Raw genomic sequence first — 72,089 nt, 5'->3', positions numbered from 1 at the left:
TTCCCTCTCGTCAGTACATAAAATACCCTCTGTTAAAATGTGATGTATCTAAGTACACACTCCACAAATTCCACAGACTGGCGGATCCTCTCACTGGAGCAAGAAGGCACGTAGAGGTGGAGTGGGCCCACTTCATCCCACCTCTGCTACCGGAAGAACGATCGCCACTTCCTGGAAAATGATCACACACTTTTGCAGTCACTCTGCCTGCCCTAATTTTGACTTTCTGGCTTAACAGCAAGGATACTGCTTCTACATGTGTTCCTGCTAAGCTCCTCTGGTTACAATGTAAGCCTCTTTATTTGAAATACGACGTCTCTGGTAACCAGCAGAATTCTGTTTCCTTTCTCAGTCTTCCCGCTGGGAAGCTGCCTGTAGAGCAGTGTAGGAATCTGAGCAGATGAGAAAATTCTTCGCTTTCTTACGTCGCATCACCACAACAAAGGTAGATCATTCAAAATTCGTGATTGTTAACAGATGATGGTGATCAAAACTACTAATAGATGGAATAAAACTGTGCCGGACTGGGATTCGACCCTGGTACCTTCGTTCAATATGGAGTGTAAGAGATGCGATGCTGGTGGAAGTAAAGCTGTAAGTGTGGGACGTGTGTCGCACCTAGGTAGCTCAATCAATAGAGCGCTTGCCTGCGTTATCAAAGGTCCCAGGTTCGATCACGCAATGTTAATCTGGCAGGACGTTTCCAATCAGCGCACACTCCGCTGCAGAGAGAAAAATTCATTCTCGACTACAAAGTAATCTGTGATAAATGGCGTCAGATAAAATAACAGGCATCGTCACTCATCACATTGCAGCCTGGCACTTTTCCGATGGCTCGTTTGTGGAACTGCTCCGCTCTCGTGCGATTTCTTAATTATATATTATTTAGTTCTGTCTTCTTCCGAGTATCCTACGTTAAAAAGGCGCTCGATAGCCGCAGTGCGGTAAAGGCTGTCGTTAATAACAACGGGAAGCCATTACGAATGCAGGCGATAAATGATAAATATACCCATCGACCTCTGTTTGCAGAGGCTACGCCGTGTCCCGTGGCTCTGTAATTAGTGGGTTACGAATTCATATCTACTTTCGTTGTTTTGAAGGCTTTAATTTCTCGGTCCTTAAGGATTAAGCGAACGCCTGCGAGAATGCAGAAGCTGATCGCGCCGCTGACGCACGAGCGGCCAGCGGTTGCGCAACTGGCGCTCGAGGTCTCGAGTTCTTACCCGGCCCACGGCGGTGAATTATCTCTGATAGTACAGACAAAATCATAACATGTAACAAATACACGTCATTTTCTATGGCATTTAATTGATGGAGCAGCGCAATTTCGGACTGCTAAAGGTCTATTCGTTTCAAAGAAAGTCATCAGAAATACGTTTATCCTATCATCAACTGCTAGCAGCGTTTGCGTTCTTGCCACATGTAGCTCTTTCTTTGACCTATGTGGCAACGACTGTGAGCAAATAAATATAGGACCATAAAAATAAAACTGGACAGGATAAAATTATGAGTCTGACTTGCACAACTAACCCCGCTGCCATTTTGACATTGTTTTCTGCACCCTGTCTTTTACTAGAAGAACGTTTGCAGGAGAACAGCCCGAGAGATTACGAATACTGGTAAGGATCATTTAGGCCATCTCGTATATTCACAATCAAAGCGCATAAAAACTGTTTTTAGCATTGAAATTTTGCTCACAAATATCGACGAAACGGCTGAATGGCAAGATAATATATCACTCCTGAGTGTGACTTCGAACACGAATAATGATTTTGAATCTACTTTCTATGCTAAATATTTTATGTAGCTGATCGTTGATCAAACAACAGACTACTCTAAGACACTGAAACAAATGTGCATCGTATAATACGCCAGAAACATACTGGAATAGAAATACAAAGTACAATTTAGATAAGTCGTATCGTCATGAATATAAATGGATAGTAATTGGTTCAGTTCATTAACAGCTAGCTCGGTTCGGAATGTTTTGCAAAATTGTTTGCAGTTTCTCAGCGTAACATTCTTTTGAAAATGAAGTATTACATCGACGAACATTCATACCTACATAATTTTCAGTTTTTTATCCTTTGTAGCGTCCCTGAAGTTATAGGGGAAATATATTTTTCCAATCTTACGGCGTCACTAACTCAGATTTACCACACGCTCATTAACTCTTCCAATACTGTTGTTAACAGACACAGTCGACAGCTTTTTCAGATTTATTATTCGTGTATTAACTTTATGGACGTGCACAGCTTTACTTACCGAAGTGACACATAGATCAGAAAAGTGTAATTTTCTTTAAATGAATAGGAATTCAAAGCATTCTTATACGAAAGTTCCCCCTATCAAATGGCTCTTATGATCGTAACAAAACATAATTACGTTTTATAGAGCAGATTGCGTTTACTTACTGATGAAACTGACATATTTTGTATCGACGTCTATACGTATAAAACTAAAACGGGCGACATCGACGGCCTTACTACGTGCTTTAGAGGACAACATACAGGCTCATACACACATTTTTTGTTTTATTTGGCCTTCAGCGTGAAAACTCTATTTAGCCACCAATACTGAAAATTTGGAATTTCCTCAACTTAGAATGAAGATGATTCATTAACATAACTAAACACTTTTTTTTGCTACTGACACTGGAGTTTCAGATAAAAAAAATTGCCGCTTCTTGTCTAAGGTGCCGTGATCACATTAAAACTGTTCCCGAAAATAAATCTTGAGAGACATGAAGTACTACGCTATCATTCCTTATTAAGAGACTGATGATATTTGTAGTGAAAGTAAACAGAAGATTCTTAAGATCTGGTAGAAATTGTTCTCTGTGCTTGTAGTGCTTCAGGCAGGCGAAGACTGAACGATTAACGTTCTCCACAACTGAGCTGTTGCAATCACAGAAGTCTGAATTTCTTAGCTGTAGGAAAGCTACCGGATTAAATCTCATCCTTGTGCTTTTAGAGATATACTCATAAACACACGCACACAAGTACTTTATAACGGTGATAAGCTTATTAACACTGAGCTCCAGTTCGGTTCAGGGAAGAATCTGGGAGGAAATAGGTCACGTAAGAATTATAGTAAGGCACACTTCTCGAATGTGAATTTAGTGTCCGATTCACTGTGTCGCTCAATAATTCGTTGAGAATCCACAAATTCTGACGTCACGAAATTCTAAGACACATGGCAAAGGGAACAAAGCAAGTTTACTGGGGCAGAGCAAATTAGTGAGAGATGTTTAGTGGCCCATCTACGGAACTAAATGAATGGCAATGTGTTTTGCACCATATGTGTTTCGTTTCCTTCTATGTATGAGGCAGCTTCCGTGGTCTCTATTACACAAGTTTTCTTTTTTACGTATCGATCCGTGCACGAGAGCGCACGGTACCAATGTGTTCCAAAAAGCCGCGCGCGAAATTACAATTTTTCAGTAGGTCATATCTCGGGTTCTGTTGATCACAGAGGCATAAAGTGTTTTGGATAGCCCTTGACCTAACGTCCATTTTTATATCTATCGCAAGAACGAGCATACTCTAACTATCCTACACTACTGTGTCAAAACTTAAACTCAGCGCAGGGAACTCGAGCAAATCGGTTGCTTCTCTTGCATTACGTGAGGTCTACGATCGACCTTAGGTAGCTTATAAACACCATTGGTTCATGGGCGGTTCCTGAGCAAACCGCAACAAAGCATGATTTTTGGACACGAAAAGTAGCGGTTGTCAGAATGGCTACTTCTATAATTTCTGTTCACGGCAAACCGTCGAAATTTTTTACTTTATGTTCTCAAGATGGTGTTCTTGGGGAATCTTGAAACTTTTTTCGATATCAGTATTGGTTACCGAGACCCAGAGGCTCAAATTTACCGTACTATTGCATGTAAAATATGCATGTAATATCCGGTCTGAGGTGTAAATGTAGTTTTAACTGACGTAGTGAACACATAGCAAGGGCCTGCGATCATCTTTCAGCAATAAAAGTTCATGAATCGCTGTCTCTGTATAATGGATAATTCACGTCTATATAAATATGCCTTGAGTGGTAGTAGAAAAACGATGGGCTAAGAATGATCTTAACACACCTGAACAGAAAATGACTGCCAGTATTGGAAAGGCTGCAAATTAAGTAAAATGTATCTAATAACATTTTTAATGTCTTACGATACAAATCACAAGACAGGATTTGCGGTGAATTCCGATTGAGGAGCAAAGTATGTAGAAAAAATGTAAAACAATCGATTTTGTTTTAGCCTTATATTATTTAACCTTATAGTATATCTTGCTTGTATGTGTCAAAATATATAAATGTGTCGAAGTATATAAAGAGTGGTCAGATACAGTTTGAAAAACTTGTAAGTGTGTTGCAAGGTAAGTTGTTTTAGGAAATAATTGTTAAGAAAAAAATTCGATACGTTGCGCCGTTTCCGAGTTAATTAGCGTTGAAGTTAAGACTATCTGGCCGTTGCGCGCTGGAATTCAAGTGACACGCGAGGCACAATTTCTGTCAGTAGTTCTCATAGCTTATATGACAGCGCACGAGAGTGCTCAACCTATGGCTACGGATTCGATCCTTGCTAAGTCCGATGTCTAATTTTTGTATCGCTCTCTTGTTCGGCTTTAGGAAACCAAACGAAAGCCACGTTTGGCGACTTGTCGTGCAGCCTGAATAGGCACGCGCATCGGCATGATTGGCTAACTTCAATGCTAATTGACTCGGCGCAACTATTGACTTTTTTTTCCTGAGATTTGTTTCTCAGTGTAACCGACCCTGAAACACTCTTACAAGCTTCTCAGACTGTTTCTCATCACCTAGTAGATAAACTGTCATTTACGAGTACACAAGCAGCACACCCTGCTGTAGCAGGGAAAAGAAGTGAATTAGCGGAAAAATGCTCCTGTCGGAGAACAAAGAAGGCGAATATGTTCCACTTTAAAAGACTCTGACAGAGAAGTGGGGAACCAGTTCCCACACTCCTCATTCCTCTTTTCTCATAAAAAAACATTGACATACACTTTTCTATCACAGTCTTTTAAAGATGAAAATGTTCGCCTTTTTTGTGCTCCGATAGGAGCATTTCTCCCGCTTCATGTAATGAGTCGAAATAAGCTGCTATACCTTTTTTATTTCCTTGTTAGGTGCTTTTTGGAGCACAAGTTTCTGAGGTTAAATTTATATTTGGTTTTATTTACAATTTTGTGATCTTATTATTCCATGTGGCGTCCTCGAGTTGCACAGAGTTGGCCTGTGTACATCAGGATGTCCGATTTACGGCGATTTCGAACACACCAACTGCAAACTTCACTTTTACTCTTTCCCTGTGTGTTAGTTGTGTGTGTTTACTGCATACAGTGTTGACAACTGCGACTGTGTAACACAAAACAAACAGCCTTTCATTTAGTTGTACAGACGGATCACATCTCGATAGGTATACACCCTTGGCCAAAATACTGAGCACGCTAGAAATTTTGCACGTGTGCAATATACATAACAGTAAGCAAACCCTTTGGTTTAAAAATAGTTCGTCGGCATTGAAAAAGGCCAAAAACAATTATGCATCTCAAAGGCACCAATGAAACATCTGGTATAACAAAATTTCTCGTTTGAATGTTTTTCTGTTTACTAATCAGTTAGCTACTTTCACTCGTTGTGGAGACATATCACTAATCTAGTTCTCTTTCCCTGTTCAGGTCTGTGATATCTTTGATACTGTTACATTATGCCTAACAGAAACGAACTTAATATAGAAAAAGCGAGTGAAGATAAAGCTTTTGCATGAGCAAGGGAAATACGAGGTGCAGATTTCTAAAATTGTGAAATGTTCACACCGATCTGCACAATATCCTATTGAGTGATTCGCCATGACCGGATCGCTTGTTAACAGGCACAGAACTGGGCGCAAGCGAGTCATAACCGGCCAGGAGGACCGAATGATAGTAAGGGAGAGTTAAAAATCGGGGAAAACCTCTTTGGTCCTCGCTTTTCTGACAAGAATAGAAAGGCGCAGTGTGAATGGGCTCTAAAAAAACCAGACATTCACCGAACAAGATTGGTCAAATATCGTGTGGTCTGACGAAGCAAACGTTCACGCAGATTTGTCAAGTCGGTGCTCTAACAACAAATACTAATTTGGGTACAAAACAAAATGTATTAATTTAAAAACACATGAAAGAAACCTCTAAAAACTTCACATTTCAGATTTTTGGTACGTCTAGTGTGACCCATGTCCGTCGCCGGATGGGCTAAGAATATAAGCCAGAGTGTGTGGTACCTACAGTAAAACACGAGGGAAGGCGCGTCATGACTTGGGCTGCATGAGCGCTGCAGGAGTGGGACAAATGGTGGCATGTGAAGGCCGCATGGATTCCGCAAAGTACATATACGTTCTAAAATCTGCTTTACTGCCATCTTATACAACACTTTTTGGCGATAAAAAACATGAACGGCATTAAATTCCAGCACGATAGCGCCGCCGGTCATAAATCTTTGCCTGACGGGGGTTCGATTCCTCCCTCGGGCATGGCATGGGTGTGTGTGTTGTCCATAATGTAAATTAGTTTAAGTTAGAGTAAGTAGTGTTTAGGCTTAGGGAACGATGATCTCTGCAGTTTGGTCCCATAAGAACTTACCACAAATTTCCAATTTCCATAAATCTTTCCGCAAAATGACTTGGCTTCAGGAAAATAACATCGAGCTTCTGGAATGGCTTTCCCAACCACCGCACCTGAACCCCATTCAGAATTTATGGGGTTTATTGAAGCGCAAGGTCAAGCGGCACACAATTAAGTCAAAAGAAGAATTAAAAGACCGCTTGCGCCTTGAGTGGAACATTGTGCCGAAGCTAGTGTACGCTCTACGAAAAAGAATTTCTACTGTAATAAGGGCAAAAGTTGGGATAACGAAATATTGATTTTGTGTTACTAATGAACATTATAAACTCGCACAAATTGTTTCTATCTATTTAATTTTCTTATTTCTCAACAACATTCAAAGTTACCTCCGGTGCTCAATACTTTTGGCTAAGTAACTAAGAAACGACGGAAAAAGATGACACATGTGAGAGTGCTTTGACGGTTGACAAAGTAATTTGATGAAGCGATTCGAGAATGTCAAAATGTTTTTCTTTGGAGAAACGAAAAATATTCATGCGTGTTTTTACAGTGCCTGTGTTTGTGAATAAGCCGGCAGAGTGATGATACTTTGCAACGTAAATTAATAAGGGAAGATTATATATATATATCTACATCATACTCCGAATTCCACCGAATGGTGTATGGCGGAGAGTGCTTCTGGTACCACTAAATGATCCCCCATATTCTCGTGGGTGGCGCGTGGGAAGAATGATTGTCGGCAAGCCTTTGTTCTGGCTCTAATTTCTCGAATTTTCTCGTGGTGGTCATTACGCGAGATGTATGTGGGAGGAAGTAAGATTAGAATTTAACATCCGTAACATCCCGTCGATGTCGAGGCTATTGGTGACGGGTCATCAGCTCGTATTGATGAGGAATGAACAAAGAATTAGGTAGTAACCTTTAAGAGGAACCATTCTGACATTTGCCTTGAGGAATGTATGGAAACCAAGGAAAATCTAAATCTGTATACCAAGCCGGGGGTTTGAACTGCCGCTCTCAATAAAGCGGGTCTCGGTCTTAAGTCAGCGCCCCTTCTCACGGAACACCATATGCGAAGAACAGACATAATTTCACTTTATTATTGCAGAAAAAGTTCTTATTATGTACTGTGCTGCAGTATAACCTAACTGGGGGGAAATATAGGAACTGAAAAACAGCAGTTATAATCTAACAGGGCAACGCTCTTTCCACATCAAGAACGAGGCGGAGAAAGTAATTGTAATATACCAAGTCAATGCTGCCCAGACTGAGTAATTAAAGGACTATTTAGGCTCTATCGACTGCTGGTAATGTACAAGGTTGGTTTCAGTGTTTGACATAAAGCTCAGCATGATGCCTTCACTCGTTCCTGAGAAAAAGATTTTAACAGGCGGAGGGAGTGAGACAGACGGACAACAAATGTCAAAAAGTATTTCTTATGTGATATAACTACAAATTACCAATTTTAACATTTTTCCTTTATTTTTATTGTATAACCTTGCTTCCTGCCACATTTTATGAGTCTATGTCAACGGAAAGTATACCATATGTCTTGATGAGTGAGTTTGATAGTGTCAGTGTATGTGACATAAACGGCCATGTCTTTTGATTGCACTGCCTTAGAAACATAAATGTTTTACACCGCAAAGCGACTGTAGGCCTTAGTATTTGCCATAAACTTCAAGTTGATACGTCTAGGAGGAGGAGTTTAGTGTTTAACGTCCCGTCGACAACGAGGTCATTAGAGACGGAGCACAAGCTCGAATTAGGGATGGATGGGGAAGGAAATCGGCCGTGCCCTTTCGAAGGAACCATCCCAGCATTTGCCTGAATCGATTTAGAGAAATCACGGGAAACCTAAATCAGGATGGCCGGACGCGGGATTGAACCGTCGTCCTCCTGAGTGCGAGTCCAGTGTGCTAACCACTGCGCCACCTCGCTCGCTGATGATACTCTACCCGTTCGTGAGAATAAAGGGGTCTTTATAGAAGGACAGATAGGCGAACAACAAAGTACAGACTGAAGTATGAATGCCTAAAAATCAAACGCGAAACGCGTATTGTGTGATAAAATGCCTTTCACTCAGCTGTATACAAACGGTCCTAAAGTTAAAATTATCAACATAATAAAAAACGTAACAAAAATAGCTACAACCTTTTTTAATGGAAACAATTAAACGCGTTTTCTTAACAAACCGCTGGTGGGAAGCTCTAAAATTTTGGAGGCACACTTTATTGACGGCCCCCTACACGAGGAGTTCTCGCACACCTGAAAATATGAAGTCCCATTAGGGATAATTTACCGCGGAATGCGAAGTGAAACTGAAAATGTTGCAAAAGTACATAAAATACAACTAGCCCAGTTAAACGTTCTGCATGTAGTCTTGAGGAGAAATGAACTAAAAAGAAACACCGACACATGTTAATCTGCATGATCTATTTAGATGTTTAAAGCAGAATAAGGCGGTAAAAAAGGAGTGAGGCTGAGAGAAATATAAATAGTCCCTGAATTAAACGTGAAAGAATTATTGGATAAAAATACTGTAAACAGTAAAATCTCGTGTGAAACATAGCTCGTTTTATTGCCACACGATACCTTGTAAGTAGTAGAGAAAGGCGAACAGCTAGATTCCGTCTTCCCATATTTTCGTAGCGCGATCGACACTGCAGAACATTTTCAACTCATTAGCATGATAAGCCCGTTCGAGTTCACAAACACATGAATAAACTCAAAGAATTTTTGACTAATAGAGACCAGTTGAAATAAAACAACCCTTTTGTTTTACATTCCTGTTTTGAAAGTTCCTTAATTCCAATGATATCTAATATGTACATTCCTGTTTTTAAAGGCCGGCCGGTGTGGCCGTGCGGTTCTAGGCGCTTCAGTCTGGAACCGCGTAACCGCTACGGTCGCAGGTTCGAATCCTGCCTCGGGCATGGATGTGTGTGATGTCCTTAGGTTAGTTAGGTTTAAGTAGTTCTAAGTTCTAGGGGACTGATGACCACAGATGTTAAGTCCCATAGTGCTCAGAGCCATTTGAACCATTTCGTTTTTAAATTTCCGTATTTCCGATGGTATTTAATAAGTGATTTCGCGTAATATATTAAATCTCATAAAATTTATTAATCCATTTGTTTACTAGTAGGTCATGCTTGTTCAATATATATTCGCAATATTTTGCATTTACAAATCAAGCCATAATTAAGAAAATTTAGGCTAGCACTGTTATCTTTCAGTATTTTATATAATATGATTTATATCCTATGTAAAAGCTTTTTTTATTGTATACGCCAGTTTCAGCATAAAAGAAGCAAGGTCTTGTGGGTAGTTACTCATAAAAATGTTAAACTTTTAATTTTTAATTTAATAAATTTGCACTGTAGTTTTGTTGACTTGATTGTTAAAAAAAGGTATAAATAGGAGGAGCACAAGGCTCAAGAATAGTCAGTTGGAGATAGCTTTGAGGCCCAACCACTGTGCCGCACGTCGGTGCAAGAATCTAATTGTTGTAATACAGTATTGTGACTATGTAGCCTGTTATGTGGAGTGGGCTCCCACTAAGAAGAAATGGTGCAGATTGACATAAATAAACCACTATAAAGCGACTTAGTACCTGGATTATTACATGGAATTCACGTACCTTCATCCAGTTAGCAGATGAAATGGATCGAGGCAACGACTACTTCAGCAGCAGCAGCAGCACGAAGCAGATTACTCCGAGTCACACCAAACCAAGACACGTATAAGAAATCAACTGAACTACGTAAGTATCACTGCAGAACTAATTACTAAAGCGTAATGTTTTGGAAACTGTTTTAGCAGTAAACATTTGCATTTGTCTCAAAGTATTTCTTTGAGTGGTGGAGGGCAATGTGATCATTAAGAAACACCCCCATGATCACACTTTTCTTGATGTCTATGGAATACTAAAATAAAAACAAATTTTTGATTTTTTTTGTTTAAATCAAATAATCTCTTTTCCATGTTGGAAATTTTCGCCCCAGCAAAATTTCTTTGTCTTCCCCACGTAACAACAGCTTCGTTACACAGTATGTTATGTTACACGGAGAACGTTCTACACAAACGAAAATAAAACCTGGTATGCCCCAAGGAAGTGTTATAGAATATTTAATAATTAGGATATACGTAAACGATTTGTAACGTAGTGTTAGAAACCCTCTAAGACTCTTCCCTGACAATATTATTTGCACAAAAGTGTCGTCGTTCAATAATAGAGAGAAAACGTATGAGTGAGAAAGCATTTCGACTTGGAGCATTGAGTATAACGCTCTTTAAACGTGAATGAATTCAGAATAATGCCCACGACAAAGAGAAAAAGTCACATACTAACAGCTTTCAAGATTAATAGTAAATTTCTGTAACCAGTCACAGCTATATGGGGGTAACTCTAAGAAGTGATAGGAAGTAGGGCGAATTCGGTATAGTAGCTTCGGGAAAGACGAATGGAAGATTTGTTGGAAAAGTACTGGACTTTGCGCTAAATATGAAGAGGAAACAGCGTGAAAGACGCTAGAACGGTCGACAATACCGATACCGTGTTTTAGAGTCCTCTAACGTTGAACAGGGACTCATATTATCAAGAACAGCGGCTCAGGTTTTCCTAAAACGCTGTAGACGAATGGCGCTGTTGGTCGTTTGAAAGGGTACGGTGGATTTCCTTTCTCATCCTTTCCCAATTCGAGCTTGTGCTGTCACTAACGACCGCGCTGTAGACGGAACGTTGAAATTTAATCTTCCTTTCTCTAATGACGTCGACGGAAAGTTAAATCATAATTTTCCTTCCATCTTCCTTTAGATGCCTTACGAAGAAGGTGTCGAACAAATACAAAGATGCGCTTCTAGGACGGTAGTAGGTCAGTATAGAAGATACGAAAATGTACTAGAGACTCTAAAGGAAATGAAATTCAGTCTCTGGAAGAATATAGACGCTGATCTCACAAAACCTTGTTCGCTAAATTTAGAAACCTGCTTTTAAAGGAAGACTGTGTAACAGTTCTACTGCCTCTGTCGTATGTTCTTTGTAAGAATCGTAAAAATAACAGAGATTAGGGTACCTACAAAGGGGTACAGATATTTTTCGCTTTTGTTCTGGGCTATGTTGGTACGAAACACCTCCTCCATGTATTGCTCAATGGCTTGCGCAATAGAATTGTATATGTAACTCCGCATATGTAATTCAACTTCTGATTTAAAGATTAAATTTGTTTTGAATGATGGAATAAAATGATTCAATTGTTTGTACTTTTTATGGAAATTTTAGTTTGCGGTGGATCGATATAACAAACCAGTATAAGTTTCGTGGATCCAGCCGCACTATATTTACCATGGGCATGGAATAGACTGTAAAATCTTGTTCAATAATGATTTTAGCAGCCACTTAACGTTAATTTCATTGTCATACAGTTATATGTATGTAAAAAGCAGTCATAAGGGAAAGTGGAAGTTGAAAACAGGGAGTTTAGTGCTGGTCAGATAAGTTACTGAAAAATCCGACTGACAAACTATTACAACAATAGCATTTAGATTTACACGATTACGCGCTGACAGAGCTAGTCGCTACAGCGGTTAACCCGATGGACTCTCATTTTGGTGCTGTGGGGTTCAAATCCTCATTAGATTACTCAAAAAGTTTTCGTAATTTTACCAGTTGTTGGTTCTTTTGAAATGGACGATTTCGATTTTGTTCTCCAGCTTTGTTCTTTTAGAGTATATACTTTGTCGGTAATAGCTTCGTCCGGGACGGCATTTTAAATTCTAACCTTGCTCTGCTTATTTTGATTATACACTGAAATTAATGTCTACTACAATTTAGTATTGAAGTACTATTTGAATTAATAACTAGTTCTCCCATCTGCTTAACCAGAAGAAATCCTATACCCAGGTAGCTGACGCAACTCGTCAGACTGCGATACACAGTTAAAATATCGTATATTTATTTGCCCTTTGTTACCTGCCTCGTTTTAGAAGTACAGATCATTTTATCGGGGTCGCGTAGTTCCAGATTGAATCGCCTAGAACCGCTCGGCCACTTCGACCGACAAATGCGCATTCTGACAGAATAAATACAAACACGCTAAAAATGAAATGTTGTTTCTACTTGTTTGTAGATTAATCAGAAGAATCTATACTGATAATGTGCTAACATTTTGTCATGGTGGTACTTTTGCACGCATTTACGTGAAGGCATGTAACAGGATTATTAACGTGTTGCTAAACCATCTCTTAAAAAAAATCTACCATCCTTATTTTAAGTGTGGATAACTGTTTTTTTCTCATAAATTTGCTTATGCACTGTTACATGGGTTTCTGTATAATATAATAGGTAGACTTAGCTGTTAGTACAATACTATTTACGTTTTTCATCTTGCTTTCCGTACCCATGAGAACACGAGTCTTCATGTAAAACTTTATTCTCGTCAGCCAACTGCCGTATTAGCTTAGGAGTCTGGAAAAGGCGTTCCAGATTGGAGATATTTGAAAGGGAATCACAACTTCTGCTGTATGTTAGACAATGGAGGGAAATCTAGAGGAAACCTCGTCGGAACATGGAATCCGAACTATTTCAATAAATTTCTGAGACAATTTTTTAAAACGAATTAAAAATTAAGGATTTTGGTTTACGTATGCAACTGCGAGAGTTGTCGCGATTCAGTTCTATTCCGAAACATAAAATCTCGTCACAGAACTGCTTCGAATTCATATTAACTTCCACTATTATTTACTGTACATTAAATATTTAACAGAAACAATTCCTGTCATAGTGAAGTGTGATAAAAGTCAAATGCGTCTTGGTCGTACCAGAGACTGTGATCTTACCTTGTTGTCATGAAGGATGGTTGTTGTTATGCGAATAGGATGTGATGTCTTAAGGTGCAGTGCAATCTTTGCAGCTCGGTGCACAACATGGCGCAGACTGACGTCGTTGATTTGTTTAAATTACGTCCAAAAATTATCTGAAGGTTCCAGCTACTCACGGGTCCACAGAGTAAGCGATCTGGAATATTAAAAGACTGAGACCAGAGATGACACCTGGTAGGAAATGTTATTTCGCACTCTCACAAATACGTAGTTCCACAACATTACTACACGCGTAAATACTTATTTGCCACAGCGCGCTTTACAGCAACAAGAAAGCGTATATGTTACGCGAAACATTTTTTCCCTAAAAATAAATAGCGGTAAAGTTGAGATTCTCCATTTATGTGATGCAGCTTTGGACCAATATGCACGTCTTCTTCCGACTTGGTGAGTTATCTACAGTCCAAGCGTATGCAAGTTAATCACTTGTGGTCACTTGCGTAATTACTTCACTGCAGTTTACAACATACATTCTCCGCAACCTGAGAATTCTTTAACCAATAACAGTTTTTATGCCACTGTAAACTGTTCGAACTTTCTCCACACATCTCTTCTCTATCCAGCAAGGAAGTCAGACGCAAACGCTTAGACCACACATGAGACACAAAGCGCAATGTACTGAAAACGATATCACGGTATACTGGCACGTGAATACTATTTGCACATAAATTATGTTGTAAACGTAATTATTAATTTGTTTTAGTGTTCTCAGTCAAGATTTTTTGTTTGTGAAAGTCTCGTGCACTGTTTTGTTACACTTAGAAATATGTCTCAGGACTTAATATTTATTTTCACAGGCAAGACCTTTAAAAAATAAAAATCAAATTGCTAACACGTTTTGCGAGATCAATACGTTAAATTATAGCCTGAGGCATAATCAGTCCAGAAATCTGGGATACACACCGATTCTCAGTTTCAAAACTCTATGAACGACGATGAAGCGATTATCTGAAATGAAATGATAGTATGGCATTGTTGGCCGCGAGGCCCCATTCACGTTCGGCCGTCAAGTGCAAGTCTTATTTCAGTTGACGCCACATTGGGCGACTTGCGTGCCGATGAAAACTCAACACCCAGTCCATGAGCGGAGAAAATTTCCAAACCGGCTGGGAATCGAACTCGGCCTCGCTGCATGGGAGGCAAGCACGTTACCAGTCATCTAAGCAGGCGAACTGCATATTATCTACTTTACTGCAACGGATTTCTTAATAGTCAACGTTTCCTTCGCACTCAACTTCTTATTTTAGTATGATTTTAGTCTCGTGATGGATTTGGCAACCGTGGAAAATATAAAGAGAGCATAGATTTTATGTAAAACTAGGAGCTGAAGAATAAAAGTGGATGTCATTTTTCATAGTAGCACAAAAGAAACATTTTACACGTATTTTTCATTTTCGAGGAGTCATCTGAAAACGAAATGCCCCCTACCAAACCGATAAGATGTCTTCGAGTCCCTTGTGAACATTGGACCAGATGAAGCGCAGCGTGGCAGACAGGAAATTCAAATCCGGAAAGGCAATTCTGGCTATTGTAACAAATATGTACAAAAGAGCGGCAAAAATAATGTTTCAAATTTTGTTTATTATGTTTTATCTGCTCGATTATTAAATAGATGAGTACTGCTTTTATGTTGAGAATTTAGCAGAAATAATTTCAATTACAGTGTTTCATAGCTAACATCATTGTTTTAAGTCACACGACTGTTAAAGTGTGGGCTAAATTTCAGCTTTAACAAAGGCGAACTGTAATGATAGCTCCACTTCTCATAAAGTAATAACAGTGACTGGATCTTATTCCACATGTCACATGACTATATTGTGTGTTTCAAACATGGAGGTATAAGAAGGGGAAATGACGCTTCAGACTGAGGCTGTACGTTGCTTTGAAGCAGGTGCCGCCATGTTAGATGTTACAAAACATTACCAGACGATTGATTCTTGTTCTTAATTTCTGTCGTGTGAATGAGTCAGTTCTATGAAACAGAAAATGTTATAGTGCTTTCGTGAATCACACAGCGTGAAGAAGATACTTCGGACGTTCTCCTCGTCTTAAGTACAGCTTTGATTCAGTAATACGGTGCATTTCGCGTCGATTTTGTTATACGTTTCTAATAACCGAGACGAGAAGCATCTGACGCTTCAACGACGAATGAAATGTAAGTCCTTTGGATTATAATGAGAATAACTGGTACGCTCGTAAACGACGAAACCTGGAATTTTTTGTCAAAACACCTCCTCCAGAATCTAAAATGGCGGATGTCGACTTCAAGAGAATTCTGAATACGTGCGTTTTGACGACCTACAGCAAAGAGGAACAATGTATGTGTTAAAAACTGGAATCATGACTATTAAGAACTTGTTCCAAATTATGGTTTCACTGGTGAGTTCGTGCTCTAGCTGTATTCGGATGGCCGGCCGCGGTGGTCTCGCGGTTCTAGGCGCTCAGTCCAGAACCGCGCGACTGCTGCGGTTGCAGGTTCGAATCCTGCCTCGGGCATGGATGTGTGTGATGTCCTTAGGTTAGTAAGGTTTAAGTAGTTCTAAGTTCTAGGGGACTGATGACCACAGATGTTGAGTCCCATAGTGCTCAGAGCCATTTGAACCATTTTTTGTATTCGGATGTCATCTCGATTTTGACAGATGTTGTTGATCGTGGACGAGTGACACAGCGTGAGTGATTCTGCGATATTTGAACTTGTCCCTCCTCGACGTTGGAGACAGCTCGAAGTTAATGAAGTTGCTTGTACTGGTATTTTATGAATAAATGTGGTTACGAGATAGATATGTGACATACACTGGAAAAAGGAGGTATTATGATGACTATGGCTGATATCAATGATCAAGAAAATTGTAAAACTGTCGATGTAGACCATTAATCAAGTTAACAGCGCTGTTCTTATTGAACAACTAGGTTGTAATTTCGTGAAAGTCTAATTTTCTAGCATTTAGGAGTTCGCTGTACCCAACTTAAACACTGTTCCATTTCTAAAAAAAAAAGCACCTCACCTGACAAAATTACTTACAGTTCTTCTGGAAACCCATTTAACATTTGCTGCATTATGATTCAAGTAAATGGGCCAAAATATTTGTATAAAAATATGTAAATAAAAACAAAAGGCCAGGTTGCCTTAAAAGAAGATAGTATTTTATAGAATTTTCTGTAGGTACCTTATAGACTGTATTCAACATGCAATCAAATTTATAGAATGTTCTAAAATATTTTTTACGTTTCAAAACAGTTTTGTGAATAACATGACAGTAGAGTGCAGTGCCTTCGTCGGGCTATGTCGAACGCTACGCATTTAATTCTTGGTGCTAGAGACTGTGTAGTCGCTGAGCTGTGACAGACCAACTTTAAGAACTGACACTCCAGGAACAAAATTCAGATCTCTGCACGTCTTCCTGAAACATTCTCCTATGGTTTTCTTAAGCCTTTGAGCCCCAGTGCTTTCTGCCTGAAACCACAATTTTATTAATTTTTTTTGAAGTACCTATGCCTTTAGTATCAATCCACCGACGCTATTGCAAAACAGAGACTTCTGGTGGTACACTGAGGTACTTCTACGAATATAGTACTTTGTAGCAGTCATTTATAGCGTTCAAAGTAACAGTCCGCCCGGAGATTCTGTTGCGTGGCTGTATGAGATTCTGACACTCGTTTTTTAAGTAGTAGGCATATTGAGACCACTGGCAGTGAAAATAAGTATTTCTAAGTTACTGTAACGCAAATTTGAGTTTGTATAACAACTTTTATGAGCATTATATAAATGGAACGATTGGGACAGCATGTAATTGTGATACTAAATTTCTTAATTTTTCGTCGCATTTTTGCATTTTATTAAGGATTGTAATTTGCCTTAGGCGTTATGAGTTAATGGACATTTCGAGGTGTGAGATTTTGTCTAGGAAAAAGGCGAGTTTGCTTTCAAATGTATCACATGAAAAGATGGGTGGTTGAAAACTGTACGTGCCTGTGGTTCCAAAATGAAACCACCTCCTTAAAATAACTGATTATTTACCTTTTGCCAATTTAGTCTTATATTTGTTGCTTACAATGGTTACAAAGATTCATTTTGCCAAAATTTTACGTTTATGTTCCAAAGTGAAACGTTGCATTTTCCCAATTTCCTCTTGTATTCATAGCTCTCTATGATAAAAACGTTATTTATGTAAAAAACTTTAAAATTGTATATTTTCTTAATGGTGGTACTCAAAGGGTTAAATGATCTTGAATGGCCGAGGGTACAGTCATATGTGCCTCTAGATCTTATTGTGATTAATGGCCATGCTGCCATGCTGTGGGTGAAGTAAGCAGAAGTTGAACAGAAACGGAATGAGATGAATAGCGGGCTATGTGTGCGTGTGTGTGTGTGTGTGTTTGTGTGTGTGTGTGTGTGTGTGTGTGTGTGTGAGAGAGAGAGAGAGAGAGAGAGTGGGCAGTTTGGAGGGACAAGAAATATGAGAAAATCTAGAAATCATGAACTCTTCTGTACGTGCCGGTCCACAGCGACATAAAAAATCGTCAAGTTGCAACTAGGAACTTCTGAAAATATTTCGTTGCTTTCTGTTATTACTGCCGTCTGATTTACTTCTTAAAAGGCACCGATATGAATTTCTGCGTAATGGAACAAAAAGAAGGAAAGAAGAGTAAGACTTAATATGCCTTAGATAACGAGAACGTTACTGACCGAACACAAGATTGCATTGAGAAAGGGTGTCTGACGAAATCGACCGTTCCTTTGACATGGGGCCCAGCCGATCATTTGCCTTAAATGGTAAGTGATAAATGGCTTGAACTTTCGTTCTCCTGAATCGTAGTCCAGTAGCTTAATCGCTGCTAATCGCTACACCATCTAGCGCGGTATAATGAATGACTGAGGTACAAGCCGGCCAGATTTCCAGCTATAAACGATTTCCACTGAACACGTGAATAACGCTACAGTGTATCTTTAGTTAAATAAACCTGTGCAGTTAGATAGAGCAGGTAAACAAAAGAATAACATTTTATTTAGCTTACTCACAGCAGTCCTCCATTATGTCCGCAAGATCAAAGACGGGAAATACTTTCACTGAGAATATGGATTACTTCGTTTCTGAGTAGCTGCAATGCCCGGAGTTGCCCAGGATATTTCATGTATGCCACACGAAGTGATTATCCCAGAGCCTCTTTGATACTCATAGCGAATGCAAGTCGCATGGAAAACTGCAACTGTGTTTTTTTCTTTTTCTTTATTGCATTTCGATTCCCCCCCCCCCGACCAAAGAGGGGGGCGGGGGGGGGGGGGGGGGCGGCGGGTTGGCAGTAGCATAATATGCCGCTCTCCAGCCTACAGAAAAGTTAAAAAACTGGATTAGGAGATATCATAACAATAAATTCAGGTGAGAAAACGGTGACTGTTAAAAACTGAAATATGGCGAAAAAGTTGCGAAGAAAATATAAAAACAAAGGGTCGATGATGCTCATTAAAACACATAGCAAATAGACAGGCACAATTAGAAAACCCCGCGACAGTCTGGTTTCTGTTCGCAACAGTGAAAAACACACCTAGCAATTGTATGCTGGCTGTTCGCAACACTTAAAAAGTGGACGCACAACACTGAACACTCACGGAAAGCACTACACTACAGAGTACACATGACTATGGGGGGGGGGGGGGGGGAGGGAAAGGACCTGGACAGAGGAGGGGGAAAAGAGCCGAATGTAGGGAGAGAACACAGAAGAAAAATAAAAAAAAGGGGGCAACTGCATTAAATCGAACGGAATATTTAATCACTGTATGTCAACGGAATGCGAGGATAGAATACACTTTCACCAGCGGCATACCTATTGATGATAGTGGCCGCTATATATGTTTCATTGCATATTTAACAACGGCAACTAACCAGTAAATAAAAGTCTGAAAACATGTTTCTGTCAAATTCTCGAGCTTTCGCTCACTAGATAGCGACGTCTGATAGTACTATCTTCAAGACGGGTATCGCTGCCGTAATTTATTTTCGCGATAGGAATTACAGTCAGTTTACCACGATATATTGTTTTTTTAGGCGTTTAATTTTTCATTAATTTTCTTTAACTGGACGTAGAAATTTGAAGTAAATCGGCCAAGAACATTGAAGTACATAGGTCAAGTACTTTTCGAGATTTTTGTGACAACATTTGTCCTGTTATATTGCGTATATCAACCTGTATATTAGTATATAAGCTGGGGCATTCTGAGCGCGTTGGTTAAGTGTTGTACGTCTACTCCTAAGTGTTTCGAACGGAAATCATACTGTCGCTGGGTGTGATTTTTATATCTCTTGCGAACAGAAACCAGACTGTTACCGTGTTTTTTTAATTGTCTGTCTACTATTTTGCCTGTCTGCTTCCTGTGTATTTTGATAGCACCGCCAACCCTTTGTTTTATGTTTTAACTTCCACAATTTTCCGCCATTTTACAATTTAAGTCACCGTTTTTATCGCCTGCTTTTATTATTATCTTCTTCTTATGTTTTAAAAATTCTGTAGGCGGAAGAGCAGCGTACTAAGCTGCTGCCAGCCCGCCCCCTTCGGTCGGAATCGAAACTCAATAAAGGAAAAAAAAATGATCGAGGTGGTGCAGTGGGGCAGCCCCTGGAATAGTTTCAGAGAGAAACTGAACTCACATCCCCGTGCGCCTATCCAGAGTTTTCGTGGTTCCCTTTAATCGTTTGAGGTCAGTGTGAGAATAGTGTCTGCTAAGAGTCTGTGCCGAAAGCGTCGTCCGACCCCTGTTCAGTATGAGCGTTTGCTCCGTCTTTAATGACAAACTTAATTTATTCTTTACAGAATATTGTTAATCCGTACCATACTTATTTCTTATTGGTAGCGAAATGCAGGAATATGTGCGTATTTCTTGAGATGGCCGAAAATTTCTCCTTTATCTGTTACGCAGTTACGTAAATTGAAATGTCATAATTTTTAAAGATCGCATGCAGCGACCATGTTAAATGAAGTATCGAGGTACTGTAGAGTCTTGATTATTTAATTTTATTGACTTCTTGCGTTTGTTTATATTGTGTAACCAAGAGGTAAATATGCGAGTACGTCAGCTTTTGACTAACGCTGGGCCACTCTATAATTCACGTCTCGCGACGATAGCTACAATTTCAGCTGAAAGTTTAAACTGTTACTTTTATATTTAATTACACGCTACGTTAGACACGGATTTCTTAAGAGAATCCCGTGGCCTTGTGCCGCCTATCTCGCTAAGATCTGGACCCTCTCGTTTCGGCACTTTCGCAACTCCAGTCGAAAAGACAGCAGTAGGTCTGACGGCGCCATTCGTGTTCGGTGGTAACGTGGAATGCTCGGAGAGATGGAAGCAAACGGCTGGGAAAAGCGGCTATGCTGGAAAGATAGTGGACGATCGGTACTCAAGATGAGCATCCGATTGTTGTTCCTGGGAGGGGTGTGGCCACTCAACGACTCGTGGCTCTTCCGAGCATATGGCGCCATCATCTTCTCGATGGGCTTGGCGACCTGTGTGGACGGTGCTCTGGCGGTGTATTTCATCTGGCGGCAGATGGAGGAGACGACGCTCGTCTTGACCAATACGTTCACGATCGGCAGCGGTGTCATGAAGATGGGCCTCTTCGTGCGAGACCGAAAGCTCTACAGCGCCCTGGTGCGCCGGCTGGACGCGCTGGTGTCCTCGCAGGACGAGTACAGCGGTAAGGACCCACAGCTGGAAAAAGTCCTCGAGGACTCGAAGAGATACGCGGTGCGCTTCCCGCTCTCCGGCTTCCTCTTCATGCTGGTGCAGGCGTGCCTCTGGCTGCCGATGCCCGCCATAGCCTACCCCGGCCAACACCGCCTACCATTCGTCCAGCACGATTGGTCGGGCAATGGCAGCTACCGCTTCTACGAAATGTCCTACGCTCTCCAGTGCTGCTCGGCCTTCTGGCTGGGGAAGATCAGCATCATTCTCGACTGCCAGTTCGTGGCCATAATGGTGCTAGTCACCGCACAGCTCAAGATTCTCGCGGTACGCATGGAGAATCTGAGAACTGAGGCGAAATCAATAACAGAGTATCGTATCTGTAATGACAAGTCACCGGAGGTCGAATATGACTGTAAAATGTACAAAGATTTGCGCCGGTGCATAGAAAGTCATCAAGAAATCCTCAGGTACGTACGATACTGTAATACAATTATGCTGTGAGACACGAAATGTTAAAAATGCAGCGTTAAAAATCCGCAAGTATGCAGTAAGGATCCGGTGACCTCTACTGCACCTCAGAAATTAAAGCGCCCGGTGGCTATTCACATACTGCGCAGGAGCAGTGAGAAATTTCCATTTGCCATCCAAATTAATATTTTCTATCTTTCTCCAAAATCGTAATACGCTCATGAAGGAATAGCAATCTAATAAAGCTAGTCGATCCTGATCATGTATTTGTAGTCCTCCTCCAGTTATATTGCCGATTCATCACAGGTAGAAAAAAATGAAAATAAAAATGTAACAACTTCAACAGATTATTTATTGTTATTTGCTTCCGTTGCCTGTCAGGGTTAAGCTGGGTTAGTAGAGGTACAACTGTCGCTCTCAGCAGAAAATTGTTTTTCAAAAATATTCAAATATGGTTTCAAAATATAAAGATGATAAAATAGTACATGTTTTCAAAATTATTGAAAAGGGACATGGTACTATAAAGATGTTCGAAATTGTTTGTGGTCTTTTAAAAATTAAAATAAAAGAAATGAATGGTATTCTCGGAATAAGAACGACCCACTGCACTTCAGTGCAGTGAAAAAGGATAAATTTTTAGTAGCAGACTTACCTGGTTCTGTGGTAACGGGCTTGGTGAGTTGATACGTGGCAATGTGTAGCGCGAGTAAGTAGGGTTAAAAAAAAAGGGGTGGTGAGGATGGAGCCCACACCATGTTTATGTAGAGGAAAGAAAAGGAGAGAATGTGAAAAGAGAAGGAAACGTTGATGTGAGAAACGACAACAAGGATTGGATTTGTCCTACAGAAGGAATAAGTAACGGAGTATATTTATTTGTCTGAGAGGGAAAAGCTGCGGAAATTGTTTTAGGAGAAGCCTAAAAGTTTTTTAGATGTGGGGTCGCTGGGACGTAACATGCGGTAACGTGCCGGGATTGGTGGGTGCCGAAGGGGAAGGAGGGAACAGGATTGTTAGAGTCACATTTGGAGTACGTGCAGGACATACAGATGTGTCCGGCATAGATGAGGAGGGAAGATAAAGTTCATGGTTTGGTAAAGTGTATTTGATTGGTATGCGAAACTGCCGCATAGCGTTCTAGTACAGCATCTAAATCAAGTAATGGAAGCAGTCAGGAACGTGAATACATAGTTACCAATTTATATGAAACTACTTCATTGTTGTAGTATGGACAATTAGAGAAAGGGTGAGATTCAACAAAAAAATCTTTAGGGTTTGTAAATTATTCACGATGGTAACGTACGTTCAATCTAGGCTGCAAATATTTTTCGTCAGTCTTGGACTTTACCGAATTCGGTTAACGTAACACAATAGAATAAGAAAAGAGCTATTCGAGTAGTCATAGGTTTCTTTACGAAGCGAGGGAGCGTTAGGGAATTGCTAAAACATCTCCAGTGCCAGACATTGTAGCAGAGACATTGTAGCAACATATTACTCATAAAACTCTTAGCGAATATTACAATGACTAATCAAGGTCGTCGTTTAATACTCTTCCCATTCATCACTACTCGCGAATGCAAAATGGTGTGATGTGGAGGGGGGGGGGGAGGAAAAGGGCGGGGAGTGGAGAATAGTAACTGTACGTAATATGCCCTCTACCACATATCTTGCCACAGCAATCGAAAAACTTGTACACATGTTCTCGTACTCAGGATCACACCGTCAATCTTTCAGGAATGACAGGATGTAATCATTTCTGATTTCGCGTAATAAATTTTGTTCATGAGACGTCTGCAAGGCTCTCAGTATGTTTGACAATAGTTGCATACAAATTCTATTTAATTAAAGATGTATTTGAATAAATTTAGATTGGAAATTCCAAAAATCCCCATTACGTGTTTGGTACCTTCGCGGCATAGAGCAGCCAACTCCTTCAGGCACAGCAAGTTTCTTTCATGCCATGAAATGTGTCGCAAAATAGGACAGTCAGTTGGAGTAATGTGTACCAATCTACTGACATGTATCCACAGAAAAATGAAATGAAGCATCGTTAAATCAGGCGTAGTAGTTTGCTACGCAACAGGTCTTCATCGACCTATCTAATTTTAACCGATTTCAACTGTTCGCTGTGTTCGCTTGTATTTTTTGTGATGAGGTGCTGAAACACTCAATAGAAAAGACATAAAGATCTATAATGACGAAGGGAAAACAGTAAATTGCCAGTACAGATTTTGGACTTATTGGAGAGTAAGATATTAAGCTACTTTAGTTGATGCACTAAGTACGTAGAGGACTTTGCAGAAACTGTGCTCAGTGATGAGTGCACCTCCAAAATCTAGAACAAACCATTTGGACATCTAATTGCTGCAAATAAACTATATAATGTTCCAAGAAAATTAGATAAGCTATCTCTCTCCAGAAGAGTGCCAAATAAGAATAAACCGATTCTAGAAAACATAGCACACACAACTCTTCAAGGATTATCAGATAGTCTCACTGTGGCTTAACAAACAAGAGAAAAAAAGCGATGATGTGCGATAAGGATTTTAATGCCTAATACAGAAACTGTACAAGGGTAAAGATTCTTATTTTTGAAGCTATCCACAAGGAGAGAGGGGCTATGCAAAATGCGTGAGAACTGTGTCATTTACTGTACTTTTCCACAACGTATTATTGTTGAATTTTGCTAAAAATAATTTTTGAATGAAATTACACACGTATGTACTGTATTGCCTAATGACGACATCGACTTCAAAAACTCTGTACAGGTACATGAAAATAAATAATGTATTTACTGTGTAACGCCAGGCAGTTGGACATTACTTTGGGTGGTGGTTGAGGGCAGGTCGAGGTCAGGATGCTGAGAACCACCACCCCTCGAACGTGGGTGGATAGCCACTTGGTTGTTGGGTGTGTGTATGTGTGGCGCCCAGTAGACGTTAGTACAACAGTATTAAAAGACCAAACGTCTATTGTTCAGCAATACACAAATGCTGAGATAATGTTTTTGGCTGCCCGCTGCGACAGGGCGGAAGCAGTGTTTGCCCCACCAGTAATGCGTTGACACCAGGGGGCGGTATGCGTGGCCGTTACAGTGACAAGGATAGCATTAGGTACTAAGGTGGTGAGACGACTTCGTACGTTAACTGTGCAGCCAGTGGCAACCAGTAGCCCTGTGGTAAGAGTGTGGAGCCATGCTGAGTAGCACTACAGCACCAGTGGAGTTTACCCACGAGCGATTGTACGTCTGGGCCCATAAGGCAGGCCATAAAGTTATCCACTGGCGGCAAAGTCCTTCAGTCAGACTCAGCGTGGATGGCAGCACCGTGGCTACTAGTGTAGTGGCAGCACAACGGCTACCAGCGTCTAAGTCCCGAGGGAGGGTCGAGTCTGCTCACAGGAGCAGGAGGTAGGCAGCAGAGACTGCACGCCCCCACGGTGATGTGTGAGCAGCTGCACATCTGGGGCGTAAGGTAGGCCATCAAATTGCCCACTGGCAGCTAAGTCCTTCACAACAGAGTCGGTGCGGATGGCAGTGCTGCAGCTACGTCTATGTCCACAGGTAGGGCAAGCACCCAGAGTGGGCAGCGCTGTGGATATCAGTGTCTGAGATCCTAAGATGGATTATGTCTGCCCACAGGTGCAGGAGGTGAGCAGTGGAGACTTCAGCCTCCCATGATGATGGATGAGCGCCTGCACGTCTGGGCCGTAAAGTAGATCACCAAGAGACCCACTGGCGCCCAAGTCCTCCCCATTGGTGTGGATGGCAGTACTGCAGTGACAGCATCTATGCCCCTGGGAGGGTTTTGCTGCTCCATAGTAGCTTATAGACAGCTGGATGAGCAGATGATAGGCCGGCATAGGTTCCTCCTCCAGGTTGGTCGGCTGGTATGTCCACTGAGAAATAAGCAGTATTTATATGGGATGGCCCATGCTTATTATGCTGCCATACTGGTTTCTTAGTCACAACTCGTAACGTCGCAGCGACATGGGCATGGGGGAATCAAAGGGTACCCGAATCTTAGCTGCTCTGTCTTTTTGCTGCGTCCGTAATTTGGCCCCAGCTTGACTATGGTGTGAGATAACGAGCTCGTGGTGCGCCTGTAATGGCTACGATATCAGCGGACTCCCCTTGCGCAAATTCCGCCCAGCTGTTACGGCCTGACTCTCTTTCCTCTGTTTCTTGCGTTGCCAAGGAAAGTACCTGCATTTTTATTTGGCTGCAACAAGTACATTCTTTCATGCTGCAATAAATCCTAGGCATGGAAAGAAATTAAAAGAAAACAGTGTGCCTTTTTTGGTTCGTGAGGACTGAGAGGAAGCTTGCTGTTACAAGGATAGAAGAAAGAGGATTGAAATTTCAGTGAGGAATGGGATAAGGTGTAGAGTAAGGAAAAGTAAAAGGACAATAACTGGTAAGAGAGAAGAATCCAAAACATGCCTAAATGTTACAGACAAAGAGGAACAGTGAACGAACTATGTGTTTCAGAAAGCAAAAACGCGTATATATATTGATGTGAGAAATACACGCATAATACAAGAGAAGGTAAGATTGGTAAAGCAGCCCTCAACCTGTAGAGTGGTTTGAATGTCACAGTGCTTTAGTAGGTATAATTTATATTGGAGGTGTTATGTTACAGCTTTCCTCTGACTTTTCATCTGAGCAATAACAGTTTTACGTCGACTCTGTGCCACAGTGCATTGTGCTGTTTTCACAGTAAAGAAATCATCGCCAGAGATTGACTGGAAATACCCAAGGCCCTTTGGACCTTTAATCTTGCAACAAAACCCCCCGCATATCAGATGAAGAAATAATAGGGGAAACTCAAGAAACCCAACGACGTGAGCTTTTGAAGCACTTTTTCGTATGTTTTGTGTTATGGGATCAGTAAACGAAACGTACAGGTAGCGTCTTTGACTAGTAATCAAAACGTCGTGTTTTCTCGGTTCGAATCGAAGCTGTGCTTGAATGCTGAATAAAAGTCATCAACAATAGCGACCGAAGACGTTCGTACATAAGAAGTCACCCTCGTTCTCCAAAAGGCCTTACCAAATGGTACGGAGAAGTGGACAGAGGTTCAAGGCACTCTGTTGTCCTTTGGATGAGAAACTGTCCCTGAAAGGCGGAAGAATCAGCAATCATCAACATGAGGATGCAGAAGGCAAGGAAACCACAGCTATAAAGACACATAATTTGTACCCACAGAACATGTAGTCAGAAAATGAAAAAGTTTCTTGATGATATCTCCATTGGTAAAAGGTTCCGGATTACTTCCCCATTCGGATTTCTGGAAGTGCACTGTCAAAGGGGAGGTGATCATGAGAAAAATGTTGACTAACCAACGAAGCGACCACATTCTACGAGCATGTAATGTCAGAAGTTTGAACGTAGAAGGAAAGCGAGAAAATCTGAAAAGGCAAAGGCTCACTCTAGATACAGTGGGTGTCAGTTAAATGAAACGGAAAGAAGATACGGATTTCTGGTCAGACGAATATAGGGTAATATTAATAGCACCATAAAATGGTATAATGACAGGAAGATTTGTTATGAGTGCCAAGATAGGACAGAACGAACGAATGAGGCGGGCTTCATCAGGGCTCTCCGATCACTGGGTAGTCGGAGTCCTAGTAGGCTGTTCCTTCTTTGCCTCCATGTCTTCTGTGGTATGTGTGTGTGTGTGTGTGTGTGTGTGTGTGTGTGTGTGTGTGTGTGTGTGACGTTACTTCCCTTGGACTTCGTGTCGTCTTTTTTCCATTCTCAGAATTCATATCTTGTTTGCTGCCTGCGGTGTAGTCAGCTGTGGCGGCCCATGACAGGCCGACATAGCTGCTCCCGGCGCGGACGGCGTTGGGTGCGCTTTACTCCGACTGTTGCTGGGCAGCCGCCGGAGTGGCTGTCAGCAACTCTCTGCAGCGTTTCGGCCAGGTGCGAGATCTTTTCGATTACTGCAGAGAGTGCGAAGACGACTGTAGACAACTCTCCTTCCTGCACAGCTGTTGCTGTGCCGTTGCTGGGTGCAGCTGGGTTGCGGCCGGCGGCTGGGGTGTTTCCACTCCTGTCGCCTCCCAACGAGGTGGCATCTTCCTTGTGCGTAAATCTTCTGGTGTTGTTGTGCCCTATCAAGCACGTTTGCTGATGCGAACATGTCGTTTTCTGTTGCCGCCTTCAGTGGGGGCGGAAGTAGCAGGATCGGCTGCCGGCGTCGCCCTCGTGTTTGCCGGACTCCTCGCCGCCTGTGCTCCTGTACGCGGACGGCGGAGAGAGCGGTCGGCAGTCACTTCTGTGCGTGTTGTCCACGTTGGCGAGCAACTGCGGCCTTGACGACTTCGCAGACGCGGTAACTCGCCACGTGTGGGCCGCCACAGTTCGCACACTTGGGTGTGTGTGTCCTCGGGAACGGTCAGCTGCTGCTGGCATGGGTGTCTGCGCACTTCACGCATGTCTTGGGCAAGGAGTACTGGCGAACCACAAGGCCCATCCCCTGGCAGGAGAATGAGCTACTGCGAACGATTGCTCTCATCAGATTCGATAAACAAACGCCGTCAGCGATAGTTCAGTATACATGCGCGCTTCGCAAGCAGTAGATAAGGGGATGGAGAAAGTATAAGAGAGAACTGAACGGGTAAGGCAGTATGTAAAGGGAGACGAAAATCAAGTAACCATAGAGGGTTGGAAAGCGTTTTTAGGGGAAAGGATAGAAGAAAGGATTTCAAGAGAATATGGTCTAGATAGTAGGAAGGAGAAAGGAGAAAGTAATTTATTGAGTTTGCAATAAATGTCAAATCGTAATATCGAATAATCTGTTCAAGAATCACAAGAGATCGCAAGAGGAGACACGGGAATGTTCCAGCTGGGGTACATCATGTTCAGACAGAAATTCCGAAATCAGATATTGAATTGTAATGCGTACAGAGAAGCAGATATAGACTCAGATCACAATTTATGTGTGTTTGTGGATTCCTAAGGGGTCAAACTGCTGAGGTCATCGGTCCCTAGTCTTACACACTACTTAAACTAACTTAACGCTAAGGTCAACACTTACACCCATGCCCGAGGGAGGACTCGAATCTCCGGCGGGAGGGGCCGCACGATCACAATTTAGCAATGGTGAAAAGTAGAATGAAGTCTGAGAGAATCGTACGGAAGAATTAGTGTGGAAGGAAGTGGGATACTGAAGTAGTGGGGAATGATGAGGCGCCTTGGACGTTCGCTAAGGATGTGGGCAAGGCGATATGGAATGTCGCAGTAGGCCGTTCAATTGAAGAGCTGTGGACAGCCCTAAGAATGGCAGACACAGACGTTGGACAGTCAGACATAGATACAAGCAAGATAACTCCAAATCAATCTTGCTAACTGAAGAAATACTTCACTTTATCGACGAAAGGAGGGAATACAAAAATGTTCTAGGAAAGTCAGGAATACTGAAATGTAAATCACGTAGGAGCGAAACAGGTAGAAAGTGCAGGGGACCCAAGGTGAAATGTAGGCAGGAAAAATGCGAAGAAATCGAAGAAAAAATGATAGTCGGAAGGACTGACTCAGCATACAGAAAAATCAAAACAACATTCGGCGAAGTTAAAAGCATGGACGGGCACATTAAAAGCGCAGTGAGAGCTCCATTGTTAAACCCAGAGGAAAGAGCGGATATGTGAAGGGAGTACACTAAAGGCCTCCATGAAGGGAATAACTTATCTGATGGCTTGATAGATTAATAAATTGGACTCGATAAGGAAGGTATAGGGGATCCAGAGTAACAGTCAGATTTTAATGAGTTATTTAAGATCAAATAAAGCAGAAGTAATAGATAATATTCCATCGGAATGTCTAAAATCTTTTGGGGAGACGGTAACCAACGTCTGTTAGAGTGGTTTGTAAATTCTATGAGCCTAGTAATGTAGTATCAGACTTTCCGAAAAATATCATAAACTTAATTCCGATGATAGCAAGGGTAGATGAATGCGAAAACCATCACAAAATCAGCTTAACATCTCATGCATTCAGGGTGTTGACAAGAATAACATACAAATAACGGAAAAGAAAATTGATGATCTGTCGGATGACGATCAGTTTGGCTTTAGGAAGATTTTTCGACCTAGAAAAAACGTAAGTGTTAAACGGTGCAAGATGTTCGAAGTTCTGAGAAAAGTACGAGTAACTACTACGAATGACGGGCGATAGAAATTATGTACAAAAAAGAAGACGGAGTAATAAGAACGGATGGCCAGGAACGAATTGCTCGCCTTAAATAGGGTGGGACACAGGGTTGCAGGCTTCCGTTCCTACTGTTCAGTCTATACATCGAAGAAGCAATGGCGGAAATAAAAGAAAGCCTCAAGAGTGAGGATAAAGTTCAGGGTGAAAGGATATCATTGATAAGATTCGCTGTGGACATTGCTATTCTCTGTGAAAGAGAAGAAGAATTCCAGCAAACGTAGAATGGAATGAACAGTCTAATGAGTACAGAATATGGGCTGAGAGTAAACCTGTAAAACTGAAATGTAATGAGAAGCAGCAGAAATGAGAATAGCAGGAAACTTAACATTAAATTTGGTGATCACGAAATAGACCTAGTAAGGAGTTGTGCAACTCCCCTTTTTTTTGACATCAGACTTCTGACTGGTTTGATGCGGCTCGCCACGAATCCCTCTCCTTCATTTTCACGTCCATCTTTTCATGTCAGAGTAGCAATTGCAACCTACATCCTCAATTACTTCCCTGGATGTAATCCAATCTCTGTCTTCCTCTATACTTTTTGCCCTCCACAGCTCGCTCTTGTACTATGGAAGTCATTCCCCAATGTCTTAACAGACGTCTTTTCGTCTTGTCCCTTCTTCTTGTCAGTGTTTTCCACGTATTCCTTTCCTCCCGATTCTGAGCAGAGCCTCCTCGTTCCTTACCTTATCAGTCCACCTAATTTTCAACATTCATCTGTAGCACCACATCTCCAATGCCCCGATTCTCTTCTGTTTTACCAAAGTCCATGTTTCACTGCCATACAATGCTGTGCTCCAGACGTACAGGTTAGTACAGGCAAGGACGGCATTCCTGGTCGAGAAAAGTCTACTAGTATCAAATATAGGCCTTAATTTGAGGAAGAAAATTTTGAAAATGTGAGTTTAGACCACAGCATTATATGGTAGTGAATCGTGGACAGTTGGAAGACCGGAGCAGAAGAGGAGCAAAGCGTTTGAGATGTGGTGCTGCAGAAAAACGTTGAAAATAAGGTGGACTGGTAAGGTAAGGAATAAAGAGGTCCTCAGCAGAACCGGCGAAGAAAGGTACGTATGGAAGAACGAACAAGAGACTAGGAGAAGTGTTAAGACATCAAGGAATAACGTCCATGGTACTAGAGGGAGCAGCAGAGGGTAAGACTGTAGGGGAAGACGAAGGCTGAAATACGACCATCAAATATCTATTTTTCCTCTTAACAGCAACTGAATCAGAGATATCTGATGTGGAATCAGAGATATCTGATGTGCTAGCGAAAGAACGCCCCTGTTGACACGGCAAATACAATAGTCTGGTATGTGATTGAACCTGCAGTATGTATTGGACGTCGGAGTAGTAGTTTGGTGGAGAATTGGCAAGACTTGTGATATCAGCGCAATTGATCGAGAATGGCCAATGTATGAAATACTCTTTGGACGTAGAGGTACAATGTTTCCCACGTGTTACAATGCCAAAGTTGCTCCGTGGTTACCTCTATTCGGTGAAAGCCGTCGGCACCAGAGTCATCTGCCATGGGCAACAGGGTGTTGGTGAGAGGGGACGTCATGGAATATTACGAGTTGTAACAGTGGGTAGATGGGTCACGCAGCAGAAAATTAGTCGACAGTTCAGTGCTGGACGAAATGACGGTGAATATTCATATCATCCAAACCAGTTCCAGACCATGGAGCACAGAAGAGAATGTACGTCAGATTTACACCGGGTTACTGAACGAAACGAGGTTCAGGCAGTATAATACGGACAAAAATATCGCCAGTGAACGCTTGAAGGATGGAAAAAGTTTTCGGGATTAATGAAGCGCTGATGGTCGGGTACAAGTACCTCACAAACCACTCAGTGCACTGTATCCCACTTGGCAATACAACGTAGTTAGACTATAGATGTGAACAGGATGTTTACATTTGATGACATGTAGGTCATGATGCATCTGCCATAGTCCATTACTGATGAAATATGCAGAATTAAGAAATTAATCAGCTGAACGATAATGTTTATTAGTTCGTTCGCCTGTTGTACTGATAACGTAACCTTTACTTTCAGCAACACAGTGTCCATTCCCCAGCCATTTAAATTGTGTCGTAATATTTAAGGAAAATTCCACAGATGTGAATGGATTTTTGTAGTCTCTCGCTAATTTCCTTAGGTCTCACGTCATCAAACGTACCGAGGACTTCTGGACTGCCATCGAACGCGATATGAAATTGTTCTAAATACCTAATCCGACAGCTACCTCGATCAGTTAATTAGAGAATAGACGCGTGAAGATAACATCTTAGATCTGCTGGTGACAGAGACCCGAAATTTTCTACTCAGTTCGCGCAGAACACGCAGTGGTCATACGGCCATTGCAAAGGCCAAAGTTCAAGAGCATTGTAAAATATGCTTTAGACAGTGCCGAGCGAAGCTGTGATTGGTGGAAGTTCGATAGCCGTGGTAGAAAGCTGCTATGACAGCAGAGTTTCACAGAAAAAATTGAAAGTAGCCAAAGCCCGACAGACAAAGAAAATTTAAACGAACCCAAAATCAGTATATGGAATGCCATGCGTGAAGCATTCGATGAATTTGAAAGTGAAATTCAAAGAAGTTTTGGTCTTATGTTAAATCAGTAATCGGTTCAATGCAATCTGTCCAGACACACTGCGGCCATAGTTTCGCTGAAACGGGCCAGAACACTAAACGTCCTTTTGCAAAACTGTTTCACAGGAGAAGATCGCACTCTACTCGTCGCACGAACGACGGCCGGGGTGGCCGAGCGGTTCTAGGCGCCTCAGTCCGGAACCGCGCTACCGCTACGGTTGCAGGTTCGAATCCTGCCTCGGGCATGGATGTGTGTGATGTCCTTAGGTTAGTTAGGTTTAAGTAGTTCTAAGTTCTAGGGGACTGATGACTTCAGTTGTTAAGTCCCATAGCGCTCAGAGCCATTTAAACCGTCGCACGAACGACAAAATGGCTGTCATTGATTTAATGACCATAGGACAGAAAAGCAACCGAAATCACTCGACAGAGGGATGCCAGTGGTAGTGACGGGATACCGTTAGGATTCTACATAGAGTATCCGAAACAATTTGCCCATCTTCTAGCAGCAGTGTGTCCACGGTAGCGAAGTGTTCCTGATCACTGGCGAAAAGCACAGACCATTCTAGTTTTCAAGAAGGGTCCTCGAACAGAGCCGTTAAACTATAGGCCTGTATCTCTGATGCCGGTCTGCTGTAGAATTATGGAAAAAGTTTTATGTACGATGCTCGCGTATTATTTTCTGGAGACCGAACGTCCCCTCTGTAAGAATCGACATACTTTCCTAAGACAACGATCACTTGAAACCCAGGCCCCTCTATTCGTCCACGGGACCCAGAAGGCGGTAGATACCGGCGCTCAGGTTGATGCCGTGTTTGTTGACCTCCGTAAGGCATTCAGTACCTTTCCGCACTGACACCTAGTGAATATAATGCGAACGTACGGAATATCAGGCCAACTGTATTACTGGATTGAAGAGTTTATAGCAAACAGAACATTGCATATCGTTCTCAATGGAGACGTAAAAGTAATTTCGAGTGTGCCCCAAGGGAGTGTCGTAGATACATTACTTTTCACGACATATATGTAAACAACATAGTAGACAACGTCCGAACTTCCATGAGGCTTTCAGCGCACGACGTCGTTTTATAAAGAGATGTGAAACGCTAGAAAATTGTAATGAAATGTAGGAGGACCAGCAGAGGATCGACTTTTGATGCAGGTAGTGGTCATTGGCGCACAACATAAACGAATGTGACATACTGCGTATACACAGACATTTGGGCCCTTTATTGTATGATCAAACGATTGCAGAACAGTCACTGGAAGTAGGTACTTCCATAAAATATCTAGGAGTATGCGTGCGGAGGGATTTAAAGTGGCACGACCACGGAAAACCAATAGCAAGGAAGGCAGATGCCGGACTGGGATTCACTGGACGAATCTTCAGGAAATATAATCCTTCAACAAAGGAGGTAGCTTACAAAACACTCATTCGACTAATACTTGACTATATTTCGTCATTATGGGGTCTGGTTCAAATGGCTCTGAGCACTATGGGACTTAACTTCTAAGGTCATTAGTCCCCTAGAACTTAGATCTAATTAAACCTAACTAACCTAAGGACATCACACACATCCATGCCCGAGGCAGGATTCGAACCTGCGACCGGAGCGGTCGCGCGGTTCCAGACTGTAGTGCCTAGAACCGCTCGGCCACCCAGGCCAGCATTATGGGGTCTGTATCAGCCAGGATTGGTAGAGGAAATAGAGAAGATCGAAAGAAGAGCAGCGCGTTTCGTTACAGATGCATTTAGCAACCACGAAAGCGTCAAGGAGATGATCAACCAACCCTAGTGGTAGACGCTGCGAGAGCGATGTTCTGCATCACAGAATGGTTTATTGTTAAAGTTCCGGAGACATACGTTCCAAGAAGAGTCAGCCAATATGTTGCTTTCCCCTACGTGTACCCCGCGTAATCACCATGAAGACAAAATTACAGAGATTTGAGCCCCCACTAAGACTTACCAGCAATCATTCTTACCGGGAACTATTGGCGACTGAAGCAGGATATGGAAGAAGTGACAGTGGAACGCGAAATACCCTCCGCCACACACCTCATGCTTGCAGAGCATAGACGTAAATGTCTGCCCGATTTGGGCTCATCTTTCACCAGTGTCTGTGGGTTGTTTGCGATGACTGAATTCTCATGTATGAGGATTGTCCCCGAACTGTTTTGGTATCTTGTGCAGTCCATGACACGTAGATGCTGTCATCAGGACGAAACAGGATTACCACCGGCTGCTGTGTAGGTGTTACTACTTATTCCCATCGAAGCCTATGTATAGCAAGCGCCATCCTGTGTGCTAGTGCTCGACTCGGAGGTATATATACATCTACATGGATATTCTACAAATCACATTTAAGTGCCTGGCAGAGGATAGCCTGTCCGAATCTTGTTGGTGAAGGCAATTTCGACCACCAGTATTTGACCACCAGGGAAGAGAAGGTGGTGGCGTAAAGGTCGCCGAAGTTTGCACCAGTGCCCTGGATGAGATTCGATACCTCTACGGAGAGTCATGAGACGCGAAGGCGTGTGACAGTGTTGATCCGTCCATGAGATGGAGGTGTTAAGCCCAGTGACCCACTTGATGCTTTTCGAGAGGAATAGGCTATGTGCCGGCACTGACCTTTACCTTCTCTTCTGATCTGCGTGCAATACAAACGTGGCATCATATTACTCTGAGCAAGTATAATTTAGGACATCATTCTCACAGGTAGAAAGGATCCGTTGCGTGCAGAGAAAGAAAACCCCTTCTAGTTAAATAGCTGAACCTACCCCGCAGGATCCCCCAGCTAACAATTCTGCACGAGTTTTTTCTTTCTTTTTACTGATTCAGTTGCCTTGAGACTATAAAGAGGTGACATTTGATACGATGTCTTAAACTGAGTGGATGAATGGACGAAGATTTGAAGAACAAGTAGGAAAATTAGTTTGGAAAATTTTTTCCCGATCAGACGAAGGGATAGATTACTGGGCACGTCTTAAGGCTTTCCGGTTTCCTGATTTTGCATGGGGGAAGGTTTCTTGTGGAATCAAAGCCTAAAATACACTGGCGAAACTCTTCTTGAAAACTGCGAATAATTCTTTTGATATTGCCGGCTGAGCGGTTCTAGGCGCTACAGTTTGGAACCGCGCGACCGCTCCAGTCGCAGGTTCGAATCCTGCCTCGGGCATGGATGTGTGTGATGTCCTTAGGTTAGTTAGGTTTAAGTAGTTCTAAGTTCTAGGGGACTGATGACATGAGCAGTTAAGTCCCATAGTGCTCAGAGCCATTTGAACCATTTTCTTTTGATATTATTTTCGTAAAACAAAATATATTTACCTCCACAATGACAGAACTTGCTAAACAATATTTCCATTATGGCGTCTGGAAACCTGTAACGAAATTTGACAGTGCGTGATAATAATACAGATACGATATGAAAGTACTTGATATTTCTTCATAATCGTCCCCCTATGTAACCTGATCTGCTGACTGTTGAACTTCGTGCGTCAAGGGCGACCATATCAATTTTTCATAAGTGGGATATACGCTGGGCGAACACAAAGAAGACTGAAGTGCCATTTAAAACCAATATTTTATGAAACTCTGCAGTAAGTTACAATTGTATAACGTACTTGGATGTAGTCAGTGAGTACTCTCCCGCTGGGAAAGGTTTACGTGATCTGTAGGCAAGCCGATGAGAACTCTAGAATGTCACAGGTCTACTGTAGTTGCAACCTGGGCACCACAGTGCGCTGCCACAGCACGATAGATAATAAAAAAAATCTACCGTTCAGCATTCAATGCTACTGAGTTCATTCAGGAAACTACTAACAAATGCCACTGAGACTATTCTTCATCATGAAAATAGAATTCCGTTCTTCTTCAAGCGGTGACCACAATGGTTTATTCCTTAAGACAGCCTGACGATTGATAACAATATTGTTAGTCTCAGCCATCCTCACAGGCCATAATCTCAAGCACATAAAGCACTGTAACATTCGAGTGCTGGAAAGAACGAGATTGTTACGGCAATTTTTGTGACCACCTACTGGTGCTGTGGAACTGCAATTAGGTGTCCAGGTTGCAATTGAATTAGACCTGTGACGTTCTAGACTTCTCGTAGATTTACCTATCGATCATCTAACCTTTCCCAACGGAAATGTATTCTCGACAGCTAAGCAGTATCGCACAATGAGAGATGGCATAGCATAACCAGTAATTAGACTACCAGTTATCTAATATGCTTGAACCAAGTTAGCATCCTGTGGAAGCTGATGCCCAGATATTTGGAAATGTTTCTTCATTCGAGGCTGCCACTCAACAAATATATCTGACGCAAGTCATCAGATCAAATGGTTCAAATGGCTCTGAGCACTATGGGACTTAACTCCTGAGGTCATCTGTCCCCCAGAACTTAGAACTACTTAAACCTAACTAACCTAAGGATATCACACACATCCATGCCCGAGGCAGGTTTCGAACCTGCGACCGCAGCGGTCGCGCGGTTCCAGACTGTAGCGCCTAGAACCGCTTGGCCACTACGGCCGGCCAAGTCATCAGATATCGGGCATTTTGTCAGAAGCAGTGATCCTTCTTTTTATTGCAGGTCAGCGTTCACTAGGCTACCACTGGTGAAATGAGCCAGTGCAGGACAAGACTGGCCCAAGGAGACATGAACTCATGAACATGTTGGCAGATGAGCTGTGTACAGAATGCAGATCTGGGGAACGAACAACGAACGTTGTGGGATTCCTGCTGTGATCCTATCCCCTGAAGATAGCAAACGGAATGTGTTGTGCTCCATTTAGTGTCGCAGGAGATGCAGATTCGGCTCTGGAATCTGGAGCACAATGAGTTGGTAAGGTAGACCGTAATGTTACAATGAGTTGGAAGCCACTGCCGCGAAGAATTCCCAACATTCAATCAGCAGACAACTCCCAGGAGCTGTTGAGTTACGGTGTCGGAGGCTAGTAACTGTTGTGATGGCAAATATAGATCCTAGGATTCCAAGGCCTCATTGAACATGAGATAAAGCATCGTACTAAAGAACGTCGATCTTTTTTTATTAAGATATCAGTATGGCTGCTAGAGTAATGGAGGGATGGAGATGCTTGAAGAATGCGAGACACCTTAGGTGCAGTGTGTGGCCGAAAGACCCTGGAGACCACCTTGCATATGCTCTCTGTGTCGTGTCAAGTATCGAAGGGTATAAAACTGGAGCCACAATGCGGAGCTCTGTCGGCGTAAGCCAACGGAGAGACATGAGTAGGTTCCAAACCGGAACAGAAAGGGGTGTGAATGTGATAAGGGGGATTTCACTTGTGATATTTGTGCCACAATCCAGTTTTAGCGATGAAGGTGAGACATCGGTGGAGATGTAGTTTGTATCCTCGCTGGGCAGTGATTCATAAACAGGAACACTTACCCGTCCGCTAGGCAGTGATGCAGAAGTGAAGGCCACAGTTTGCATTAGCGGGCCCTCCGCACGTAAGTTCAGCTAAAAAAGAGGTCAAAGCAACGTTTCTGGCAGATTTTTTGTGAACGAGTCCCAATGAGGTTGCGAATTCAGGGTAGCAACAGCTGTTCGCACACGCCTATGAACCTTATAATTATGCATCGTGGAGGTATTGTGTTGAGGATTTCGCCTTGTTTTCGGATTTCGAATTGGATACAATTGGGCACTCTGTGCGTCGTTGAGGATGACCTAGATTGTCGTCTATGAATAGTCTGGCTCGCAAATACCATCGTGGTGTAGCTCACCCCATTATTCAACCTGGTAATAAGTTTGAACGTTACCACATTTTGGGCGTAAACGCTCACCGGCCATTCAGTCATTATTTGTAGATTTGTGTACTTCATATTGAGCTCTGGTTTGCGAGATTCAGTCTTGATGCGAGTAGCGAACGACTTATATTAGTATATTAGGAAATACTAAAGAATAACCCTAACGGATCGCGGAAGTTTAACGTGTACTGTGCTGTCAACTGTTGCAAAATGTTCGTCAGCCAATGTAGCGGACAATGACAGAACGTTATAACGAGAGGCTATAGGAATCTGCTATTATGACTGCCTTTCCACCCAAATGTCACCGATAACATAAAAATGAAGGAGCGACGTCGAACAGTGTGATAAAAGTGACTCTTCGGTTGTGTGTAGAGCCGTGGAAGAATGTTTTGTGGAGTTAGTGAGAAGCAATACATGACGTGGCACTCGAACGGCATGCGTGGATGTAGCGAGCTGTGTAGTACTTCACGAAACATTTTATCTTGGGCTATGCTGCTGCAGAATGATCTCTAGAGTCGTGAAAATATTTTAGTAATCAGAAAGTGCCACGACTGTCCCTATAATTCGAAATATGGCACCGAACGATGTGGCTTAGTGGTAAGATAATGGAGTTGCATTTGGTAGGACAGTAGTTCAAATTACCATCAGACCATCCAGATTTATTTTTAAGAAAAAGAGTTTTGGTTGCAATAAATCAAACAATAATTATAGCAACCAAGACTGCTGTACCAGACAGCCATATGGAGTGGGACAAGTTCAGTCCAGATTTAGGTCTTGTGTGATTTCCCTAAATCGCTTAAGGCAAATGATATGAGCGTTTCTTTATAAGGGCGAGGACCATTTCTTTCCCCATCCGATATTCCTCTATCCGAACTTGTTGGTTCAAATGGCTCTGAGCTGGCTGGCTCTGAGCGCTATGGGACTTAACAGCTGTGGTCATCAGTCCCCTAAAACTTAGAACTACTTAAACCTAACTAACCTAAGGACATCACACACATCCATGCCCGAGGCAGGATTCAAACCTGCGAGCGTAGCAGTCGCACGGTTCCGGACTGCGCGCCTAGAACCGCGAGACCACCGCGGCCGGCAGGCTCTGAGCTCTATGGGACTTAACTTCTGAGGTCATCAGTCCCCTAGAACTTAGAACTACTTAAACCTAACTAACCTAAGGAGATCACACACATCCATGCCCGAGGCAGGATTCGAACCTGCGACCGCAGCGGTCACGCGGTTCCAGACTGTAGCGCCTAGAACCGCTCGGCCACACCGGCCGGCCCGAACTTGTTCTCCGACCTAATTATCTCGTGGTCGACGGGACGTTAAATCCTTCCCAAACCATACATTTTGTACATCATTATAATGATTACACCGCTTGCGAAGCGAAGATAATTACAACTTGCCTCCACGAACATTGTGTGGTTTTTCTAGGCTGATGTGCTTAAAGCAAGACTCGTCACTGAAGACCTGAGATTGCCGCTAGTTGTTCCGGTTGACTCACCCACTACAATGTTCACGTCTCTGGTGTTTAAGGTATGGCGTCAGTGATAAACGAAACAGGGCAACTTCAGATTTCAACCTAGCCTCTAGTAATCTGTTCCTGACATTTCGTGGTAAAAGTCTGTCTGTAATCTGTGTCCTTATTTCAGCTGTTGATATCCGTCTATTTCAGAGCCAGTCGAACAATCCTGCAAACTTCTCGTGGTGTAATCTTTCTGCAGGAGACTCAGCCTGTTCTTGTTGCCATACTGTTGACCTGAGACCACCCCACTTTGGTTGCGTTCGGTCAAGGTGTTCTTGGTGAAACATTTTGTGTTTCCGTTAGTACTTAACAACCGAGATAAACTTTAATCTTATTTTATCTTTTTTTTGGTTCCTTAGTACAAAGTCAGTTTGAGTTTTAAACTTACCAATTACAAAGCTGATTTAAATGAAAACCTTAAAGTGCAATAAAATGCCTAAAAGTTGTATTAAAAATTTTACAATTCGAGGGAATTATCCTTATGTTACCGCAAATGACCGAAATTTGACAGCCTGTTGTTGTGAAACAAACGGAAGCTGTGTCAGTGCGAAGGTGGCTGTCCAGTGGAGCAGCGATCTGGGGTAATTTTATAGTAGAGAAGGTGTTAAACGAGTAGAAGTGAAACGCAGGATGAAGTGAGAGTATGGTGTAGGAGTATATCCATGCCAATTTTGTCTCCATAGATTAGCGGTAGCGTTACGGCCTACCACGCAGGGGGCACGGGTTCGATTCCCGGCAGAGGACTGGGTATTGTGTGTCCTTCATCATCATTTTCATCATTATTGACTCGCAAGCCGCCGACGTGGCGCCATCTAAAAAGGACCCGCAATCAGGAGTAAACGACGAAGACTTCTGACTGCTGGTATTTAGTTGTTACACGACAATGGTCAACTCCACACAAGATACGGAATTTAATGTCTCGAATGCCCACTTTACTCATCAGACCTCGCCCCAAGTGGCTGTCATTTGTTCAGAGGACTTAAGGAAGCACTGGGAAGCAAGCATTTCACAAGTGATGAACACGTGAAAACTGCTGTGCACGAGTGGTTGCGTTCACAGCCAAAAGAATTCTTCTCGTGAATTTTCCACTCGCTTCCGAAGCGGCGGAATGTTCACAATAATGCCATCGGGACTACATTGAAAATTGATATACCTCTGCTATTTCTGTATTATCTCATTTGCACGATAATATATTATTAAGGTTTTCATTTGGGTCATCTTCATGTTAAGCAATACTACCCCTCTCAGACCTTGGATGTCAGATTAGTGAAACGTTTCTAGAATAGATTGCTAGATTGTGTACTCTTTCACTTATGCACAACACTCGCCAAGAATTATTTCGATAAGCTGTAAGAAAGTATGGCAGCGTGGGATTTGTCATCACATCAGTTTTATTGTCTACTGAGACAGAGCACAAGCTCAGTTGAAGAAATGTGTAAAAGGGAAGCCCAGACACACGATTACCACAGTGAGCTTTAATGAGTATGGAAAGGGAAGTGATCTGAACTCTGTCTCTCCCAAATACAGAGACACGGTTTCGACTTCTCTGACTCAACTAGGCTATTTGTTGGTGTGTAACTTCAAGGGAACATTCCCAGTTCTAAGTAAACGATCATGATAAAACTTGACTGGTATATAGAGGGGTCAAAATAATTAAATACATATTTTTTTTCCTTTTCGCCCAATTTCATCTCTGAGGCGTAAAACAAGCTTGTAACGATTTGAAATTTTGCAAAATACCCTGTCACAATCAAGGGCACATGTAGAGAAAAATTAAAAAAAAAAAATTCGAATTTTTTTATTGCGTAATTTGTTGAATTGATTTCTTTAAGAATAACATCGCAAAGTTTCATAACCGACTTCTGGCTAGAAATATGTTTTAAAAAAGTTTGTTCGGGCGTCTGTGCCTGCCACATCCCCTGTTTCTATGCCTTCTCTATGTGAGAAATTTTTTGTGCGTTCATTTTTCGTTCATACAATCGAAGCGAATTGCAGATGAGTCTAGAAGGCTGTGAGAAAGATAATGTTTGCTTCTTCCTTTGTTGACAAGGTCTTCTTTTTTTTTTAAATATTGTGTACTACAAACTTATTTCATTTTTCGTTTTGCAGTTATCAACCTGTTTTGCTCGAAATGGATTATAACAGTGGATGCGTAATCAAAAAGGGAAGGAAATATCGATTTTGATGTGTAACAGGTACACGAAATTTAAATAACAGTATTACAGTAGGCTGTTCCTAAGTGTGAAGAACAATTTTTGACCAGGTCACTGAGTTCATCGAAGACTAAAAATAGTGAAGAAATGCTGTGTACAGTGCCAAAGACGAGTTTTACAGTGGATTTTGGTTAACTGACTTGGAAATATTGACCTGTATGATAATGTTTCGTGTGCACGTGGTAATTGTGGGTCAAAGGGCTTTAGACTGTATGATTACAGTGACAGAATTGGCAGTGTAAAGTTTTAAAATATGATGTTCAATTCAAAACTTCTGCTCTCCATGGGAAAATGTATGAGGCGAATACAAGTCTGTGTTGCAGGCAGAGAAGACACAAATTTGTTTTGTGGCTGGTGCATATAAGTGACTAGATTCAGTGATTACAACAGAATACTCCTGAGTGCTCTTGAAGTTGAGTGCAAGAAGGACATGAGAGCAGTTGTTGAGGAAGCTGTAGTTATTAACAGTGAAGGGGAAGAAGGACAGCGTGTAGTTAAGGCAGATCTGTGTGTCTTTTGTGATTGAACCTGGCTGAAGAGGGGCCATAAATCACTTCCTGGTATGTCATCTGTCGTTAGTGTGGATACGGGGAAAATCTTGGACTTACAAGTAATGTGCAAATGTTGCTCTCAGTGTGACATAAGAAGGAACAATGATGGCAGTGAAGAAGAAATATGGGAGCAGGACCACAAGAAAGTGTGTAGCAAGAATTACCATGGGTCAAGTGGTGGGGTGGAAGCAGATGGGGTGAAACTGATCTTCGAAAGACCAGTTGAACAACATGGTGTTGCGTCGTGGAGATTCCAGTGCTTTTAAGACTGCTTTAGAAAGTAATCCTTATGGCTCACAAACTAAGGTTGAAAAACTGGAATGTGTGGGGCATGTTCAAAACAGAATGGGAGGTAGACTTCTCAGACTGAAGAAAGAAATGAAATGCAAGAAATTAGAAGATGGAGAGCCAGTGAGAGGTACTAAAGACTGACGACAAGGAAATTCACGCGTTACGAATATATAACGGAATCGATCAGGTATAACTTACACAGTCGTAGTGTGAAAACAATGCAGCAAGCCATGTGGGCAATAGTCTTTCACAAACCTTACACAGACGATAATCCTCAACGTCCCTTTTGTGAAATACTGTGATGCAAATATCTTCAGGCACAAACTAGTGGAAAGCCATACACCCATAAACAAGGTTTGTCACTTGCCGTTTTAGATGTTATAAAACGAACATTCAGGTATGTAACCAGTCTGGACTGCTGAAAAAATGTGTACATGGGAAAACACAGAATACAAATGACGCTACAATGATCGTCCAAAAACAGTTTTTGTGTCGTCAATTCTTGTGAAGATAGCGACATGTGATGTTTGCCTAGCATTCAGCAGTGGAAATGTAGGTAGGATTAAGCGCCCGCAGAGGTTAGCGTTCTGCCCAGGTGCATTCACATTGAAGATTCTCAGAAGCGTCAATGAATCGAGACTGGACAAAGCTCAGTCAGTAGAAGAAAAAAAAATGCAAAAGTTGGCTAGGCAAAGGAGCAGGTGAAGAGATTACTCTAGGAAGACGAGGATGAGAATAAAGATTATCGATATGCGCAGCATTAGTCACTATAAATATTGTCAAAATTGAAAAAAATAATTAAATGCGAATTGCGGTAAACTGACTTCTTTGAGCTAAAATGTACCTTTCTCAGAAACTATAAACGCTAACATCCTGAAATTTGGCATAGTTTCTAAGAATTACTTACCAAATAATCCTGTGCAGCAGTTTTACGTTATATTTTCTCTGAGAAAAGTTTTCCTATAAAATTTGAGAAAAATAGAGCAGTCCTCGCTAACACAAAACAGAAAAATTAATTTCATAGCAACTATGGTCTTTAACAAAAATCTGTTCCACACATTTTATTAGCGTCTTACGCAGATGTAAACAGTGAAATTCAGTTTTATTGCTTGATTAGTTTACGAGAAAAGGTACATTATAGAAACAATGGTAATGAAAATACAAATCCTTATAAAATGTATGTCGACGCGCACTTTCAAACAAAAATTGCACAGAATATCAATTATGTTGTTCATAATAGTTTCAAGTTTTACTAATTTAGCTGCAATATTTTTGGAGATATATATGTTCAAGTACAGGAATGCATTTTGCTCTATGTCTGTCCTTAACTATTTTTCAAAAATTAGAACTTTTCTTACAACATAAATTAAAGGAAGTTTCACACCACATCCATCCTTCTACAATAAAACTGGTTTCTGGAATTCTATGTTTGGAAAACAAGTTTTACTCCATGTGCTGCCACAGTATTTTCAAAATGCCTAATTAAAATATCTAAAAGTTCAAAAGTTCATTTTTTTCATGTATTTTAAATTCTTACTTTACTTTTGAAGTTCATTTGTTTTGCTTTCTAGTATACTGTTTCATGTATGTGTATTTTGTTTAAAGAAAATAATAAGTAACTCATTATTATGATGCAAAATTATTGAAATAATGATAATCTGTTATGAAATAATTAAAACATAACATCTTTTTACCCCATGCACATAAAATGAACGAAATTTCTTCACATAATATGCACGACGGACAACACAATAAAAAACAACATTCGGCAGGGTTTGAAAATTATGAGAGGGATCCTCCAACTATCATGCTTTGCACCAGGCGCTTTTTAGTGCATTGGAAAACCTTGTCGAATAGGACTGATTAGGTAGTAGTGACTGCAACTTGATTATATTGTTTTTCAGGTGGAGACCGACATCATAATCAACCAGCAGAACTATATCTGATAATCTTCTCACATATTTTTTCCACCATCGAATGCCGTATGCTTCCAATGGCTTTATCTATCCCATTGAGGCTTTTGGGATCATTAGATGAGCAAGGTCATTGCCGTCAGGTATGACACTCAAAACTTTTTTTCACAATAAACTCCTTTCCATCGTTTTAAAAGAAATTAATGGATAGTTTGGGACAATAATTCAAGAACCTCTTGTTGAAGCTCCAAATGTTCACAATCATCAAGGACAACTATATCTGAAAACTTCTCACATATTTCTTCCACCATCTAATGCCATACACTTCCAATGGTTTTACCTGTCCCATCGAGCCTTTTTGGGATCATTAGATAAGCAACGTCCTTGTGGACAGCTAAGTGTCTCGAAACTTTTTTCACAATAAATCCCCTTATCACCGTTTTAAAAGAAATTAATGGAGAGTTTCGGCCAATAATTCAAGAAACTCTTGTGTTCTTGTTATGGAACCGATATCTGCTAAACTAACGTCCAACCAAGCAAAAACACATTTTACAGAAGTTTTCTTTCCCAGTGTAAGAGAAAAGCCTGTATTATTGTCAAATTCTTGGAGTGGTCAATGTGAAAGCACCTTACGACAAGGAACTTGTTGATTTTGTGATCCCAAAGGATCGCGGAGACAGGTACAGTCGCAGCCATCGGACATATACGACCTTGGATGATGGAAGAACTTTGTGAGAAAATCTGCAGATCTGGTTCTGTTGAATGAGCATGATGTCAATCTCCGCTTGACGAACAATATAGTCAAAAGGCACTTACTACTACATAATCAGTTCTATTCGCCAAAGTTTCTGATGTACTGAAAAATACCTAGTACAAATCAGGATTTTTAGAGGACCACTTGCCACAATTTGCAAAGCCTGCTGAATATCATATTTCGTTGTGTTGTCCATAGTGTGTATTATGTCAAGAAATTTTGTACATTTATTGTGCTTTTTTGTAAGAAAAAGTTACTTTTTAAGCATTTCTTTTCAGATTATCATTACTGTAACTATTATGTATCACAATAATTAGTTACTTCTTATTTTGTAATAACGAAATACACGTACGTACTAGAAAGCAGAAAACATAATTTTAAAATTTAAAATTAGAGTTTTAAATATAAAAAAATAAACAAAACAAATGATTACAATAATAATGGACTTTTGAATTTTTTAAATTAGGCATGTGGATAATATGCCGACAGCACAGTGAGCACAGCTTATTTTCCAAAAATGGAGTTTCAGACACCAGCTTTATTACACTTGAATGGATATGGAGTGAAACCTTCTTTAATTTATGTTGTAAAAAAGTTTTAATTTTTGAAAATTGATTAATGGTGGTGAGACATTTAGCAAAATTTAAAATATTACGAAAGTTGATTGCAGTTGAGGAACAGTTGCAGTGAGCTCAAAATACGAAGTGAGGTGCTGCAGATCATCTAATATGCAGTCTCAGATGCAGATTCCGTCCATGTAATGTACGGACACCGTAAGCGTGACTACGATACCATGTATTTTGGAGTGCTCGAAGGAAGTATGATGGGGCTACTGTCGTTCTCAATATACATTAACGATCTGACGAACTGCGTGACCAGAAACTGCGACTCTTTCTGATGATGGTGAAGTGTATGGGAAAGTGACATCTTTTAACTCAGACTTTTTTTTTAATAATGCTGGTATGATACAAGGCTGCAATATCTCTCCACTATTGTTCAATGCATATAGTGAGCGCATTGTGAGGGACTTTCTTAAAGACTGGTATGTGGGCATTGTTCTAGGTGGTAACAAAATTAACAATCTCAGGCATACAGATGACTCACTGATGACTGCAACAGACGAATAACAACAGAGAAGCACCATGCGAAAGTTGGAGGAGGAGTAGATTAGTGTTTAACGTCCCGTCGACAACGAGGTCATTAGAGACGGAGCGCAAGCTCGGGTGAGGGAAGGATGGGGAAGGAAATCGGCCGTGCCCTTTCAAAGGAACCATCCCGGCATTTGCCTGAAGCGATTTAGGGAAATCACAGAAAACCTATATCAGGATGGCCGGAGACGGGATTAAACCGTCGTTCTCCCGAATGCGAGTCCAGTGTGCTAACCACTGCGCCACCTCCCTCGGTCATGCGAAAGTTGGTCAAACGATGCAGAGAATAAGGTCTTGAAATCAACAACACAAAGACCAAAGGGATTATTGTATATCACCCTAGTGACGACAGATCTGACATCACAAGAATTGCTAGCTACGAGTTCGTCAGTTGCTTCGAGTATTGCCATTAATACTGGAGATTGTGGATCTGAGATCCGTGAACACATTTCGATTGCGAGAAATTCTACTTCAAATCTTGCTCGCATCCGGAAGGACACCTCCATCACTGCCAAGACAAAGCTCACCCTCGTTCAGACTCTAATCTTCCCATCGTGACCAACGCGGCAGAAAATTGGGCGATGAAGAAAGCGGATCGCCTCTGCTCTAATGAATCGATCCTGAGGCAGCTCAGCATCAGAACAAGACTATCAACTTTTGTCAACCAAAATCAGCGGAAATAAAACTGGAGAGGTTGAAAAGTAAGCCAACCAGTTGCAAATAAAGCTTGATTGGAACCCTTGACCAAGGTTTCCGCAATTTTTTAATTGTCTTCTTCAGAAGGTATAGTGGGCGTTGTTACATCATATCTATTATAACCCTTCCCAAGAACTCAATTTTAAAATTGTTGAGAGTTGGGTCATAAATTCCAAGAAACCTTTATTTGCAAATGGTTGGCTGATTTTTCAACCTCTCAAAGTTTACTGTCGCACAGATGCTGATATTAAAGTCAGGCTTATGATTCCAATTGGAATATTTTGTTCACATTGCCAGAAGGCAAGAAGTAATGGAAAGAAAAGTCACAGAGGGAAATGTCGACAGCCGAAGAGGAGCGCTTCATTGCCGTGGATAAATCAGGTTAAGAGCCTAAGAGGAATGAGCTTGCAGCAAGCGAGTAGTCATGTTCAAGGCCGAGGTTTGTAGAGGCAGGTCATCAAGGGGCTGACACGTGATGTCACTTCACTCTTGCATAGGGTTAGAGCGAACAGCTTTTAACACTCTCGAAATTAGCTCAGTCATTCTGCTCCTCCGACTCCACCTGTTTCTCCATATTTGGAGTATGGCCTTCCGCTTGTAGTTCGCCGGATCGTGGCGGGAGCTGGTGCACTGTCGTTTCTTCTGCGTCACAGTCTCATATGCCACAAAATAATCTGCTTTTGACCTAGAGCGTTGCCAGCAAGAAAATTATTAATTTTATTTGTTGTCTGATTGTGAGTTTCGTATCCAAGAATTATGGTGGGATACAATTTCCTGGGCTATTTAAGGGGGTCTGGAAGAAAACAGAAGTAAGCAGGTGGAAATGACAAATTCCAGTCTACTATGTTTTTGTTTAATGAGTTATTGCGAACAACCTGTAGCCAGCAAATAAATCATAAAGGTCTAATAATTATTTGCTGGTCTTTCTATATTTCTGTCTCTACAATCACTGGCTGTCTGACGCAGCACTAAATCTTTCTCAAAGCATGTCTGCTGTATCCATTTCATTACATCTGCACCATAGCTGTCTGTTCCTTTTATCTTTTACAAAGGAAGCTGAACTCTGTTATTCTCATTGGTTCGGAAACCACTAGATCCTGTTGTCCGAACACTTCAGAGTATGAAGGAACGTTCTAACAGTACAGTTGTGTAATCATGTGATGTCCACCGATAGATTGGTATTTTGCGGATGGACATAATGCTGCTGTGACAATCGCACCTAATCTTTCCAGTGTGACTGACCACTGATGTGGCAGAATGCGCCGCAATAAACAACGCACTAGCCAAAACTGTGCAAGCTGCCGGTGGCTTAGAACAAGCGGATGATTTCCTGGATAGCAGATGTGGTCGTAGAAGGACATCCACGGATCTGACTGATCGAAACAACTATTCTATTAGACTAGTCAACCTCGTAAAGAGTTTCTTTGCTCCGTGTCCTGATGTGTGAGCCCTGCCTACTGCTTCGGTAGGAACCGCGTTTTAACTGGGGCTGCGTGCCTGTGACTTGGTCTGCGAGTGAGCTTCTGTTCGTATTGTCACGAAATGAAGCATGAAACAGTGACAAACAGCTGCTCTCAGGAGGTTACGGTCTGTGAATCAGTCTCACAGGAGCATTGCTAGTACTCAGGGATGGCTCGAACTAGTGTTCTAAACGCGGGTCTCTTTACAGATGAAATGCACTTTCCTAATATTCTCCCAATAAATCGAAATTGACCAATGCCTTAGCTACTATCGTCCTTACATCGCAATGTTAAGCCTAGATATTTAATCGACGCGACTGTGTTAAGCAGTACACTGCTGATGCTGTATTCGAATTTTTCGGCGTTGTTTTCCTACACATCTGCATTAATTTACTATGTTCTACATTCCGAGAAAGCAGCCATTTATATGTAAAGAAACTGTGTTAAATTACGCTGCCCGACCAAAAAGTGGAGAACTCAGGAGACCTAACTGCAAGAATATTTTGTTTCAAGACGACGCTAACAAATAATGGACACATTTCTGTGTGTTATCAGTAATATACTGCAATTATCTTTAATAGAGTTCATGAACACAGAATACTATCAACCTAAAAAAGTAAAATATATTTAAAAAAGAGCGAAATTCATGCTATCTACAACTTCTCATTATTCTTTTCATTTATGAGAATACACTGCCGGAAGAAATTAGCACACCTGAAAGATGGCGTTGATTTTGATCTGATGAAAGCATATGCCACCTGGGGAAGGTCGGGGGGGGGGGGGGGGGAGGGGTGTTAGTAGATGTACTGATAATGGTTTCACCATTATCCGCCAACAGATAGCGCACTGATATAGCTACCAGAGGGCCATCTGTGACTACCCTGTTATAGGAAATGCTCAAAGTCAGACGCGTCGGCGTGGTGCAGATGTGTTAAGCAAGCAGGTAACCACGTGCTTCCTACAGCCAGGTGGGCGAGTTTAAAAGGACAGATTGTGGCCTCCAGAGTGGCATGGTGGTCCTTTCGGGGAACTGCCGCACAAGTTAGATGTGCTGCTTCAGTTGTGCAATGATGTTGGTACCAGTGGCCACTTGAATATTCTCACACCCGTAGTCTACGTTCTGGACGCCCCAGCCAGGATCGTCCAATTGCAAGGGCAATAGTGGCAGATCGTACACTACCAGCACAGACAAGAGGGCATATGTGCCCAGATGTGTCGACACGAACAGCTGCGAATCAGTTATTAGCAGTGAGACTACAGGCATGCACACACATGGCCCATTTTCCACTCACGGCACAGTATTAACGTGCACGACTCGACTGGTACTGTCAGGGGACCACTTGATAGAAAAATGGAATGTGGTCTCCAGTGATGAACTCAGATTCTGCCTCCACGCAAGTGATGGTTGTTTGCACACACAACGTAGACCTGGTGAGCGCTGTCTCGTAGAGCGCATTCGTCCAAGACATACTGGCCCAGCTCCAGGTCTTATAGTCTGGAGTGCGATAAGCTGCAACTCTCGTTCACCTTTGATGTTTTTGGAGGGGACACTAATTAGCGAACGGTACGTGCAGAATGTTGTTGGGCCCGTTCTTTTGCCTTTCTTGTAACACGACGGTTCCAACAGGATAATGCTCGTCCACACACTGCCCGTGAAACTCAACGTGCTCCCCAAGGTGTGCAGCAACTTACCTGGCCAGCACGACCTCCAAACTTGTCTCCAGTCCAGCACGTGTGGGATGTGGTGGGACGAGAAGTGACTCGTACGACTAGTCAGCCAACAACTCTTACAGAACTACGTGAACAGGTCGAGCAGGCGTAGCGTAACGCATCCCAGAACAGTATCCCCATTTGCACTATCGATTGGATGCCAAAGTCAGAGCCAGCTTTGTCGCCAGTGGAGGCTACACCACTTATTAGTATAGGTGTTTCAGCATAGGTCGACACACGGTACCTCAGAACCACTTGTGCTGTTGATCTGTAATCATTTCATGTACTCGATACACACGTTCCATCAATAAATCTTGAGTCAATTTTAAACATCTAAAACAGAGTAATATTTCTTTCCAGCAGTGTGTAAATTGAGAAAGAAAGAGTTAAAAAAATTATTTATGTAAATAAAAGAATTTGTTTGTATTTTCGAAATGTAATCGCAATGCCTGATTACCATAGGTGCGCCGGCCGCGGTGGCAGAGCGGTTCTAGGCACTTCAGTCCGGATCCGCGCGACTGCTACGGTCGCAGGTTCGAATCCTGCCTCGGGCATGGGTGCATGTGATGTCCTTAGGTTAGTTAGGTTTAAGTAGTTCTAAGTTCTAGAGGACTGATGACCTCAGATGTTAAGTCAGATAGTACTCAGAGCCATTAGAACCATTTGAACCATAGCTGCTTGTTGTAATTGTTTAAATGTTTTTAATATTGGAGAACATAAACTTTTTGCCACAGACAACAAATATGGAAGTCTAATATAGGTGAAAGGGTATTTCTTCGTGTGTATAGAGAGTAAAGTTGATGACTTGTTGCACGCGTGTAGCGTATGTGTTTGTGTGATTGTGGACGTCTGAACGTGACTGGACGCTGCTGGCTCCCTCATTTCAGTTTCCGACAGTGGGGCTTCTTCCCAGTGCCCTTCCAAGCTCACCGTTGGCGATGGCGGCGGAAGACGCTGGCGTTGTGCGCCGGTGGGAGACTCGGAATGTCCAGTCGTCACGCTCCATCTCCTCATCGTTGTCTGGGAACGATACATAACTTCTGTACTAATTTGTTTTGCTTGTCTGGGAACGAAGCATGAAACATTATTCGTATGCACACTAAAATGACAAACCTCTTGGTGTTCCAGGTTTGTCAGCTGCCTGCAACAAGTAATGAGCCCACTCGCGATGACGCAGTTCATTTGCAGCGTAATTGTCATCTGTGTGGTTCTCTTTCAAGCGACATATGTAAGACAATTGTGTTACAGTACTCTGCCTGCCAAGAGAGCGAAGCACCCAGAAGACATGGTCGGTTGTCATTATAAGTTCGTAGGAGTACACAAGATCGACGGGTGTGTAAATGATTAGCTTAGCTTCCGCTGCTTTGCTCTCGAAGACTGTATGGCCTGCAGGGATTTCTTGTTTTGTTTTTATTTAATCGAATTTTTGTGTTGTACATAAACTGCAACACCTTCTAAGCTTTTCACACTAGTTAAGGCTATATAAACGTGGCCTTTTCTGAATCTTGTTCTGACCAAAAAGCGATTCAGGTAGCTGGAGTCCAAAGTTTTTGTTAATCATGCCTTTTGCCGTCTTGTGGAGATATTTTCATCATTTTTTTATATCTAACCCAAAAGTAAAATACAAAGTTCCATAAAATTAGCTTTAAAACTTTTCCAATGTGATGAAACATTTTCTTAAAAATTTTCAACACCCATTGCGCCAGCCGGAGTGGCCGAGCGGTTCTAGGCGCTACAGTCTGGAACCGCGCGACCGCTATGGTCGCAGGTTCGAATCCTGCTTCGGGCATGGGTGTGGGTGCTGTCCTTAGGTTAGTTAGGTTTAAGTAGTTCTAAGTTCTAGGGGACTGATGACCTCAGCAGTTAAGTCCCGTAGTACTCAGAGCCATTTTGAACTAACACCCATTGCACTCCCTTGGCGGTTGAATTTCCGGAAACAGTGAAACAAATTTTATTAAAATTTGTAACTGTGAAGTCAAATACTATTCGTCATAGATGTAGCCTTAAAAAATTTTTAGTAGTTCTTTACTAATTATTTTTTCTGAAAAAAAACTTTCACCCTCTATTTTAGCCCCTTAGTGGTTGAATTTCCGAAAACGATAAAACACGTATTTTTTTAGTATCTGACTGAGAAACCAAATACCAGTTTTCCTAGTTCTAGTTTCAAAACTCCCTTAATAGCGACATACATTCAAAAAGCCCTTCATTCCCTATTTCACCCTCTTAGGAGGGCAATTTCGGACAGTACCTCCTTAAACGATGCCTAGAGTATAAGATCCACACCCTGTCCTAACAAGTTTATATCCTCAGCGTTTTCTGTTGGGTGATGGGTCAGTGAGTCAGTCTGACTGTATTTCACCCCCTTAGGGGTTGAATTTCCGAAAACAAAGAAACACGTATTTTTTCATTTCCGACCGAGAATTCAGGCACCAGTTTTCAAAGATTTTGCTTTAAAAATGGTTTCGCAATGAAATATTTTCTCAAAACCTTTCACCCCTTCTTTCACAGCCTTAGACGTTGAGTTTCCAAAAAGAGTGACATGTGTTTGTTTTATTTCTAACAGAGAGGCCAAATACGAATTTTGATAGATGTAGCTTCAGAAATGCTTGCACAATGAAATATTTCCATAAAACTTTCATCCCCGGTTTCACCTCCGTAGGGACTGCATTTACAAAAACAGTGAAATATGATTTTTTTGTTTATAACTGATAAGCCAAATATAAATTTTCATAGATTTAGCTTTAAAAATGATTTCATAATAAAATATTTTCATAAAAATCCTCATTCCCTATTTCACCCCTTTAGGGGTTCAATATTCAAAAATACTGAATCACGTATTTTTTTATTTGTTACCGAAAAGTCAGTTATGCAGCTTTAAAAATATTTTAGTAGCTCTTTACTGATGATATAGTTTCAGAAATAGCTTTCACCCACCATTCATCCCCATAATGTTAAATTTGCAAAAATGCTGAAATACATATTTCTTTATTCCTGGCCGAGAAACCAAATACCAATTTTCATAGGTCTAGCTTCAAAATTGTTTTAATGGCGACGTCTTCGAAAAAACGCTTTGTCCTCTAGTTCACCAACCGTAGAGTTGAAACTTCGAAAAGTTTCTTCCTAAACGACCCATGCAGTATAAGGTCCACAACTTCTCCAAATTTCAAGCTGTTATCTTTAGTGTTTTGGACTGGATGATGATTAGTCAGTCAGTCAGTCAGAAAATTCGATTTATATACAAAGACAGAGGCTGTAGTTCGCCGGGACAACTGGAATGACCACGAGAGCGCCCAACAGTCGTTCGTATTTAGTGTTGTTACCAAGTCAGAAAGGGATATAAGGGATGTGAACAGTGTCAGATGATGAGTGATTGCTGTGAAGGACACAGATATGCTGCACACCAGTCTGCGTAGCCGCACCTGGCAGATTTCGAAGTGCGCCTCATTGCAAGTCTCCATTCCGTCGGCTGATCGATTCGTGCAGAGCTATATAGCGGATATACCGGTACTGCGTCTGATTTTCAGATTCAAATGTGATTATCATGATTATTTTTTAACCTCTGGCTATTTATTAGGACTACATACTAACTATTACAAGGCATTTTGTAAAATGCAGAGAAAGTAATGGAAAAAGTTTTAGGTGGCCAGAGTTGCCATGGATTTGGGCAGACATTGACCGACTTCCACCACGTATTCCAACTGTGGTCAATATTTCAAAATTAAATGAAACTTTTACCACCCAGAAAAAAACATTGATCTAAAGTTTTCTTAAATGCTTTATTACGCCTCATGAAAGAACAAAGATATTATGGTACATTAATCATACAGTGTGTTCCACAATCAAAATTATAAATGTAATGAAAGTTACTTCGATGGAGTACTACACTCACAGCTGCAAATTTAGTTGAGCATAATACCTCCATTTTTATCCATCTTTAACCTAAATCCTTGTTTCAAAACGATCGGTGCAGCTAGAACTAAGGTGTCCTGTTCTTCATTTATCGAGTCATTATCTGGCACTTGGGACAAAACAAACTGCATTCATTATTTTCGGACTTATTTGAAATTATATGTCACATCTGAATCACTGCCTGAACCACAACAGCTTGAGATGTGAGCAATCTATGATTGACGTTTACTTTTCTTAACAGTTACAAATGAGCCTTCGTCTGTATATAGATGGTTATGTTTGTGTTCCTTAGCTGCACGCTATCATTGGCATCAACACTATTTAATAAAGTATAAAATTCATGTTTACCGTCAGCCGCTTTTATTTTAAACTCAAATATCGACCGGTTTCTATCCTGGACCATCTTCACGGATAGAGGTTAAAATGGTTTAAGCGACAACATTACATTTGTCCTTACTTACATAGAGCTTGCCATGAATATGTGCATACGACACAGGACGTTTAGAAGCAAACATACTGATAACAAGGCGTGTACATAGAGCTCTGGCTCTGTGTACACGTGTTATTAGAATGTTTGCTTCTGAACGTCCTCTGCCGTATATTCATAATCATGACCTGCTCTATACATTATTTAATTAATGACGAATGTAATTTTGTGGCTTAAACTATTTCAACCGTATCAACGAAGCTGGCCCATGACTGAAACCGGTTGATATTTGGGTTTAAAATAAAAGCGACTATTGGTCAAACATGCATTTTATACAATACTTGACGGCTGTTGATAGTCACTTTCTAAAACTATTTAATAAACTGTGTATATGTAATTTTGGGGGTAAGAATGACCAACACTCCAAGTAAACCCGAAACAGAGAAATTTTGCACTTGACAACAGAAGTTGTATTATGCTGCCAGATACACACATACATGAACAAAAAACAATCACTGCTCTGTTTTGAGAATTAATCGAGTAACATACATGATATAGCTGAAAACACCGATAATTTTGCAGTTAAATGGGCCTAATATCGGTGGATTTTGCACAAACAGATTGTAACACACTTTTTCGTATACAGTTACAAGTCGCAATAGGTTCGTCAACTGTAGCGTAAGAAAATTGGCACTGCATGGCATCATCTAGCGTATATTGATAGAAGTTTGACCCCAAACAGTATGTACTAAACATCCTACTGGGAGCTATCAGAGAGCTGTAAGACATCTGGTGTATAAGTGATCAAATAGCAGTGGCAGTCAATGTATACCTGGTTTACCATACCCACAGTATGTGGATTAGTCAGCAGTGACAGTGTCCCGATGATGAACTATATGGAAATGTGAGGGCAGATATAGTAGACGTGACGGTTCTGGTCGATAACATCTGACCAACTCAAGAGAAGATCGCAGTATTGCTCTCCGAGCCCATAGTGACCCTTTCACATCTGCATGTGCCATCCGAAAGCAATTAACGGGCTTACGGCAACATTCTGTGTATCTCGCACCGATGGTTGGAGACAAACAAAGTCAGACACGAGAATTACTTTCCCCTGTGCAGGATGTCAGTAACATAATAACCGACTCGCATCCATCCATTTAATTAATTCACCTAGCTGGGCAATGGATCTACCTTCTTCAGTGCATACGCACACACTTCCCTTGAGAATCTCAGAGTAGCCAACATGGAGAAAATGGACAGGGGCTGCAGATAGGTGGCTCTCGATGGGAGTATGAATTGGCCCTGAGGCGAGCCAAGACAGTTCGCGTAGTTATGACAACGCTGTGTCCAGCATGATGAAGTGGTTAACGCACCTGCCTACTAAACAGAAAATCTCGGGTTCGAATCCTGCTCCGGTACACGTTTTCATTCGTTGCCACTGATTGTGCGTAATGTTTCAATGCAAGTGACAGCAGTGATCCCCTCCCTTTCCTTTTCTCCCCTCTCCACCTTAGATTTAGTTATGTATAGACTCGGTTGCGCTTGGCTTGGTGCCGTTAGCGGGAATCATGACCTGCTGATGAATGGAGTCGGATTGTTTCTAGCGTTTAATCCTCGTTCCGCACTACACTGGATAATCATCGTCGGCAAGTATGGCAGCGACCAGGACAGAGCTCCCACTCTTTTAGTTTATTGGAGAGGCACAACGATGTTGCTCCTGGCTTCACGGTACAGGGAGCCATCGGGTGTAACTTGGGGTCACGCGTGTTTCTGAGGGATGCCAGAAGGTCACGTCACGGACATTCTGCGGACTCATGTGTTTCCTCTCAAGCAACAGTGTCATTTTTCAGTAGGACAACGTTCGTCCACTCAAGGCACGCGTCTCAATGAACTGTCTGGGTGAAGTTAAGCTACTCCTGTGGACAGCAACATCCCCATATGTGACTGCTTCGGAACGTGTGTGGGACCAGCTCGAATGGCAACTCACTCCTTCTACCAGTAACCAGGATATCAAGGCCCAGTTGCAACATCTGTAGGCCGGATTCTAAACCATATGTGACGGAGTGGGTGCAACGTCATACTGTTAAGTAGGCATTTACGACATAATTCTTTATAAATTTGACACGATTTTGAAATCACTGAAATCACATATCGTGTTAAACCCTGATTTTTCATTTCGTTTCCGTTCCCCCTTCTGGGTGCTTCACTTTTTTTTGTCAGACAGTGTTTTTTAAAAGAAATGTTACTTCGATGTTTGATCGTAACTGCTTGTTTCTACTTTGTTATTATTTATTTTTGCACTTATCAAAACAGCTTATGAAATATGATGACTGTTTCGTAACCGTGACTAATCGGAATAATACAATATATCCTCCTTATAAAACAAATCACGTTACTGAATAAGGGGCAGTCAAATTAAAATGAGAAAGATGGAAGAATTATTTCAAAAATAATCACCATAACTGTTAATATATTTGTCCACTGTGAGACAAGATGGTCAAAACCCTCATGGAAAATTGTTTGCTGTTGCCTACGGAACTATGACTGGACCCAGGCTTCCACTTATTCGTCCGGAGAAAATCGACGGCCACGATAGTCTTTCTTCAGGGCACCAAAAATATGGAAATTGCAAGGTAGAAATTGGTACTGTATGGAGGATGCGTAAGCGCTTCCCAGTGAAACTTCTGCAGAAAAGTTGAAAGAACATTAGCGACATTTGGACGAGTCCACATGTTACATACTATTTTGAGCGTTGAAACGCAGTGTAGTGCTGTGTTTAACCAATTTTTCAGTTTCCTATGATACAAATATATCGAAAGTTTTCTGTTAATTAAAGCTGGAAGATGTGCAGAAACTGCATTAATTATATGGGTGTGTGTGTATGTTGAACCAGGGACCTAGAAACGACGGAGAGACTTCGTCCTCGCCGTAGCCTTCAGAGGTTCACAACCCCACAACAGGTTACAGCAGTCCACTCACCCCACCGCCGCCCCACACGGAACCCAGGGTTATTGTGCAGTTCGGCCCCCAGTGGACCCCCTCGGGAACATCTCATACCAGACAAGTGTAACCCCAAATGTTTGCATGGCAGAGTGATTATAGTGTACTCATACGTGGAGACAGTGTTTCTGCAGCAATCGCCGACATAGTGTAACTGAGGGGGAATAAGGGGAACCAGCCCGCATTTGTCGAGGTAAATGGAAAACCGCCTTCAAAACCATATACGGGCTGGCCAGCATACCAGATCTCGACACTAATCTGCCGGTTAGATTCGTGCCGAGGACCGGCACGCCTTCTCGCTCGGAAAACAGCGCATTAGACCGCGCGGCTAGCCGGGTGGGCTAATTATATGGGTACTGTTAGTTTATAAAAGGCAGATACTTTCACTGAATCTTTTCAATGTATTCTCATTTGCAGAGCCAAGACTTCGCGACAGTTCTGAAGTGTGTGGCCTTCCTTCCAGTGCCGTGTGGACAGGTCTTCATTTACTGCTGGGCAGCTGACAACATGACTGAGCAGGTGGGTTCTGGGAACGGGGAATAACGAAAGAAGCTGCATATAGATCCGTATCTGTTGTGCTGCTGTTGTAGGAGCTGGATATGAGCTAGAAATTTTATACTAGGAACGCAGAGTCATACCGTTGCATGAGTAAAATTACTGTGTTCTTCGTTGCAAGGTTGCACGCAAATAACAGTGATGAATCTTCCGTCGTTTGCCACTATTTCATTAGCTCTCTCTCTCTCTCTCTCTCTCTCTCTCTCTCTCTCTCACACACACACACACACACACACACACACACACACACACACACACACAAGCTGAAGTTCAACATAAACACAGTCTGATTCGTATGAGAGTACGAAGTCCGTAGTGACGCTCGTCATGATGGTCACACTAGCACCATCTCCATTGGAGCAACACCAGTCCTCTGCTGGAGTGTCATCTCTGATGGCTACTTTTGCGATGTGCGTGGTGGCTGCTGGAGCGACATCGCGTTGAGATGCGGCTCCATGTAGCTGTGCAGTAGTGAAGTGCGGAGTGAAGTACCATCGTCGGTGGCGATCCAGACTACTTGTTGTAAGACAGGAATTTTCGTGGGATCACTTATTGTTTATTACACTTATTATCTATTACGCTTTTGGAACCAACTTTTCAGTACAATATCCGAACAGGACGGTATACATCAATGTGAAATAACGCAATGATAGAGTGACGCTGCTCAGTATGCATAGCAAATGCAAATAATACACCGACGACACGAGAAGCATTAAACCATAACGCAGCAGATCGATATTAACCAAACTTCGAGGCGATGTTCATCATATTGTGGGAATTAAACGATTAAAATTTCATCCCATTTGGAACTAATGAGGCGTATTAACCACTGGCACGAACACGTTGTATTAGTTGTGACTCGGAAGCAAATAACCTCTAAATTTCATCATGAGTAATTTCCTGCCGTACCTGGAACCAGTGGTGTGTCAGTAAATGTGCTGGATGGAGACTGACACGAAGCAGACGTTCCCTGCGGATGACAAATTATGGGATCTTTCAGGCCAATCAAAGCTCCGTACATTCCAGAAAGAGTTTGTGGTGTGAACTGCCGTCTTGCACTGCCCTGTTAGAATAGGCCATTTGGTACACTGGTCATAAGGTTGTGCCAAAGGGACGTACCATTATTATCACATGCAATAGAGCATTCAACCTTCCTTCAATGATTACCAAATCAGTCCCATCCAATAGCTGTCCATACTCTGATTTAGCACCTGGTGGGGTATGGGTCGCGAGAATACTGTTTCCTGTGACCATGCACCAGGTCGTCAACATATAACGTTGGCCAGCTGCACCACCGACCGGCAACCGGCCTAAGCTGTGGCGCGGCACATGTTTGACCTGCTATTCACCTGGACGACGTGGTATCCCAATACGGCCATCGACGTGACACATAACAAGAAACGTGATTCATCCGACCATACGAAACGTTTCCGTTGGTACACGGAACCTTCTTGAAGATCCCCTGCTCACTGCATATCTAACTAACGTTGACATTGAATCGGGAACAGTTCCGTCTGTTGTTCAACAATGTGCGCTGAACGGTGTTCTCCAAAACCCTTGTGTCTGCACCATTGTTGTACTCCATCGTCAGATGTGTCACAGATCGCCTGCTGTAAGGAATGGGAGAGCCTCCGACCTGTATGTTCTGTGATGAGCCGTGGATGTCCCATTACCCTGTCGCCTACTCGCTCTTCCACCACCCTTCAGTGGCTTTCCATGCATGCTCATGACACTAGCGCTCCAAAAGCCGACCAGCTTCACTGCTTGAGAGTTGCACGCTCCCAGGCACCGAACCATAACAATCGTCCCTTTTATCAACTTCGCTTACATCAGTTAATTTCGCAATTTTTGGCCGTATCCTCGCTAGAATGATTCACCGTTCACCTGTGCTCCGCTTACAATCTTTCTTTACGACGCCACATGTCTGCAACGCCACCAGACGTAATCCAGTCTCATGACGGGCTGCGATCGAAATGTTTTTACTAGCAGTGTGAGTAGGCTGCTGTTACTACATCAGTTCATCTAAACTGTGAACAATTTGGGGATAAAATCTTATATGCTTGTAATATTAGAGATATTAGAACTCGAAGAAAAGAATTCAAGGAATAATTCTACTCTCGCTTTGTCAACGTGTGAAACAGGACTTCGGAGTATGTAGCAGGTGCAGATGTAGACTGCAACAAAGTTACGCATCAGTGAATTTATATGTAGTGTCATCATTAAAAATTCGTGACAGAAAGTTTCGTCACAAGATGCTGTATTGTTGACAGGCTAAAGCAGTATCTAACGCGGCGTACCACTGTTCGTGGGTGGACGCGGGCTCCCGCTTCAAACGCACCCTGCTGCTGGTCATCGGCCGCGCTCAGAAGCGACTGGTGCTCACTGCCGGCCACCTCTACACTATCGACAGGGCTGCCTTTCTTTCGGTTGGTGTGAGAGTTATTTCTCATTTATGTTACATATAGCTTGACAACCCATCCGTGTATTGGACTTGCCCTTCATTATGGTAAGGTGAGTACTCGCACTTTTTTTTTTTTTACCAAGGAAGTCTTGTTTTTGAGAAAAAAACGTCAATTACTCTCTTGTTTGGCGATTCTTTGATATGTTCCCGTACAATGATTTTCCAATCATGGCATCATTCTATACAAAATTCTCGCCTGTGTCTCCTGAAATGTTAAGGGAAGTTGTAGAGCATCAGCAAACGAATTATATGTTCTTATTTATGAACGTTGCAAAGTTAGCAGCCAAATATAAATACTGTATGCTGAATGCAGCATTATCACTACTGAATTACACGTTAAATCTCACACAAACCTAGCCAAGTAGCCATCTAATGTCAATAACGCTATTTGTTAATAACCTATAGTGCCGTTATGGTTTCGTACAGACGGGCTGATCCTCAGACCACTGTTTAATTTTAAATTAAAATCAGCTTATACTGTTCATGCGATATGTGCTGATTTTCGTTGCGGCGGAAGTTCATTGGATAGGTGGTACGGGGAAAAAAAGTAGGAAAGAGGACTACTTTACTGCCACTGGATCTAACAAGAAACTGAAGCTACATAAACAACTTTCTAAGATAATAAATGAGTTGTGTTCCATACATCGAAAGCCCGGCTTCATTTTATAACACTGCTGGCTAGTCCTGAAGAAGATTATCTTACTGCGAAATTATAACGAATTTTCGACACTATTTTAACTTTGGAAATGTAGACAGTGTAGAGTACCACACATATACCAAAATATTTCAGGCACGCAGATGTTTATACACAAAATGGCGACTCACGAATACAAAGTAGTGTGAAAGAAGGTTACGGCAGATACTTCGCAATGCATTAATATTTCATTATAAGTAATACACACTGTATGAGAAATAATTATAAATAAAACATATAAATAAAGAAAAACTTTTCATTATAAAAATATAGCGCAAATATATTTTTTGTGGTGTACTTATCAAAGTAAAGGAAGACAAAATTTATTATTAAGAGGCAGCCATGCAGGGATAAATGTTATGGTAGTACTTACTAAGGCAACATTATGGTAACCATTGTATTTGATATAATAGACAATGATGATATACAATTGTAAATGTTATGACAAGAAATTAAATTAACAGTGTAGCAGTTTTTTGAAAGTGTAAATCAATATAACTCTCGTATGAACTTATTACAAATGGATTACAGTGTTACACATTTGGTGCAGGTTATAGTTTGGGCTAAGGCGATTGTTAACTGTCGGTCTCATTGACCTGTCATGCTCACATAGCTTCCTTTGCGCACGAAGCTGACGTAATTGTACGTTCATGACGTGATTCCTCTCTTATTTTTGTCATCTTTAAAAATAAAATTGCCGTGAGCGATTTTATGCTTTTAATTGTCATTGAAATTCTGCAAAGGACTTGTTCCTGACCTCTCAAATATCATTATCTGAATGAACTTTTCCACTTTGCAAATGTAAACTCCGTCATTAATAACAACGACCATACTGCGCTTTTCCGCCTTTGTGACGATAACTTTATTCATTTCGATGTTAATATTAAGACCTTTAACAGTTTTGCTGCTATAAGGACACATTTGCCTTTCCCGTTGGCCACTATGAAGCGCCTTGTTTGTTACAATGACTATCTCAGCCTGTTTAATCTAGGTACTTTTGAATACTCACAAGTACTTTTTGCTTCGGCTATGATGTTCGTAGCTGAATGCTGACTTACATATGCAGCTGCACTAAACTGTAGACCAGTGGTTCCCATCATATAGGTAACTGCCCTGGAGGGGTAAAATAAAATGTTTTGGCGTAAAAACAAAACGGCTCGACTGTGTTTAGCTCAGGAAATTAAATTATTTTTGAACGATCACTACTGTTGTTACAGTTTCCAAATATTGGTTACATAAGCTACCAACAATTTTTTTTTAAAATACGAACATTAATGCGTCACACTGTGTTGTCAAGGTTACAGCTTGTGAGAGGAAAATATGATAAATACCTTATTCACATAGTCCACCCACCACACACATACTTCGTATGACACAGAAATTGAGACATATACGTGGTGGTCAGAAACAGTCCGAAAAGCTTGTAAGTGTGTTGCCGGGTAGGTTGTGCTGAGAAACAATTGTTAAGAAAAAAATTCGATACGTTGCGCCGGTTCCGTGTTAATTAGCATTGAAGTTAGTCAATCAGGCGCCGCTGCGCGCACAAATTCAAGCGACCTGCCAAAGACTGTGTCGCTAAACGCATTCTTCGTTTGTTTTCCTGAAACCGAACAACAGACCGGTACACAAATTCGACATTGGACGTCAGTAATTATCGAACCTAAGCCAAAGACAGAGAAGTCTAGTGTCCTGTTAACCTACGGTATGAGAACAACTGACGTTAATCGTATCCGTCCGGCTGCTTGAATTTGCGTGCTTATCTTCAATGATAATTAACTTCAATGTTAATGAACTCAAAGACGCTACAACGTTTTGTCTTTTTTTCTTAACAATAATTTCTCATCACTGTTTACCCTGCGACACCTTCACAAGTTTTCCAGACTATTTCTGACCACCCTGGATATCACATAGGCTTAAATATCTCATGAAAATGTCTTTTGCGAGTTGTAGGTGGTTTCTGCAATGGATCAGATATGGCTTCATTCTTCACTTTGCAACAGATAAATGAAGCTGTTGACAGTAAAACTGGGTAATGACTACTATGTTGCTGTAGGGTCTTGATAGTATTATTATTATTGTTATAATTATCGATAGTGGCAGGCGTAAACATCCTGTGTTCTTCCAACTTCTACCAGTTTAAAGTAATGAGTCCAGCAATCAGGTGATTCACGAACGGTGATTATAGTGTACATTTTAACGTGGTTGATTTTAACTTGGGATTTAAGGTATGGGTGAAGTGAACGTGGCCAGGGAAAGGAGTGGTGCAGAGGAAGCATGTTTTGTAACGAGCGTTTATCCCCAAACCTACCATTCTTTACAAAGGAGTTGTAGACAGCAATCGCGGTGCACTGAGAATGGCTTCATACCTACACACGCATGAAAAAAAAACAAGTTGTTTGAAATGAGCAGTACCAAATTTATCATTAGTTCGTGTCTTAATAAAACGCTTACAAAAACTTCATAACATTCATTTTTCGGTATTGTACAAGTAACTGTGCAAACAAAATTTTTTTTTTCATGCTACTACATTTTAATTGCGCCACTAAGTTGATGAGTTAGCTTTACTACCCCACCAGCGAACTTACGTTTATTCACAACATGTGACCTGTTCACATTCATGACGTGGGGTGCATGTAACTGCTTCAGTTTTCGGTGATTTCTTAGAAACATGGACTTCTTCTCATTCTCGACTTCTCTCCTCAGAATATCAGAAATACACGACAATTGAAAAGACATTCAAATGTTCTAAAACCACCTGTAATTTCATTGTTCAAATGGTTCAAATGGCTCTGAGCACTATGCGACTTAACTTCGGAGGTCGTCAGTCGCCTAGAACTTAGAACTAATTAAACCTAACTAACCTAAGGACATCACACACATCCATGCCCGAGGCAGGATTCGAACCTGCGACCGTAGCGGTCGCTCGGCTCCAGACTGTAGCCCCTAGAACCACACGGCCACTCCGGCCGGCCAATTTCATTGTTTCTAGCGTTGTTTCTAGCGTTATATCCGTATCTCACTAGCTAAATACTCGTACAGGAGGAAAAGATGAGCCGCAGCATGAAATGAGACTGAGGATAATATTTCTTGACGTCGCGAGAAATGCTTGGAACTGACGTATTGTCTTTACAAAACTAGAATCCGATCGTGAATTATCTTTCTTGAGGAATACCGCAAGGTGTGGAAGTAGTTTAATGATATAGAGACAAAGTAATCGATTTTTAGGTCTAGGTCATATGGTCACTGGCTATAGTGTTGTCCGTGCTGCGGCTACAAATCGCGAACGGCCGTGTAGGAGGTGCTAGAATGAAACTGCATTAGACCAAGACCTCCACTCGTGCCGGTCGATGGTTGCCCTCGGGATGGTTTCCTTACAATGGTAATAGTTTTGGTACAGTTTTTAAATGTTGTTTATTGAAGATGTACCCACGTACATTTAAGAGTGAAAGTTTTTGCCCAGTCCATTACGTAATCTCGTCTCATCTTCCAGAAAAAGAAAAACACTTCAGTTTTCTCCAGAGTTTCCGCGCGAATCCAAGAAGTCACTGATTCTTTTCCAGAAGTGATGTGTTGATGATTCGTGATTATTGATAAAAGTTGTGTTAGTTCTAGAACTTGCAGATTAACATTCCCGTTCTCCATCACTCGGACATGGGCATCCCATAACCATAATGTTGCCTACGTGTATTTGATCTGCTTTCAACTAGTCTCTTTGTCGCAAATAAACGTTGAAGTCTGTGTTTATAGGCATAGTGCCTCATTCTTACTGCTTAAGTATCTTAATTTTCAGTAAGCTATTTTCTACTCCTTTATGTGAAACTGATGAAATTTATTGTTAGGTTCTTTTGATCTGTAGAAAAACGAATACTCGTAATGCATAATTAATTTACATGTAGTATTTTAAATTTTCAGGCACAAAATGATAAGTACATTGTAACCACGATACTCTGAACATGATGGATATTGGTTAATATCTCCAAATAAATAACTAATTTGAAGTAGCATATCAAGAGAAGGGAAAATATTGGAGAACATGGATTGAGGGAACAAAGTGAAAGTGAAAGCCTCCTGATAGAAGTTCGCACAGGTCATAATTTAATCATTGCAAGCATTTCTTTTTAGAATCAAGAAAGAAGATTAGGCCTATACACCTGGAAAAGACCTTCAGAACCGTAATATTTCTGACAGATTATGGTAAGACAACAATTTCTGAAACAATATTTTAAACTATAAGACTTTTCCACGGTTCGATGTGGGCTCTGCCCAAAATTTATTGATTATGAACTGCAGATTAAAGCTGAACTAATTTCGAAAAGGTAAGAACTTAAGGCGATGGGATTTAGTTAAACTGAAAGTTTCATAGGGAGCATTAGCCAACGAGTGACGGAAAGAGGGATAAGACATGGAACAGAAGACAAATGCGGTGGCTTTGAGAGATGAAATGCTGAAGACATCAGACGATCAAACAAGAAAAAAGACAAAGCCCAATACAGCTCCTGGGATAACACACGATATATTGGATTTAACTAAAGGAAAAAGGATATACAAAACTTCAGAAAATGAAGCAGGCAAAAGAAAGTACTAGCGACTACAAGTGAGCCTGGTAGAAAGTATGCCGAAACATTACCCCTGTACTACACGACATTCGGTAAGAATTATTGAGATCCTTCGGCGAACCAGCCATGACAAAACTAATTCATCTATTGTGGAAGAGGTATTAAACAAGTAAAATAACCTCAGTCTTGAAGGAGAATGTAATAACTATAATTCAAAAGAAAAGGCAGGAGCTGATAGGTGTAAATATTACCGAACTATCAACTTTATAGTAACACAACAGTGGAAAATCTAATAGAAAATGGACTTGGAGGTCATGTGTTTGGGTTCTGGAGAAATGTAACACTGGTGACACCAGTATCTTAGAATACTGGTTGAGATCAAACAACCCTTAAGCTCATAGTTTTTGTAGTTTTAGAGAAAATTTGTGAGAATGTTAATTGGACTACATTCTTTGAAATAATGAAGGTAGTGTGAATAAAATATAGGTAGCGAACTGTTTTCTACAACTTGAACAGAAACAAGACTGTAATCTCAAAGGACAAGAAAAGAAAGTTGCTGTAGTGAAGGGAGAGAGACGGTGTTGTAGCGTAACCTCGATCCAGAACGAGATTTTCACTCTGCAGCGGAGTGTACACTGATACGAAAATTCCTGGCAATTTAAAACTGAGTGCCGGACCGAGACTCGAACTAGGGACCTTTGCCTTTCACGGGCAAGTGCTCTACCACTTGCACTTACCCGCGAAAGGCAAAGGTCCCGAGTTCGAGTCTCGGTCCGGCACTAAGTTTTAATCTGCCAGAAGTTTCATATCAGCGCACACTCCGCTGCAGAGTGAAAATCTCATTCTGGAAACATACCCCAGGCTGTGGCTAAGCCATGTCACCACAGTATCCTTTCTTTCAGGAGTGCTAGTTCTGCAAGGTTCGTAGGAGGACATCTGTAAAGTTTGGAAAGGAGGAGACGATGTACTGGCAGAAGTAAAGCTGTGAGGACGGGGCGTGAGTCGTGCTTGGGTAGCTAAGATGGTACAGCACTTGCCTGCGAAGGGAAAAGGACTCGAGTTGGAGTACGGTTCGGCTCACAGTTTTAATCTGCCAGGAAGTTTCGTATCCCCAATGTTAAACCATCTGTACGTGAGCAAACAGTAAAGGAAATCAACAAGAAATTTTGAAAAGGGATTTTAGTTTAGAGAGGAGAAGTAAAAGCTTCTCCGTTTGCTGATGGCGCTGCGATTCCGTCTGAAACTGCCAAGAACTTGTAAGTACAATTAAACGGAATGGACAGCGTCTTCGCAACAGATTGTAAGATACATATCAACACACGTTAAACAGCGGTAATAGAATGTAGTCGAAGTATCTGTCAAGCTGAGGGCATTGGATTAGGAAATGAGTGACGAAAGTATTAGATAGTTTTGCTACTCCGCTAGCAAACTGGCGGATAATGACCGAAATAGGGAGGATAAAAAATGCAGAGTGGCGATAGCAAGAAAACAATTTCTTAAAAAAGAAAAGAAATTTATAAACAGTAAAGGTTACGAGTGTTTTCCTGGATATACTTGTCTGCAGTGCAACTTGGACGGAAGAAGAGAGAAAACATTTTGAATCAGTGATGCTGGAGAGGAATGCTGAGGATTACGTGGATGGTTCGAGTGCCTAAGAAGAACTTTCGAAGGGACTGGAAAAAAGAAATTTATGTCATAATCTGACTAAAAGAAGAGGTCAGCTGCTAGGACACATGCTGAGGAAGCAACGAGTCGTCAGTTTGATAAATGCATGTGTTTGTGTGTGTCGGGGGGGGGGGGGGGGCGGGGGCGGGGGGAAGGTGGTGGAAGGGGGATTGTAGAGGGAAGCCAAAGCCAGAATACAGTGAGAAGTTTCAGAGAAATGTGTGTTGCAGAGGTAGCTATGCAGAGATGAAGAGACTTGCGTAGGATACAGTAGCATGGAGAGCTAAATGGAACTAGTCTTAGGACTAAACAACACATCATCATCAGTCCATGCACTTTCCATGATGCCTTACTAATGAGACTCATTGCAGTCATACTCGAAAAATAACGAGTAGGATACTAAAATGTAAAAGAAGTATTCATTTACATGGCACCAATGAAATAAATAAATGAATAAAACATATGTTTACACAATAATTTTTGATAGATGTATAGTTTAAAAGACAACCGTCGAGACACACCCTGAAATTAACAGAATATTTTAAAGTATTATTCCATACAACAAGTGTACAAGGTGAAATCAACCTCGACCGATATAATTTCGGATAATGTTCCGGTTTTTCTTATTTTAATTTTTTGGTCTCCGGTGTTGCGTTACAGAATAAGAATTTAATTATAGTTTATTCGATTCGTTACCGCAGTTACCTTCGCATCAGTAAAGGAAGCCGTAGTATGCAATCACCAAAACATTAACCTCGAAAGAAGAGGAATGCAACAACCGTCAAATGGAAAAGATCAATGCTATGGGGATATCTCAGCAAAGCATAGTTGTGCCGTTCTTCTATTTCATTCTGCGAAACCATTCACGAAGCACATATTGGCCACCTCTTCACTAGCAAATTTATCCACTGCTAACGTGAAACCAATACTGTTAGAATAATAGACTGGAGAGTGAACCAAGTAGGTGTTTTTTTTTGTCATTTGAGTTATCAGTCTTCTGATTGATTTGATGCGGCCCGCCACGAATTCCTCTCCTGGGACAACTTCTTCATCTCAGAGTAGCACATGCCACCTACTTCCTCAATTATTTGTTGGATGTATTCCATCTAGTACCGTGGAAGTTATTCCCTGATGTCTTAATAGATGTCTTATCGTCCTGACCCTTCTTCTTGTCGGTGTTTACCACATATTCCTTTTCTCTCCGATTCTGTGCAGAACCTCCACATTCCTTACTTTATCACTCAACCATATTTTCAACAATCGTCTGTAGCACCACATCTCAAGCGCTTAGATTCTCTTCTGCTGCCCGTTTTCCTCAGCCTATGTTCACTGCCATACAGTGCTGTGCTCCAGACGTAAATTCTGAAGTTTCTTCCTCAAATTAAGGCCTATGTTTGATACTAATAGACTTCTCTTAATCAATAATGCTCTTTTGGCCAGTGCTAGTCAGCTTTTAACGATCTCCTTGTTCTGTCCGTCATGTGTTATTTTGCTGCCTAGGAAGTAGAAATCCTCAACTTCATCTTCTTCGTGACCTTCAATCCTGTTGCTAATCTCTCGCTGATGTCATTTCTGCTACTTCTCATTACTTTCGTATTTCTTCGATTTACTCTCAATCCATATTCGGTTCTCATTACAACCTTCATCCCCCCATGTAATTCTTCTTCACTTTCACTGGGGATAGCTGTGTCATCAATCAGTGAATCTTATCATTGATATCCTTTCACTTAGAATTTTAATTCCACTTTTGAGGCTTTTTTTTATTTCCGTCATTGCTTCTTCGATGTTTGTATTGAACAGTAGAGGCGAAAGACTACATCCCTGTCGTACACCCTTTTCAATTCGAGTACTTTGTTCTTCGTCTTCCACTCTTATTATTCCCTCTCGGTTCTTCTACATGTTGTATATTATCCACCTCTCCCGATAGCTTACCACTGTTTTTCTCAGAATTCCGCACACCTTGCACCATTTAACCTTATCGAACGTTTTTTCCAGGTCGACAAGTCCTATGAACGTGTCTTGATTTTTTTTAGTCTTTCTTCTATTATTAATCGCCTCTCTGGCCGTTACCTTTCCTAAAGCCGAAATGATCGTCATCTGACACATCCTCAATTTTCTTTTACATTCTTCTGTGTATTATTGTTGCAGGAAACTTGGAAGCATGAGCTGTTACGCTGATTGTCCGATAATTCTCTCTCGCACTTGTCAGCTCTTGACATCTTCGGAATTATGTGGGTGATACTTTTTCCAAAGTCAGATGATACATCGCCAGACTCATACATTCTACACACCAACGTAAATAGTCTTTTGTCGCCACTCCCCCAATGATTTTAGTAATTATGTTGGAAAGTTATGTATCTCGTCTGCTTTATTTGATCTTAAGTCTTCCTAAGCTCTTTTAAATTCTGATTCTTATACTGGATCCATAATCTCTTCTAAATCGACTCTTGTTCCTACATCTATCACATCAGACAAATCTTCCTCTGCATAGGGGCCTTCAATGTACTCTTTTCCCCTATCCACTCCTCACCTGCATTTAAGAGTGGACTTGCACTCTTAATGTTACCATCCTTGCTCTTAATATCACCGAAGGTTATTTTGACTTTCTTATATGCTGAATCAGTCCTTCCGACAATCAGTTGTTTTTAGATTTTTTCACACTTTTCATGCAGCCATGTCCTCTTAGCTTTCCTGCACTTCCTATTATTTCATTCCTCAACGGCTTGTATATCTGTATCCCCGAATTTCCCTGAACATATTTGTACTTCCTTCTTTCATCAATCAACTGAAGTATTTCTTCTATTACCCGTGTTTTCTTCGCAGTTACCCTCTTTGTCCCTATGTTTTTCTTTCCAACTTTTGTGATTGCCCTGTTTAGAGATGTCCAATCATCTTCAACTGTACTGCCACGAGGAGGCTGGTATTACAGTTGTACCACTAATGAATGAAAAGAGTTTAATGCCAAAGAAAACACAAAGCGCAAACAGTCGGCTTTTGCATTGTTATGCACATATTTTGAGTGCAATAAATATACAAAGAAAATTAAGATAAGAAATCAAACAAAATACTCGTTCAGTTAAACTCTAAGGAGAACCTTGATAACACAGAACTCTTGTACCAAAATTTCTTTCTTTCTTGGGTCCTTGGTCCCGCTTTGCAACGCGGGGTCGGTCGTGTTATTACGGATTTGGCAGTGTTAGTTGCAGAGGGTGGCTGGATGCCCTTCCTGCCGCCACCCCGAAGCCCCTGGGATGTAAGTAGTGTACCCCATCTGTCTGCGTATCGTGTAAGCCATGAAATAGTGCGAACGTCTGCATATGTCTTTGAGTCGTGTAAATGGCGGAATGTGGGGACCGGCCTAGTATTCATCTAGTGGGATGTGGAAAACCGCCTAATAACCATATATATCGTAGTTAATCCGCTGGGCGGATGCAATCTGGGGCCTACGAGCCTACCAGAATCCAGTAAATAGCGCATTAGCTCTCTTGGCTACCCTGGAAGGTGTCTCTTGTACCAAAATAGTGAGAAAGTATTTCTAAGCAACCTGTACGACTCAGGTTCATCCTCTATAAACACATGAAGCAAAAACAGTATACTAAACAACTTCGTTAGACTGAACTCAGCAAAATTTCATTTCCTGTTTACCACCGAGATGACTACTGCCACGCTTCGAGGCTACGTTAAACCATTTGACGCTGTGCCTTGCAAGACGAGGGTGGGGGGGGGGGGGAGGGGGGAGGGGGGAGGGGGGAGGGGGGGGAAGGTTACCTACCTACTCCTTGTTCCCCACTCCCTACCCTTTCATCACAACCTCTGCTGTGGAAACCATTTCTAGCTACCACTTACATCCAATGTACCTTGGATATGTTGCCCACAGTTCACAGTTTTTGCTTTCTACGGTTCTCCCTAGTGTCGCAGAAGCTATTTCTCGAAGTCTTGACACATGCCTTGTCATCCTGTCCTTTCCTAGAGTCGGCGTTTTCACATATTTCTTTCTTGCAGGTGCCCCATATACTGGATTTCTTGTCAGTGTACTTGTTTTCCAGCTTCCTTCTCAGCCACGTCGATTCCCTTCTTTTCAGATGTTCGCAGTACTCGATTCATTCCCCGATAATGTTATGCTGTAGACGTACTTTCTCAGAAATGTCACCTTCTAATCAAAGATTATGTTAGATACCAGAAGACTCTTTTTTTAGCGAGTTATTCCCTCTTAGCTTGTGCTAATCTGTTCATTTGATCGTTGCTTCATCCACCGTGCTTTACTTTCCTTGCAAAGTAGCAGAATTTCTTCAATTCGCCTGCTGTGTGGTTCCCTATCTTACAGTTAAATTTATTGATAATC

The 72,089-nt window shown here is 41.6% G+C and overlaps 1 protein-coding gene across 1 annotated transcript; it reads left to right on the top strand.

Annotated features, from left to right (window-relative positions):
* The first annotated feature begins 21,102 nt into the window (after positions 1–21,102).
* Positions 21,103–60,836, top strand: LOC124545838. The gene is made up of 4 exons (XM_047124796.1): positions 21,103–21,647; positions 27,667–27,889; positions 58,234–58,335; positions 60,642–60,836. The coding sequence occupies exons 1-4, from the start codon at positions 21,103–21,105 to the stop codon at positions 60,834–60,836; spliced, it is 1,065 nt and encodes a 354-aa protein (XP_046980752.1).
* The last annotated feature ends 11,253 nt before the right edge of the window (positions 60,837–72,089 follow it).

Source organism: Schistocerca americana, chromosome 8 (genome assembly GCF_021461395.2).
Source record: "Schistocerca americana isolate TAMUIC-IGC-003095 chromosome 8, iqSchAmer2.1, whole genome shotgun sequence".
Taxonomy (NCBI): Eukaryota; Metazoa; Arthropoda; class Insecta; order Orthoptera; family Acrididae; genus Schistocerca; species Schistocerca americana.
The sequence above is the reverse complement of the archived record's forward strand: the minus strand, read 5'-3'. Positions and strand labels throughout refer to the sequence as shown.

Excerpts from the sequence above, each read along its gene's own strand:
- LOC124545838 (XM_047124796.1), top strand. The coding sequence starts at position 21,103 with ATGGGCCTCTTCGTGCGAGACCGAAAGCTCTACAGCGCCCTGGTGCGC. Across the intron at positions 27,890-58,233 it reads TCCTCGCCGCCTGTGCTCCT|AGCCAAGACTTCGCGACAGT; the intron begins GTACGCGGACGG and ends TCTCATTTGCAG. Across the intron at positions 58,336-60,641 it reads CTGACAACATGACTGAGCAG|GCTAAAGCAGTATCTAACGC; the intron begins GTGGGTTCTGGG and ends TATTGTTGACAG.